Source organism: Lates calcarifer, linkage group LG11, assembly GCF_001640805.2.
Source record: "Lates calcarifer isolate ASB-BC8 linkage group LG11, TLL_Latcal_v3, whole genome shotgun sequence".
Lineage (NCBI taxonomy): Eukaryota > Metazoa > Chordata > Actinopteri > Centropomidae > Lates > Lates calcarifer.
In genome coordinates this window covers 22,394,794-22,455,741 of record NC_066843.1, presented here as the reverse complement: position 1 = coordinate 22,455,741, position 60,948 = coordinate 22,394,794, and the positions used below count along the sequence as shown (strand labels likewise).

At 39.6% G+C, this 60,948-nt stretch overlaps 5 protein-coding genes across 5 annotated transcripts in view; 2 read left to right on the top strand and 3 right to left on the bottom strand.

Moving 5' to 3' along the window:
* Positions 1-3,765: 3,765 nt before the first annotated feature.
* timm29 (translocase of inner mitochondrial membrane 29) lies at positions 3,766-6,906 on the bottom strand. The gene is made up of 3 exons (XM_018698406.2): positions 6,807-6,906; positions 6,433-6,598; positions 3,766-5,096 (listed from the first exon to the last, which is right to left on the bottom strand). The coding sequence occupies exons 2-3, from the start codon at positions 6,536-6,538 to the stop codon at positions 4,435-4,437; spliced, it is 768 nt and encodes a 255-aa protein (XP_018553922.1). The 5' UTR covers positions 6,539-6,598; positions 6,807-6,906; the 3' UTR covers positions 3,766-4,434.
* Positions 6,907-7,622: 716 nt separating this feature from the next.
* yipf2 (Yip1 domain family, member 2) lies at positions 7,623-13,706 on the top strand. Its single transcript, XM_051073820.1, is given in 11 exon segments — positions 7,623-7,968; positions 8,198-8,263; positions 8,503-8,564; positions 8,567-8,662; positions 8,759-8,839; positions 9,013-9,100; positions 11,069-11,185; positions 11,291-11,457; positions 12,716-12,847; positions 12,849-12,899; positions 12,986-13,706. Coding segments are annotated over 10 exon segments (915 nt in total). The 5' UTR covers positions 7,623-7,968; positions 8,198-8,232; the 3' UTR covers positions 13,076-13,706.
* An 11,376-nt stretch (positions 13,707-25,082) lies between these two features.
* carm1 (coactivator-associated arginine methyltransferase 1) lies at positions 25,083-46,209 on the bottom strand. The gene is given in 16 exon segments (XM_018698346.2): positions 25,083-28,087; positions 28,200-28,268; positions 28,882-28,959; positions 29,820-29,932; positions 30,037-30,126; positions 31,103-31,240; positions 31,368-31,457; positions 31,560-31,645; positions 32,046-32,127; positions 33,231-33,321; positions 35,022-35,199; positions 35,364-35,475; positions 37,228-37,346; positions 38,880-38,986; positions 41,806-41,931; positions 45,996-46,209. Coding segments are annotated over 16 exon segments (1,761 nt in total). The 5' UTR covers positions 46,138-46,209; the 3' UTR covers positions 25,083-27,947.
* A 345-nt stretch (positions 46,210-46,554) lies between these two features.
* si:dkey-204f11.64 (uncharacterized protein LOC100537752 homolog) lies at positions 46,555-49,453 on the bottom strand. Its single transcript, XM_018698345.2, has 3 exons — positions 49,286-49,453; positions 47,587-47,713; positions 46,555-47,398 (listed from the first exon to the last, which is right to left on the bottom strand). Exons 1-2 carry the CDS (start codon positions 49,376-49,378, stop codon positions 47,588-47,590), a joined length of 219 nt encoding a protein of 72 aa, XP_018553861.1. The 5' UTR covers positions 49,379-49,453; the 3' UTR covers positions 46,555-47,398; position 47,587.
* Positions 49,454-52,178: 2,725 nt separating this feature from the next.
* The window catches only part of clpp (caseinolytic mitochondrial matrix peptidase proteolytic subunit), a 9,094-nt gene continuing 324 nt past the window's right edge, over positions 52,179-60,948 (top strand). Inside the window, exons 1-7 of the mRNA XM_018698354.2 lie at positions 52,179-52,276; positions 53,693-53,794; positions 54,776-54,847; positions 54,931-55,027; positions 55,601-55,788; positions 55,902-56,007; positions 60,419-60,948. The exon at positions 60,419-60,948 is cut by the window's right edge and continues 324 nt beyond it. Of these exons, the coding sequence (XP_018553870.1) occupies positions 52,265-52,276; positions 53,693-53,794; positions 54,776-54,847; positions 54,931-55,027; positions 55,601-55,788; positions 55,902-56,007; positions 60,419-60,645 (804 nt within the window). The 5' untranslated portion in view covers positions 52,179-52,264 and the 3' untranslated portion in view covers positions 60,646-60,948. The remainder of the gene's footprint in view (positions 52,277-53,692; positions 53,795-54,775; positions 54,848-54,930; positions 55,028-55,600; positions 55,789-55,901; positions 56,008-60,418) is intronic.

The following is a 60,948-nucleotide window of genomic DNA, read 5'->3' as shown; positions in this document are numbered from 1 at the left end:
ACTGCTTGTATAAAGATTTGTGATTGGTGCACTGATACATGGTCCACATGTGCATTGTTTCTTTCTTGTCAATAATAGCACCAGTAAGTTTCATATATAGTCTTGTTTACTGTGTTAATGGGTCATGGTGGAAGCTGTGTGCATGAACCCCAAATTAAACGGTTCAGTTTTGAAAGAAAGCCCGACTGAGACAACAAAGAGCCCTGATTGGAGGAGTCCACCATTACCACACCTTCAAATGCGACATCATTACACAGGGATAAAACAGTAAGGTATTATTTTGCTCTTGCTTTTAGCTGAAAATTGCTCATAGCCATTTCTGCACTTTATCACTGTTATTGCTTTTGTTCTTTAGCCACGTGCTCTCCAAGTAACTTTTCTTCTGTCTATACGTTCAAGTGATTTTACAAGCCAAGTCAACACAGTTGACACAACAGTTTATTTTAAAACATGACTTATTATTAGTAATTAAATGTTTTCTGTCAACTTTTAAGTTCAGAACGTATGAACATGCCTCCAATGTCACTCCTGCAGGTACATAACACCAACACTTATTAAGAAGTGCAATATATAAAGTCCCATAAGTCCAAGTGCATATTTATAACTGTGTTTTTGACCAACACAAAACAAATTTTAAACACAGAATCTAGAATGTATTCATCTCAGCTGACCAAACCAAGAGATTTGCTGGCACTGATGTGAGGGGTGATACTGAGATCTGGACTGCAGTACACAGGCCAGGTCTGGTTCGAAGACAGTGGTTTTGACAAGCAAAATGTCACGCAGGTGAGAGTCACTTAGTCTTGTTCTCACATGGTTCTTATTAAAGTTCTGGTGCGGAGCATCATCGGGATCTACAGAGAAGAGAGAAGCGTGATCTCCTTTTCAATAACTGCAAAATCCCCGAGTCGTTGTTGAAACTCCACAGCCAGAGGTGCGATGTCTGGTACATACCTCCTGGTCTGCGCACTGATATTGTCCAACGGAAAACTGCCCATTACTTTGTGCAACGCTGGGAAATGTGTGGTATCGGGCTCTGTTTGTGAGAAACTTGCAGCTTGATTCCGAAGGATTTGATGTGTGCATACATTTGACTCACCGCTGCACTGTGCCCCTAAAGAACCATGTTCAGCGAGTTCAGATGTTTTGTTGTGTCACCTAAAAACGCCAAATCTGCCAGCCAAACAGGATCAGATAGTTCTGATCGGTTGTCCCTTTTTTTTGCCAAGAATTGTTTTTCTCCCCTGAGAGAGAAAAGGCGCTGTAGTGCAGACCCCCGACTGAACCATCTTATATCGGTGTGATACAACATCTCCGTATTCAGCCTGGATGTCGAGTAGGAACTGTTGAAACTGGCGGTGGCACAGGGCTTTAGTCTTTATCACCAGTTTCATAACATGATCATATGTGAGATGTTCTGCGCAGAGAACTTGTTGCATCCGTGCTTTCATCGCAGGCTAAGTCCGCTCCTCTGGCGCCCAACTGTCTCTTAATATCCAATGATATGTCTTCAACTCTCCGTGCTACAGCCAGGCAAACACTGGCAAACTCTTGCTTCTTCTCTGGACAGATGTTCTCCACTATTTTCATAACACAGTCTTTGAGGAACTCACCCTCTGCAAAAGGTTTGCAGTATTTAGCAGTTAGCATCGCCACCTCGTAGCTAGCTTTTGTGGCATTTTCATTTGACTCGCGGGCTCTTGTGGAAAAACCGCTGCTGTGAAGCTAAAGCAGCTTCCATCGCTCGCTTCCCGATAGCTTGTCCAATGTGTTAGCATGTTCTGACTGGTAGTGTCTCCTGACGTTGAATTCTTTATACACGGCCACAGTCTCTTGACAAATTAGGCAAACACAACTGTTTCATATTTCAGTGAAAAAATACTGTAATTTCTATCTGTCCTGGAAGCGACGTCCCTCACAGACAACTTTCCTTCTTTTAATTACAGTCACCATTTCAGAAGTTGGCTGGAAAGGGTCACAGCAGGGGTCACGCAGTCAGAGGGTGGCTACAGAGCTGCTGCCACCTTTTGGTGAAGTATAAAGGTACTTCTTTTTTTAACGTGTGTATTTTACATGCTCCGGCCACAGTGCTTTGGGCCATAAATGATACATTTTATGAGAGACGCTGCGGGCCGTATAGAATTTGACCACAGGCCGCAGTTGGCCCTCGGGCCGAACATTGGACATGCCAGCCTTACATGATACATTACATGATGATGCTGGTTTTTAAAATTCATATCCATCCATATCCATTATCCACACTTTCACTATCACCAAAAATTGTGCCATGAGAGCCACCTAGTGTTGGCCCATATTGACATGCAATCATGTAGAGACACCAGGACACCTACAAACACACACACACACACACACACACACACACACATCTTCAAAGCTCAATAGCCTATTTTTCATGTACAGAAATATACTTCACATATGACGTGGCCTGTGCTTGCACGTGCACGTGTGTATGTGTGTGTGAGTGGGTGGGTGAAAGTGTGTGTATATGTGTGTGTGTGTGTGTGAGAGAGAGAGAGAGTGGGAGAGACAGGGATGGAAATTGTCATCTGCAGGACAATATCATTTCTACCTCTCTAACTGTACACACACACACACACACACACATATTAATTTTCCAATAAGATAAGATACAATAGACTTTATTTATCCCATTTGTGGGAAATTTACATGTTACAGCAGCAAGAACCAAGAGTGACAAAAATAAAAAAGAAAGGATAAAAATATAATATAAAAAAGGCACAGAAGGAAAGGCACAGAAATAAATAAATAAAATATACATATACACACCACACTCTGACCTCCATACCAACACACCCACATCATTGTAGTTGCAGACATTTATTACTACAGTGATCTATAGTACAGGAGAAAGTGAAACCTGGAAAGCAGTGTGTATTTGCTTTGTAGGAAAGGGATGTATAAATGGGGCAATCGGATAGAAAAAGGTAAAAGCTACAATTCTGAAGCCAGGACTCCAGAATGAAAGCCCAATGAAGTTAACTGTCTACTCACTGCTGCTATTATTAGTGTATCATGAAATGTGAAACTATAGATATTCAGCAACATCTAATACAATGCACTGTGCTACGGCTGCCTTGGCTGGAGCTAGGCCCATATATATTTGGCATTAGAACACCCTCTGGTGGCCAAATCTAAAAACTGGTCACTATTGAAAACTTAAGAATTACCCCTGGCTTATGACCTACATCACATCATGAGCCACTTTTGACCTTATTGTGATTCAAATCTCCTTCTCCCTATGGTTGGGTTATCAGGGAAAGTTGATGTTTGACTCCCTCATGGGATGTACTAGAGTATTTCCACATTATGCTACTTCGAACATCTACTACTTTTTACTACACTTAACTACACAACTTTAATTTACAAAGGTAACTGTACATTCCAGATTAGGATTTTACAATTAAAAAACGTGATGATCTTATAAAATACACTGACTGAGAACTTTATTAGGAACACCATACTAATACTGGGTAGGGCCTCCATTTGCTCTCAAAACAGCTTAAATTCTTTGTGGCATAGATTCCACAGGATATTGGAAACACTCCCTTGAGATTCAGGTCCATGTTGATATGACTGCATCACTTCATTGCTACAGATTTATCAGATGCACATTAACACTACAAATCTCCCACTCTACCACCCAGAAGGTGTTCTGTTGGATTCAGGTCTGGTGACTGGGGAGGCCACTTACCATGTCATGCATAATCATGTCCATGAAACCAATTTGAACAACTTTTGCTTTTATTGCATTATCATGGATGTAGCTATTAGAAGGTGGGTGCTTTTCTGCATACCATTGTTGTACAGAGTTATCCATTACACATTACATAAAGGATTATCTGACTGTAGCCTCTCTACCATAGCCCCAAACAGTCTGGCCATTCTCCTCTGGCCTCTCTCATTAACAAGACATTTCGACGTTTTTTTTGTTTGTTTTTCGGACCATTCTGAATAATCTCTGAAGACTTGTGTATGACTTGTGAGTCACAGTCAAAGTCAGAATCACTCTGATGTTTGATGTGAACATTAACTGACCTGTATCTGCCTGATTTTATGCACTGCACTGCTGCCACGTCATTGGCTGGTTGGATAATTAATTATAAGTATGGTGGAGTAGAGAGACAACTGAGATAAAACATCTTAGATAGCTGCAGATTTACTGACATTTAGTCTATAATATAAATGCAATTCTGTGAAACAAGAATAAATAAAACACAACTAAGGATTCTGAGGGGTTGGTTTAACTTTGATTAGACAAAGGTGCAGATATTTTCTCTTCCCCTGGACAGTATGGACAAATGCTGAAAAATGTAAAGCACTTAATGACAAATGAGATTAAGAATTGTTACAGTCTTCTATCCAGTAAAGTATCTGCTGCTATCCATACAGCACTTAAGCTTGAGTCTGCTCCTCTTTCAGTGGTTGTATTTGCCTTTCCTCCTCTCTGTCCACAACACTTGTCTCTTTCTCCTTGTCCTCCATGGTGAGTGCTAACCAGGAATCTTTGTGCAACTTCTCGTTCCTTTCCACCTCCTGAACACTGGGTGGTGATGTTAACTGCATATGGGCCGGTAAGTACTTGAACTCTTCCTCATTCACATCATAGTCCTGCATTTTTGAGTTCAGGATCCACCAGCGGCCGGCAAAGCCCACATCTAGCACCTGCTTAGGAAACTCCCACCAACGTACTGACAGATTGGAGCACTGGGCTTCGTACAGTGTAGTGTCCGGGTCGTAGTTAGCAGAGTAAACCAAAGAGAGAAGACCCAGGCTCACATAGCAGAGGCGGCCCTCATTACGTAGCTTTACTAGGCTCTGCACGTGGCCATCGGAGGTCATATTGCGGATCCATGGAGACAGCAGGCCCAGCTGGTTGGAGCACTCGAGCAGAGCTGCCTCAAAGGATGGGTGGTCTGGTTTTGTATGGAAACAGGCCCAGGCCCCACCTAGCAGAGTCGTGTAAGCTGTGGCTTTGATTGGTCGCTCCCAGGCTCCAACCACCATCTCCTTACATGCCTCTCTATAATCAGAGACCAGGCTTCGACACCACACACCTATAGACAGCACAAGAGAAAATGCTTAGTCCTGCCTAGTGCCTTAAGCACACACACCTTATTGAGGTCCAAGCATGTGGGGCCAGCTTGAGGCTTTAATTTCAGCTAAACACTGCAGCAGCTGGTTTCAGTGCTGACGAGCTGGTCAGTCAAGCAAGCGACTGTGAGAATTAGAATTTCAAGAAATAGTGGGGACATTCCTGGGGCACCAGCTGAAAAGTAAAAGGGTCCTTGGCAGAGAGTGAGCAGTAAGACACAGTTATCAGGTGACTAAGTCCTACCTAGAATGAAGTGTAAAAGTAAGTTTTAATGGCAGCTCTCAAGCGATCATATGCTTAGTCAATCAAAGATATATGAAAAATCTTCACACTTTATTCAATGGTATATTACTCTGCAAGAACATTTAAAATTATCATTGTCTTAAAAGCTCAATTTATTGGTATGAAATATTTAAATCTCTGGTAACAATTAACATGGGAAATTAACAACAATCCAATATATTTATAATGTCTAAATATATTAAGGTTAAAATAATAAGACAATGGCTTAGAGGGAGACAAAGTTCTGCTGCGAGACAGAATGAAAGCCCAATTGGTGGATACGTACGTCAGAGAAATTATATAAAAAGGAATATTTAGTACCACACTGCAAAGTGCAGTCAGTGAAAATGTTTAGACAGTGACTGTAAATAAAATTAGTGAAAACTTTTTTCTTGTATGCTGACAAATGTCAGATGGGTTTATAACCAACTAAGATTAAAACTGATGAGCCTATGATTTTGTCTGCAATCACTTTCCATATATATATTCTCTGTTTGCATGTGTAAATGTAGTGCTAATTTCCTCCTTCTCCTGATTTCTCAGATGTACCAGCAAGAGAATGTTTTTCCAGCAGGTTAGTATTCTATCTGTTGTGCAAGTTTCCAGCTGTATCATTTATTTGTCATAAATGCCTTACATTGTTGTTAATTTGACATGATAATTGTAAGGTGGGACTTCACACATATAAAACCAACTTCAGTGGTATAAAGGCAGCCTTGACATGCTTGATTTCGGCTACACTAAGGTTTTTGTCATGCTATCAATGTACGTTAATAACAACATTATGAAGGGAACATATATGTGTTGTCTGACAGTATAGAAACTCATAATCTACATCTCTTGATGATGGCATAACATTAGCAGATTACAATGCTAGTGTAGCTACTTGAGTATTGACATGTTCCCCCACTACAAACATCACATTACTGGTGAATTTGGACGCAAGTTAAACCGTTTGTCAAAGTCTAACTAGTGGTGTCCCTGTAACCTTTCTCTAAAGGACTCGAGTTTCTCACCTGCTTTACTGTTTTTCAGTGTTTCCCAGCGGCTGCTTGTAACCGGAGCCACTGCTGCCTCTGTCGCTGAACAGAACATCCTTACCACTACACGCAATGAAGCCATTTCTACTTATTTTAATTACTGGGACAGTCACTTTCTTACAAAAGTAAGGCCCGGTTGTCATGAGCAGCTCACATGGAGCCAAAATATAGAGGCGGTTTTAGCCTTCCGACAGAAAGTTCTATCTCAGTTCCGTTTGTTGTCACCAAAACTGCGTCATCTTCTTCATGATCTTCAGATTTTAATGGAGGGCTTACATATATGACCATCCATCTCCATCGGAGTAGTGTAACATCCTGACGCAAGTTAGTCAAAGGTGGTGTCCCTGTTCAGAGGACAGCTCACATGGAGCCAAAATGGCGCCGAGAGGTGAATCGGTTTTAGCCTTCCGACAGAAAGTTCTATCTCACAAACGTTCCGTTTGTTGTCACCAAAACGCGTTCTTCTTCTTCTTCTTTGATTTTAATGGAGGGCTACAAATGGCGCCATCCACTCCATCGGAGTGTGTAACATCCTGACCATAGCAGGAGTTTATATTCTATTACGCCTGTTCCCCAGGTATATAAAGCCCCGTCTGTCCTCTGTCTAAAACATTCTCTGAGAGAGAGACAGAGAAAGATGGAACATCGTAATAATTACTTTTTTCCCCTTTTATTTCAGCTAAGACAGATGCTATTTGCTCCCAGGTTAAAAATGCCAAAATATTTATACCCAGTTGATAACATGATAAACACCCAGGTGTGCGTAGCATGGGATGCTATTTGCACACATTGGCACACAATTTGTGCCGTCCTGTACGCCATTTTTAACGAACGTCTGGTGATGAAATACAAGATGCTTAAGTGATCCATTGGGCGATCCAGTGGAAAGCAACCTCGCAATATAAGAAAACATTATTTCTGTGTAATTATATTACCAGCAATCAAATACAGAAAGAGATTTTCTAGTACCAAACTTTTATTTTGTTTTCTTAAATGAAATGTGACTGTATGTTATGTAATTTAAAAGAGTGTATTCTGTCTGTATTTTAATTTGCTCCTTTAATTTCCCCTGGTTTATTATTGCTGTCTAAATGATAGCTTAAGTAATTTATTTATTTGTATCGTTTTTCTAGATTTTTTTGTGTTATTCTATGCATTTCAATGTATTTTTACTCGTTCAAATAAAGTTTTTTTTTTTTTTTTTTTTTTTTTTTTTTTTTTTTTTTTTTTTTTAATCTTGTGACAGCTTTGTTTACGTGGTGACGTGTCCCGGAAGGGACGCTAACTAGCCTGCCTACCTTTACCAGCAATCGCGCTAGCTATGAGAAACAAGCGTTACCATCTTTTTTATTAATTTCTGTCAGTTTGTTAAGCCTACCTGGACCGTGTTATATTTACGTTAGCCACATTCTGTCAAACAAATGCAGTGCTAGCGTACGTTTAGCTTAGCAAGTTTTAGCTGTCACAGCCGTGTGGACACCATCAACATCAGGGTCATCCTTCTGCGGACAGGTTGCGAGTTTTAATCTATGCTTTTCTGGTAACGACACATTTTTTTTAACGTTTGTCTGTAGGACTTTTGAATGGCGTTGATTATTGTATGTTTACATTTGAACCTTCCTGATATGGTAGCTCGCTGCCTAGTGAATTAACAGATGTTTGGCCTGGAGGGTATCAGCTGATTACAGAAACCTGTATTATGTGAGCATACCGTCTCACCTCAGTGTTCATCTTCTCTTAGGTCTTCCATGAGTTTGCTATTTGGCCACTGATACAATGGCCAGTCCAAATGATCTACAATTCCAAGGTAAATGCTGCAGGTCTTGCCCACGTGCTATTTTGTTTTACTCAGTTTATTTATGGAAGTCTGGTTTTCATAAGATTCAACTATTGGAAAGTGATTAATTAAATTATCTGAGCTTTAGCATCTGCTCTCATACTGAACTGCATAACTTTAAAACTCTGGCAGTGGGTGCTTCTCATTTGTTGTAATTGTCTCCACACTGTAGCACCACCACTACCACTGACTCCCTGTCTTGTCTGTAGAGTTTGAGGAAGCGGCAGAGCTGTTGGCTGCAGACCCAGAGGCCTCCACTCTCTGTGTGTCCTGGTCTCGGACACCCCTACTACAGCAGGAGGAGGAAGAGGAGAGGATGTTAAATTAGATTTATCAGAGGATGAGGAGGGTCAGGAGGAGAGTTCAGAGGTGAATAAATTATCTGTGTTAACATGTCATCATAACACAGGTGAAGGGTGTTAATGTATTGGGTTGACAGCAGTTGAGAGATGTCTTTGTTTCCAGCTGTTAGGAGGACAGAAACCAACCGGTGGATTCTGGACTTTTGAGTACTACGAGTCTTTCTTCAATGTGGACACTGTGCAGGTATGAGCCACTCCCTCTCCACAAATACAGTCCTTATGCAACTATGTTGTAATTGAACGGAGACAAGTCATTTTTGGAAAATAGTAAACCAGATGTAGATTTGCATTTTTAATTGAGAAAATTTGTTTTAGTTTGTATTGTTCTTTTGTTTGACACATCTTCATGTGATGCAGGTACTGGACAGAGTTAAGGGATCAGTGTTGCCGTTACCTGGAAGAAACTTTATCAAACACTACCTTAGATCTAATCCAGATCTATATGGTAAGCCAATGGGGACATTCAGTTATTTTCCCTTAAAGATCATCTTTGCAAACGTGATTTCAACATTTTTCAACATTTTTTGATGGTTTTTGTTTATAGAAAAGTTAACATAATTTTTTTTGGCTGAACTGCAACAGCAGGACCAGCATTATAATGCGGAAATCTATGACTGAGTGTGTAATAGAGTTACTCCACTGGTCAGCTGGGCTTGATGACTTAGACTTAGACTTAGACAGACTTTATTGATCCCTTTGGGATGACTCCCTCGGGGAAATTACGTTTCCAGCAGCAAATACAGACAGAACACATCACACAGGGCAGTACAACAACAACAACAACAGTCACTGAAGTCACACCATTGGTCAGAATGCTACTGGAAAATGTTTTGTGGACAGATGATTTAGGCTGCATTGTTTGGGAAGAACATGCAGCACTACATATGCTGCAAAAATGCTACATATCAACCTGAAAACATCCTAACTCTGAAGTGGAGGGAGCTTAATGATTTGTGGCTGATTTGCTGCCTGTGGGCCTGGACAGCTGCCCATCACCGAGGAGAAAATTCCAAAGTTTATCAAGTTATCTTGTAGGATAATGTCAGGGTGGCCATCTATGGAGTTACTCCCCTATCTTTATTCAAGACCGGTCTTTCAGTTTGAGAGCATATTGTTGCTATTTCACGTTCAGTTTTTGTAATGCTCTCTCTTAAAACTCTATTCTCTCTCTCAAATACTCCCTGCTCGAACACAGATGTGCTCTGCTCCTCCTCAGAAACGGTTTGTTTGCACTCCAGTGTCTCCTCACGCTCAAACTACTTCTGTGCGCTCGCAAAATGTCTCCTTCTTCTCTCTCGCACATGTGACTAACCTAGATGACCTTCAAATCATCAACCAATAGAATTCCACCTATGATGCCGATGAATCCTCACTGCCTCTCTGCAGGCATGCTCACTTTACTTCTTACAGCGTCCCTCACAGGTAGTTACTGTTTGAGCATTACAAATACTGAACGTGAAATAGCAGCAATATGCTCTCAAACTGAAAGACCACACTCTTGAATAAAGATAGGAAAATAACTCCATAGCTATTTGCCAGGTGAAGATCAGAAGATGATCAGTAGAAGTTGGGTAATACAGCAGGACTGTTACCCAAAACAATGAAATAAATCCACTATGGAATGGATTCTGTAGTAGTTAGTTTGGTATTGTGTGTTATTAGTTTAAGCACATTGTGTTTGTCCACATATTTAACTAAGACTACACTTTATGACCATTTGATGCAGAAAACCAGCTAATACCAAGGTCACATACTTCTCATTGCCACTGCATATCAGAGTTTTCCTGGGAACAATGGCATTTCTCACCATAATTCTAAAATTGTGTTTATTTTAATTCTCAAATATGATAGATATCATGAAATATGATAGATATATGCACATATTTTGGTAGGACAGTTGCTCTTAGAAGATTTCTTTCAGATGGAAAAAACTAAATGCTAACTATACACAGCTGAGTAGCTATATGTGAGTATATGAGTGTCATGCTGACTGTGTAGCATTGTGTGTCTGCATAAATGAGGTTTGGAGAAATTTTCAGAGTGGAAACACTCAGGTATACAGATGCTAAAAATCCTGAGTTCTCACAGGTATAATGTCTGGGTAAAGGGCAGCAGTTTTGACAAGAATTCACAGGAAATAACAGGATCTCATTTCCAGGTGATCAACACTAGTCCTCTCACTAGTACTCTCATTGTAAGAAAGGGGACATTTTATTGTTTCTCACTACTTAAATTGGATCTTAAGACACTTTTTATTTAGATTATAAATCTGAGTAAGAGTAAAATATAACAATATTTAAAGGTCCAAGTCAGGGAATAAAAGCAGTCACTGAAAGTCCTTATTTATGCTGATTAGTGTGTGTGTGTGTGTGTGTGTGTGTGTGTGTGTGTGTGTGTGTGTGTGTGTGTGTAGGTCCATTCTGGATCTGTGTGACACTGGTGTTCTCAGTTGCAATAAGTGGCAACCTGTCCACCTTCCTCGGTGAGATGGGAAACCCTTCATATCACTACAGACCACAGTTCCACAGAGGTCAGTTCTACACTGTATCAGGTTTTATGGTCCACCTGAATTTATAGTATTACCTTTATTCAGTATGAGTCTGCTTTGTTTCTGTTTCCTTCTTTTTGCTTGTAGTAACGATAGCTGCAGTAGTGATCTTCATGTATGCCTGGCTGGTGCCAATTGGTTTATGGGGTTTCCTGACCTGGCGGCAAGGGACTGAGAGGCAGATTGGAGGCTATTCCTTCCTGGAGACTGTGTGTGTCTATGGCTACTCCCTCTTCATCTATATTCCCACCTCAGTGAGTACATCCTATTTACTAATGAGTTTCAGGGTCATAATAAACTGCTTTTCACAAAAAAACCAATTCCAACATACACCATCATGCGTCTGCGACCGCGGGTTCCGCACAGGTCGTACAACACAATTCTGCAACTGCGTGACCACCAGACACAATGAATGAGTGAGAAGTTCCTTACTGCCCCCATCAGGTGGCGCTATGACTATTCCTGAATATTGGCATGTAGATGTGTTCAGGCCATGGCACTTAGCAAACATGTGAAGTTTGGGGCAGATTGGACAGTGCATGCGGGAGTTACAACAACGTTCTGTCTAAAGGTGAAGCATCGAAATTCGCCATGGCAACACAGCGAGGGTGTCCCATTAGGACTCACAGTCACCATTATGCTTGTCTGACCACATTTGAGGTGAATCAGATCAACCCACTTGGATAAAACACATCATTTCCTGTTGCCAATAGGTGGTGTTATGATTATATCTGTATATTTGAATGTAGATGTGTTCAGGACACGTCTGTTGTCAAACCTGTGAAATTTGGGGCAGATCAGACAAAAGTATGCATGAGTTACATCAACTTCCTGGTTAATGGCGAAGCATTGAAATTCACCATGGCACCACAGACACGCCCTTTAACAGAACATAAACATTTTCACAATAAGGCATCATGAAGGCCTTAAGGCTTTCCTGACCAAATCTGAAGTGGATCACGTCAACCTACTAGTAACAGGACGTCAAAGTCTAAAACATGTCATTTCCTGTGGCCAATAGGTGGCGCTATAACTTTTTGTGAATATTGACACATGGCTGTGTTCATGTCGACCCACCCTGGGAAGACTTGTAAAATATGACTCCTTTAACTGTTTGTTTATTCAGGTCCAAATGTTCTGAGAGAAACTGACTGCTCCCACCTGCCCACCCACTCAGTAAAATGTTGTCAGTGCATCATACTCTCATATGTATCAGTTTGATGCTTGGCATAGAAATATGAATGATTCACCTTAGGTCTCTTTCATACCTGTAGCCTGGTTCATTTGGTTTGAACCAAGCAAATAAATGTTACATTGTTTCTTTTTAGTTCTGGAGCAGCTCATGTTCACACTGGCTTATTATAAATGAACAAAGAGCTCTAAGCATGAAGTCACATGGACTTAGTCTGTGTGACAGCTTTCTCACCTGCCCAAAGAAACTGTACCATTTTAACTGAACCAAACAGATTAGGTCTGACGACACCCTTAGACATATAATCCTTTCATCCTCAGGTTTTGTGGATCATCCCATTTGAGTGGTTGCGCTGGACACTGATCTTGGTTGCTATGGTGATCTCTGGCTCAGTCCTGGTCCTCACCTTCTGGCCTGTTGTTCGTGATGACACCAAGGTGATGGCTGTGGCCTACAGTTGTGACCATTGTGGTTTTACACACCCTGCTGGCCGTAGGCTGTAAGGTTAGTGAGCTTTGTTGATGTAGCCTCATATCAGTTGTGCACAGTTAACCTTGACCACATAGTTAATCTCCTCTCTCTTCTTTCAGCTGTACTTCTTCCAGACAGCAGTCCATGTACCAACACCAGACCCTACAACCCCCTCGACTCACATAACCCTGGCCACAAAACTCTCTTGACCAAGGGAAGGAAGGAGTGTTGGCAGAGGGAGAGGAAATGAAGGCTGTTATGTTTTGAATTACAGGCATATGAAATCATGTATAGACAGGCTGGTTAAGGCAGTTGATTATTGCCATTGTGCAATTTGTTGTATGCCCTCTTTGTGTAAGGATGTGTGTGTGTGGTTTGTCTAATTTATCCTGAGGGTGGTTCTACTGTAACTGAAGTAGCACTTGTTCACTGCAATAACATTTCTACTGTGGTATTTCAGGAGGTGCTACATGTAAATTGCGACTGAAACACATGCTAAAAAAAAATAGAAAATGAACAATGACTCATCAAAAAGAGGAGATAAACCATAAGATTACTAAAGCACCACCACAAATCCACATTGTGACCAATCGTCAGTCCACTGACACATTACATGGACAGCAATGGAATTCTTTAACTTACAGAAATACACTGTACATTGTACATAAATTCATTGTTGGTTTTCCACAGGAGATGCTGACCAAAAAAAGTGATGACAGATCATGTTGTTTGCAAAATTGTACGCCTCTCAAAATCTTGAAACTGAAATGCTCATGTGATTGTGTGGGATGTTTGTACTTGTGACTAAAGCTGTCCAGAGCTGTGGGCAGCAAAACTATAGCTGCAGTATGTGATCATTTTTTTAATTTGTGAAATATCAGAATATAGTGAAAACAATAGCCATCACAATTTCCCAAAGCCCAAGGTGAAAAGATATTGAATTGATAATTACAGAGATACAAAGATACAGTATGAAACATTATTATTTTTTGTTGGTAGGTGAAATCTCTCAACAAGTATTGGTTGGACAAAAATTTTACTCGTTACAATAGGAACACAGGCTTTTTACCAATGACCGTGGTTCTGATCAATATGACCCAGAAAGCAATGACAATGTGACAGTGAACCAACATGCACAATTCCAGTACCCTGAGACTGAGGCAGCTAAATGGAATCTGCCATTAAAGTATGTGAATGGCAAGGTTATAAATGTCTTGGTATTGCCTTGCCAATACTGTATTTGTTGCAGATAGTTGCAGATGGTTGCTGCAAGATAAAGTTTTAATAACTTTGGTGATCTCCTGAATTCTTGTCTACCAAGGTCATGAGGTAAAATTTAAGTTTGTCCAATACTTTGCTTTACGACCAAATACCTTCACAACCAATGACATTCTCCAGTAAATTAGTCAATATCAGCACATGAACTTGTTAAACTAAGATGTTAGCATGAATTTACATTAGCTCAGTTCCCCCATACTGCCACACAGCTGTTTGCTGTAAATACTGATAATCTCTCATCTGCTAACCACTCATGTTAGCCTAGCTGTGATGCTAGGCAGTGCTGCAAACTTGGCAGGGACAGGAGGACAATGTCTCAGGCTCAGTTGTTGTCCCAGGTTGTTGCAGCTACTGGATGCAAGTTAATGTGAAACGACTGAAGCAAAACCAGACCTAAAGCTAAATTATTCAGTTATCTGTTGTTGAGATTACACTGGCAACATTTAGTAAAAATTACGTCTTATCAATACTGTGATTTTTTAGGAGATTCTGTTCAAACTTTTGCTTTACAAGACTGCTTCTACTAAGAAACATTAACTACGGCCATCTTAACCTACCAACAGTAATGCTGCATGCAACTTATGTTAATAACGAAATAGACTTTAATATTTGTCATAAAATATCTAAGTTAAAAGGCTACAAAGAGGAAAAGTCTTCAGTTGGGCCAGATGAGTTTAGACCAAATAATATACTAATACTATACATAATATACTAATACCAGTGGTGGGCTGAGCATTTCACTCCTAGGTCTTCACTGGTGTCCTACCTGAATTAATCCACCCTCACCACAATAGAAACCATCAACAATTTACAGAAGTGCAGTAGTAGCCAGCATAAATGGCATTACTGAGCAATGCTATAAAAACCCAGTAATGGACTGTACTTATATAGCACTTTTCTAGTCTTTTCAACCACTCAAAGTGCTTCACACTACAGATCACATTCACCCCATTCACACACATTCAGTATCTTGCCCAAGGATACTTCGGCATGTAGACTGGAGGAGCCGGGAATCGAACCACCGACCTTCTGATTAGTGGTACTGCTCTACCTCCTGAGCCACAGCCGCCCCCAGTTAACACAATGCAATAGGTCTCCAAACACTGCAGTCCACAGCTGCTCCACACACATCATCTCCAGCAGAAGCATCAATATCATAAACAACATCATAAAATGACAAAGACGTAAACAATAAAATGTAAAACAAACTTTAAAAACTGCTTCTGTCGAGTGGACATTCTCAGCCCTAAAGCAAATTAAAACTTCAGCAAGAAATACGACTTTCAGCGTCAGCCTCCATGCTGATAGAAAAGGACTTCTTGTTGGAACTGAGATGCACAGATAAGGTCTACAACAGAGCCACTGAACTCTCCCTCCTCCTTCAGCCACTGTGGGTCGAAAAAACTGCTATTAAATCTATACTGACATATTTTAGCTTGTGCTAGTTGCTATAGATGCGGTTAGCTAGCTCTGACCAGTACACTCTCTGACATCCAATCAAATCATATGGAAATGTTGGTGTTACTGTATGTCTCCTAGATGGCCCTGATCTCACCAATCCAAAATCTGATTGGTTGGAGGATCTGCAAGGCAACAGTTTCATTGCTGTTAATTTTAAATTACAGGAGCCTGCACTGTTGATTCTGAAGGCTTCAAGGCAGATTTCCTTTAACTTGGCAACACAGGGCTGAGATCTGATTGGATAAAAACTCTAACAGAAACAGACTGTGTTGGAAGCAGCCTAACCAAGAGGAAAGCTATGAGATGAACAGACTATGGAGAACAATTTAATACATAAAGTATTAATGGGAAAAAAGTATAAAATTATAACTCAGAGATTGTGCCAACAGAGAAGACCTTGCTGGCCCTGACAGCCCACCACTGACAATAATCAAGGAATAACTGTAGCTTAAAATAAGTCATATAGATTTATTAAGTACAACTTCATGCAGGTACACAATATGATGTAAAGTTGCCACTACAGGTCAATAAAGTATTTTAAAGATGATAAAAAACAATAAATGAGTACCATCTGCCTTGAGCATTTAGGTGAAAGGAGAGAAGAAATTATTCAAATTCAGTTTCTAATGACATATTTTTGTCCATATTATTCATCCTCTTGTATTGGACATGGACTGAGGGCAGACTGGATGTTACAGTGACTCACTGCGGCTGGTTAGCATGCTAACTTTAGTAGATATCTCTGCAACACAATTCAATACAATTTTTTTGTACAGTGCCAAATCACAACATACATTATCTCAAGGAATTTACAGAGTAAGGTTGAGACCTTACAATACTATGAAGAGAAACCCAACAGCTCCCAACATGACCAAATGAAAAACTCCGTCTTAATAGGAAGAAACCTTCGACAGCCATCTACCTCAGACAGCTGGGTCCGAGGAGAGAGACTGAGACAGGCAAGGAGGGAAAGAGAAGAAAGACAGGAGAGAGAACAGCTGTATACACTGTTGTACTTGAGCGTTGTTGTTATGATGACAAAAATAATACCCACAAGTGTATTGGTGATAAAAATAACAACAGCAGCAGCAGCTATCTAATACATAGATGTCTTTGAGATAATATCAAAACTTACATTTTAAACAAACAAACAAAAAATCTTACAACTCCTTTAAACTACATTTACAAAATGACTTCAGTTGCATTATTTGCATAGATTATTTTCATTTAATGTTTAAAAAGTTAAGTACATATGACTATTTATTCCACACTATGATGCTTTTTTTTTGTTGTTGTTATTACTGGTCTGTAATTGCTAACAGTTATTCATCCCATATTTCATCCATTTTGGTAACTACACTCACAGCTATCGATAACAACAGTGCAAAATTAAGACACCACTGCAAAATGATCAGTTTTTACTATTTCTAGGTATGTGTTTGAGTAAAATAAACATTTTTCTTTCAATCAACTTTTAAGGATGGAAGCAACTGACGCTCACTGTATCCTCTGCCAGTAAAGCCAGAATTGAACCTTCTTTCCTTACTCAAAACTTTCTTTTCAACTCTTGCATGGTCAGTAGTTATTTTTTATTCCAATTACTTTGAGGTACTACTAGCACTGTTTTTGCCATCCAGCTGGTCCTATTGCAGGAGGATAGTGATGACCACAGCAGTGGTTTTTATACTTTTCCTTTTTAAACAAGATTTGGTTCAGGTGTTGACCTAATCAATACCTCATTAAGGAGAATGAGGTGTGCTTGTGTTGGAATTCAACAGACACTAGAATGGAATGGCTGTCAAACATGTAGAGATGCTGATTTCAGAAAAATTTGAAGTGGTCTCTTAATTTTTTCCAGAGCTGTATATTTCACAACAGATTACAGAATACAGGCCCTTTTGTAATGGATTCTGTTAGATTACACATAGACAGTAACATATTTTAAATACTTATTATCTGACGTTATTATTACATTCACACTGTGAATGAATGTGGCATTTACATAATACCTAAAAGTAGACTGATGGTGTGTCTGTATAAAGGATGAAGACCCAGTTTTTCCCTTACCTTTTATTTTCCACATGATTGATGTTAGAGTGAAAACCAGAAAACAAGATGAAAATAAAACTGAATTTACTGTTCCATAGAACGTTTTGTTTTCATTTTGTTGTCTTGCATCTATTCCAATAAAAATAGCACCAGAAAAGGCAGTTTTCACCTTGTCAGATGAAAAAGAATAAGTTTGTTTCAATACCAGAAGCTGTAGTTCTCAAATTGTTTTTTAAAAGTTCCCAGACTTACGGTAGGTATATAAATATTATTGGACATTACTGGCCAAAAAAAGTACACAGTATGCATGTTGTAAATTGGCTGGTGTCTACTTAAGGTCTGTTTATACAAAGACAGTCATTGTTTTAAAGAAGTGGTGCTAGCCTGTAACCAGGTTGTTAAACATCTGTGAAATGGACATAAACTACATACACATCTTAACCACCTCTATAAATCTCCAAATGAACCTGATATTTGAAAGATTGAATTTGACCCGCTTACAGGCCCATTTCACCTGAGCTTTGAAAGGTGAAAGTGTCCACATTTTAGATAGAGAGGACAGTGGTGGATTACGACATCAACTATCAGCCACCTACAACACAATCTTCAAATCCCTTCACAGATGGCTTTGACATTGACATTGACACCTGACCCATGTGACCCTAACGACTCACATGATGGCAGGGTGGGTCAACGACTCTTATAACCACCTCCAAGGTGGCAAACAGCAAAGGTTAAATACCTGAGACTCCCCCACAGATTTAAGAAGTGAAGAAGCCTTTTGGATGAGAGGTGAAACGTCTTCTAGGAACCCTTAAAAAAGTACCCGGCTGCCTTCAACTCTAGCACACAAGACTACCATGAACTACATGACTGAGAACCTACACAGACTGTTAGCCATAAGAAAATTTCCTGTTGGTTAAAACTGATTAACTGTGATGGAGCAATGACGTTATCACATATAACTTTTGGTGTCTCAGCATGCTGTTAATTTGAGAGCCAGCAGAACAGCAGATCATTTAACAAACTGTGTATTCTATCAGTTAAATGAATGAAGTACAGTTCAATATTATGTGACTGTGTGTAGGTCTTGTTCATGTCCTTGTTGATGACAGATGTAAATCATGCTTGTCAATTCATGTTGGCTGCAGGACGTTCAGGGTTTGTAAAGCATCCACAGGACTGCAGGGCCTGCCCAATATTAGTATGGTGTTCCAAATAAAGTGATCAATGAGTGAGATATTCCAGAGCATGCATAGTGAACAGTGTCTTACTAAAACTCCTTTTCCAGAGACTGTGAGAGTCATTGCTATTATTAACTGTGAAGCTGTTTCTAAATAAACACAGCCCATATTTTTTGTAATGAGGAAACATCACTCAGCAAAACAGAGGCTCACTGATTTGTTTTTTTTTAACAGCTTTTGGACTCTTTGGCTTTATGGCACAGTCTAACAATACCTGTCAGTAGGATAGATTCATTCATTGTCTTTTCATGGTATTTTTTTGACAATAATCAAAATATGAGTCGCTGGCCTTATTCGTCAACATTAGTAACTTAGCTAGTGTGATCCCTGTCCCCTCCACTTGTTCATGAGTGGATGATTAGCTATTATAATATGGGTCATTATAACATAGACATTATTTATATAGACATTTTTTTCTGTGTATGTCAGGCATAATTTTATGAGGAACAGTTGAGTTATCAGCATGGTGCAAACTACAGGATGTACGTTTAGAGTTGACTGAAAAACAAGTCCAAGTGTGGATGGATGCTTTGGGATGATTTAAATGTTACAGCATTATTTCATCAGCTTATGTTTCAGTGGTGTATTTCAACAGACTGACTCCTGACTGTTTTGGGCAAGTTATATTAGCTAATATATATTGCCTACCACAGTGGTTCACATCCTTAAGTTCAGGACCCTGACTGTGGGCAGTGAGACTTCATCGTTACTGGTAGAAATGATCTGGCAGATCATTTTTTTTAAATTGCTACATAAAATCATGTTTATTATTTTTACTCCACTCTTTGCTTTGCTTGCCTCCTTCATGCCTTTTCTCTCTCATGCCTGAGATTTGAAAACCACTCTGATTATACTGTTCAGAGCTCACTGACCACTCAATCTGAGATGACTGAGTCTTAGTAAGTGGACATGGCTTTGTATTAAGAAGTCACAAACAAAAATGTTTGGGGAACAATGGCATAGAGCCAACATTTTGTATAATGCGGCTCTTTGTTAGCATGAACTGTATGTATGTGTACATCACTGTGTTTGTCTTAAGCTCCAATCAGATGGGGTACAAAGGGTGGTGGGGAATAAAATATTCAGAGTGATAACTAAACTCATGATAAATCACAGGACCTGGTCTGTAATAAACAGACAATATGCAGGACAAAGCCAAAACAGAATAGACAGAGTTCCAAATAGGCCTGTATGTTGATCTTAACTACTTATGTCTATAGATCAGCCAGAAATGTTTTGACTTCTTCCATTTACACACAATAGTAAAATTTCACACGGAGATGATTAAAAGACAAGTAGCTTTCCCCTCAGAAAAACTCAAGAGATCCATTTTAAATGCACTGATATAAAGTGCTAGGGCACCAGTTAGTTCACAGAGGAACAGGAGGTCATTGTTGTAATTATTAGTTGGGTGGGGGTGAAAAGCTGCCAATGGGCTGAATTAAAGTCACTGACCAGCATTGATAATGTTAAAATGGACAGAACTCCCCTAGAGAAATAAATCCAGTCTGAATAGGGCTTAAAAACAGAGTGAGTGCACACACATAGACACATCATTGTGGCTTTCTGTTCTTGTTGCTCTGTACTTCAGCATATTCAATCTACATTAAAGTGCCAAGTCTCTGCTTTAATTTGTGCTGGTTTACAACAGCATTAAAAGAACTGAGGGAGATATACTCCTTTTAACACATCATGCCCAAAGTTTATGGACTCAAAAGTGATTGGACAGATACACATGAAGTCAAACAAAATTATTATATTTAACCTTTTGCAGACAATCCTTTGCATCAAATGCCAGTGGGCCAGTCCTATTGGCAGCCCTTCATGGCCAAGCCATAACTGAGCCACCACATTCAACAGAAATGCTTTGGGTCATGAGCTGTTCCTTTCTTTCTCCATGCTTTTCTCCATCCACCCTTCTAGTAGGGAATTACTTTTTTGTTTCATCAGTCTGTAGGCCTTTGTTCCAGAACTCTAGTGGTTTATTTTTGAGACTTAAGTCATGAGGTCTTCTGTTGATAGCTGACCAAGACACATGTGGACATAGATCCTGGAGAGCATTCTTGACTTGCTGACTTGCTCCTTGGTTGTTTGCCATTTTCTAGTTTTCCTGTGCACATGTTCTTTTGGGATGTACCCAACTGTTGATTGTGGTAAACTAACCACTTTCTCTCACTATTATGTGCTTCACCTGCATGGTCACCTCTTTACTCCTCATATTGACAGACACTATCGTCACAGTCTAAATGGCATCTCAACTCTGACCCATGTGTGAGCTCTTCTGTGCATGAACTAACATAGCTGCCCGAGAACCATTTGGTAGATGTGTGTCCAATTACTTCTGAACCCTTGACATTTGGGCACTATGAGTTAAAAGGGTTATATCTCTGACACAGATCTGTCAATATCAATGTAAACCCACTCAAATTAAAGACTTAGCATTCTGATCAATTATTTTGTTCAAAATTGAATGCCAAAAAATGTGTAACTGTCCAAACACTTACTTTAGGTACTGCAAATTGTTACAAAAAAAATCCCTCATACCTTTGCAATGATGACTGATATAATAGTAAGAATGCTGTCTGATGCCATTAATGGAGAATAAATCAAAAAATTTGGCCTGAACCAAGTCAAATGAACACGCCCTGAATTAATAAAGTACAGTGGCCCTGAAGGTCAAAACACTACAACATTTCAGAAAACACTACATTTCAGAAAACTGTGTGTGTGTGTGTGTGATTGGGCAGAACCCCTGTCAAGAGAAAGAGTGAGAGAGTGCATGGGAAACTGAATACTATGTTCTGTTAACTCACTCATTCATTCATTCATTCATTCATCCATTACCGCTTATCCTTAAGGATCGCGGGGGGCTGGAGCCTGTCCCACTTGACATCGGGTGAAAGGCGGAGTACACACTGGACAGATCGCCAGTCCATCACAGGGCATTCTGTTAACTCTTTGACATAAAATATACATAATCTGTCTCTCCTTCACCTGAAGAGCAGCAGGTATGCTCACAGGCTGGCACTGAACAGCCAGTGCCCCTCATTTTTAGATGAGGGAAAGCAGAACAGGTTGTTGCAGTTGTGACAAACAGTTGTGTGTGTGTGTGTTTATCATGCTGTAGCTCACATGCAGCTTTGTAACATGTCAGGCTTTCCTTCATCTTAAGAAGTGAAGCATGGGCTTTTCAGTGCTTCCTGACGCCCGGTGCAAGAGCCCTGAAGCCCGTGCCAACCAGTGTGCATACCTGCTGCTCTTCAGGTGAAGGAGAGCTAAGGTTATATTTATGTCAGTGAGTTAACAGAACATAATGTGAAAGCCAGTATATCTGCATGCCAGCCGCAGCAGTTTAGCGAGGTATAGATGCTCAGGTAAAACAGTGTGGCCCAGTTTCCAGACTGATCTAGACTCTTATTAATGACTAATAAATGGCTATTTAATCAATGTAGTTATTGTAATTCATGCTGCCTTGCTAGCTAATGATCAACTTAACATTGATATTATAAGTAGCCTAGGTGCTGCGTACCAAATGCCTCAGGTAGAAAAATCTGTTGAAATGGCTCTCTGTATATAAACTTATCTCATGCGCATTAATTAATCAAAACATAGGAATGTAGTAAAATGTGCCCTCATTAGATAGCCAATATAAACATTTTCTCTCTCTGATCATTCTGGGAAGCCTTATGCTCAATTGACCAAAAGCATACAGCCAAGACAATGCCTGCTTACCCTTGAGTGGCCCAAACTTAAACTCCATAGAACATCTTTGAGGAGACCTGAAGATGGCAGTTCACCAGTTCACCCCTGGCAAAAATTATGGAATCACCAGTCTCGGAGGATGTTCATTCAGTTGTTTAAATTTGTAGAAAAAAAGCAGATCACAGACATGACACAAAACTAAAGTCATTTCAAATGGCAACTTTCTGGATTTAAGAAACACTAAAAGAAATCAAGAAAAAAAGATGTGTTAGTAACAGTTACTTTTTTTAGACCAAGCAGAAGGAAAAAATTATGGAATCAGGAAAAAAAAAACAACAACAAAAGAACACTTCAACACACCACTAGTACTTTGTTGCACCACCTCTGGCTTTTATAACAGCTCGAAGTCTCAGAGGCAACTTTCTCTGATTGCTTTTGCCAGATCAGCTTTGCAGGTTGGAGCCTTGTCATGGACCATTTTCTTCAACTTCCACCACAGATTTTCAGTTGGATTGAGATCTGGACTATTTGCAGGCCATGACATTGACCTTATGTGTCTTTTTTCAAGGAATGTATTCACAGTTTTTCCTCTATGGCAAGATGCATTGTCATCCTGAAAAATGATTTCATCATCTGAATATGACTTTCATTCATTCATTCACAGTCCATGATTGCTTTTCCTTAGCCCATTGTAACCTTGTTTTTTTCTGTTTAGGTGTTAATGATGGCTTTCGTTTAGTTTTCCTCTATGTAAATCCCATTTCCTTTAGGCAGTTTCTTACAGTTCGGTCACAGACGTTGACTCCAGTTTCCTCCCATTTGTTCCTCATTTGTTTTGCTGTGCATTTTCTGTTGTCAAGACATATTGCTTTGAGTTTTCTGTCTTGACGCTTTGATGTCTTCCTTGGTCTGCCTTTAACAACCTTCCCATGTTGTTTGTACTTGGTCCAGATTTTAGGCACAGCTGACTGTGAACAACCAACATCTTTTGCAACACTGCGTGATGATTTACCTTCTTTAAGAAGTTTGATAATCCTCTCTTTAGTTTCGATTGACATCTCTCGTGTTGGAGCCATGATTCATGTCAGTCCACTTGGTACTAGGCAACAGCTCTCCAAGGTGTGATCACTCCTGTTTTATTGCAGACTGACGAGCAGATCTAATCTGATGCAGGTGTTAGTTTGGGGAATGGAAATTTACAGGGTGATTCCATAATTTTTTCCTCAGAATTGAGTGATTCCATAATTTTTTCCTTCTGCTTGGTCTAAAAAAGTAACTGTTACTGACTAACACATCTTTTTTTCTTGATTTCTTTTAGTGTTTCTTAAAGCCAGAAAGTTGCCATTTGAAATGACTTTAGTTTTGTGTCATGTCTGTGATCTGCTTTTTTTCTACAAATTTAAACAACTGAATGAACATCCTCCGAGACTGGTGATTCCATAATTTTTGCCAGGGGTTGTATTTCCCATCCAATCTGATGGAGCTTTAGAGGATCCGATCAGGAAGAACTGTCCAAATCCAAGTGTGCAAGGCTTGTAGAGATTTACCCAAAAAGAGCCAACGGGGATTCTGCAAAGTACATTTCCCCCCTAAGGCTCTGATTTTTTATATAAAATATATTTTCACTTTGTCATTGTGGGCTGTTGAATGCAGACAGGCAGGAAGGGCAATGCTCTATACTTTCTGAAGCCACTGTATGTTGCTTGTCAGATGATGTTATCATTATAAAGTAAGGTTTTTATAACTGCAGCCAGCTTAGGAATGACTGTTGGCTGTGATTAAATCACTCTTTCATACTTTTTCAAGCAATAGAAACAGAAAAATATGTAAATGAGAACAACTATATTCTGAATTCAGCTGCATTAAAACAGCATAGGTGATCAGACAGAGCAGGAGGAGACTGAGTGGGGGTGTGGCAGCTAGTTAAACTCTGACGCCTTCAACTATTTCTGTAATCAAGCAACACTGATAGAGCTGATCAGCACAGCTCCAGTAGAGAAAATGGACAATTCTCATGGTCTGTTCCCATCCATACAGACGCCATCTTTTGGGGTGAAATGTATAACTGCTTAAACTCTACAAGATGAGATTGAAAAGCAAGCCCTGAGAACTTGTATTATAGAGTATTACCAATGGTTACAATTCTATTACTAGTCCCAACTCCCGTCCAACTGGTCCAATATATCTTACTTGGATATTAGTAGTTTCCACTTGTTAGTGCATCATTGATGGCTTATAATTGAAAAGGTTAGAGCTGTTTACTCTGCTATATCAAAAGTTGAGTTGGTGTTGAGTCGAAGCCCTCAGCAACTAATATAGCAAAGTGCTTACTGCACAACATAAAGGCTAACATTGAATTCAATTAGGACCCAAGAATTGCAACTGCTACAGAAATCCTATGGTCTGGACAGAAATAAATGCTCACCACAGTATTCAGGACAGACTTTCTCTGGCCAGGTCTGGAGCAGAAGAGTCAATGTAAGACAGTGAGAAAGGTGTTATTACTGCTTCGACAACACAGAGATAACAGAACATGATATACAGTCTTCTTCCTAATACACTTTTCCATGATAAAAGTGGATGCCACTATAGACTACACAGAGCAATGATTCCATGACAAAAGGGACACGATGGCTATAGGCTACCGCATGGTAAACATCTGATGTGTCCACAGTCTATTTCACAAACTAGAGGGGACAAATAAAGTACTACATCACCTGATTCCAGGATGGGTTTTGGAACATCTCCACCACATTTAATTTGCTCTTTTTAAATTGTTTTGTGTGTTTGTGTGTGTGTGTGTGTGTGTGTGCGTGTGTGTGACAGAAAAAAAACAACAAAAACAAATTAAAGACAACAAAAAAGTTAATCCTACAAAGACATTTTTTCTCAGCTCTCAGAAAACTTGCTAACTCATAAATTCCAAATGAACCAAGTCCAGTAGTTACGACACTGGAAGCAATGCATACATGTGTCAGTCTTTCCCTCCTTGACTAATAAAAGGGGATGAGGGTGTCAGGTGTGTTGGGCATTATATTCTGGCGGTCAGACAGTGAACAGACGAGGAGGGAGGCGGGCGGACGACCCAGTCTCCCATGCCTTGACAATGAAGTCTCTTTGCGACAGTCTCACAACCTCAAAGGACACTGGGAGGAAAAGCAGGAGAAGAAAACAAGGATGTGAACTAGGATGCTGCCAAGACAGCACAGTTTTTCTCACCCCAGCAGCTAGTGGTCTGCCACCTGGGTTACTGGTCCGTATGAGTTTGTTCTCCAAATCTTCCTCCAACTGCTGGAGCAATCTCTGGCTGGGGGGTGATGAGGGACCGGGGTGTTTTGCAATGCCCTCTAAGCTAAAAACAAGTACACAGGTCATGGGAACAGTCAGAAGATGTTTCAGGTTTACTGGAATTAAAATGTTGTAGCATTAACAAAGACAAGTTTTTGGGAGACGTTCACACTGGTCATCTTCCATGAAATCAAGGTCTGAACTTTTCTCTCAAGGTTTCTTTCTTAATTATTCAACAACCACTATTGCCATTCTTTGTGTATTGCCAAGGCCAACACCAAGAATGCTTTTAAGAAAAGACCGATGGGTGTTGTACAATTCATTGCACTGCAACTGCAAAGACACAGTTTGTCGAGAAAGATCACAGAGATAGTGGGATGCAGCCATTAGGAGGCTATGATGAGTGTGGCCATTCAGAACAGCTATAAACACAATTTCTCCTTTTAACCTCACAATACTGAATCATTCTGAGGCCTTAACCCTACTTCTGACATTTCAGGAAATATTCTTGATTACTGAAGCCCAGTCAGGTGGCTTTGACCCACTGACTAAATTTGGCCTAGCTCTGCCAAAAATCTGACAAAATACACCCTCCAAGAAGTCCTTTTATTGTTGTTAAGAGATGATAAAAAGCATCACCTGGCTTTTTGTTCACTTTGGACAGTGCTCAAACCTGGCAGCCTCTCAACATGTATGAGGACAGGACTTGGCAGACCCTGTAGCCAGCTGCTGTTGGTCAAGAGGTCAAGAAATGCCTCCCAACACAACTGCTCCAAAATGCTGGTGTTTCATTCCCACATATTAAATATATACAGATACTACAACTTTGGAATTTTTGGATAGACAGGTAGAGATTTTCCCTGTATCCATCCAAGTTAGGCCAACTACATCACAGGCCTGGTTGTACAGGTACATTTAAAGCTGTGCTAATCAATATTTTTAACAATGGGTCAAATGTGTACTGTAGCAGATGTCACTCAGTAATAAAGCAAAAGAGAATTTTCACCCAACACAACAGTTCCCCTCAGTTTAACTGAGATTTTATAGTTTCTTTCATCTCATTGTTGGTGTCTATGTATCTCATCACCAAGCATGGAAGGTGACCAGCCTTCTCCCAAAACTTCCTGTATATGTTAGCCTTTGTGGAATGCATCAACACCACAGCTTTTAAGTACAACACACATTGGATAGTGAGAATAACCTAAATGGTTTGTTTGTCCAAGTCAAAAATGTATATTTTCCACATACTCCTTGGGATGCCTAGGTATGTAGATAGCTTCCATTTTAAGATATATCTGCCCCTGCCTAAAATTATCTACATGGAGTAAACAGGAAAAATATGTTTGGTGGTTCGTGTGAACTCATACTTTAAAAGGAACCACTTTGTCCAGCATGAATCAGTCTCTTGAGAGAAGTGCGGAGAGGCTTTGAAGATTATATCCAATATGAAAAGCCAAGATGGTCAGCTGTGAGTGTTGATGATGATAATAGTGTCCCTCTACACAAATGAAAAGCTTCAGTCTACATCTGGTATAGAGGTGTGGAGAACTGTGAGAACTGACTGATGCTGGTATCTGGCAACAAGTAGATTCTGAGGGAGGACAGGGTTTGGGGAAACACTTTGGGGTCATCATGACATAAAGAAGGGAAGTGGAGGGATTGAGATGGTAGGAGGGTGAAAACCCAGGAAGGAGATTGGTTTTAACTGCTATGCATCTTGAATGTGCATGTGTTGCAGTCCAAATGAATCCAAGAAAGTGAAAAGGAGGTTGGAGGTTTCAGCTGCAAGCAAGACAAGAGTCTGGACGGATACAAGAGCGTTTGACCGTTCTTATCGTTCATATAGTGATGGACTGAACAGAGAAAAATGTGGATGATGAAAAAGGGGAGGAAGTGCCAGCACAGCACTGGTTTTGGTATATTGGTTTTGGCTGCAGATGGTGGATCAGTCAGGGTTGAAGGGTGGAGGGGTGGCAGACTGAAGGGCTCCACTAGGAGGGGTTGGGGATCTCATCATGCGGGGGGCTAGGAGGCTGAAGAGGTCTCTGAAGTCCTCGTCTTAACTGCCATAATGCATGGTGTTGCTGGGGATGACCATAGGTGAGGCCATGGAGATGGCAGCGCCACCCATGGTGAACTGGTTGGTGACGGGATAGTAAGTACCACTGCTGCTTGGGCCCGACTGACCTGTAGTGGCTCCTGGATGGATAGAAAGCATTAAATTTAACATTCATGCAGAAGACAACTGCATGCATTTCTGTTAAAATACACAAACTGATTTAACTGTTCAATTGTGTACAGGTGGACATACCCTGGACAATTCCTGTGCTCATGATGGAGCCCATCCTGGAGTGGGTGTGGTTTACAATCCCTGTGTTCACTATGACCAGTCAAAGAGGAAAGAGCAGACGTGCATCACCATAACTGATTTTACCCTGCTGCTTTTGGTTTACAAAACACTAGGTAGATGCCATGAGAGCCACTCAAACTTGTTAGATCAGTTAAGTCACTCACAGTAGTACAACATGTAACTGTCAGATGCCAACCAATCAGATAGCACAAAAGCTAGCTGCTAGAATTTTTAAGTTGAAAAATATTGTATGCAAATACTGACAAAACTTGTCAGTAAAAAGTGAAGTACTGAAAGAAGCTGCAATTTCAGTTTTAGTGCAATGACTAAACAAAGCTGTTCAAGCCCTGAAAGGAGCAGAAGTACCATGTGTTCACATGTCATGTTAAGTAATGATTCTCAAACTCATGGTTCTACAGAATATGTTGTTTCAGCTTTAAAACTGGGAAAATAGCTGGCCAAGTAATCAAAGTCTTGTTATTCAGTGCTAACTAGTAACTCGAACACGATCAGCATTTCTGTGCTGTTTTCATGCATGCTTGGTACTTCAAACTGTAGTGCAGACTTTGTCACTCTCCTATTTCCACCCAATAACATGAAGTTCCATGAGATGTGGAGAAGCCATGATGAGTATGATTCCTACCTAGGGGGATGAGGTTGTTGTGAGATACTGACGGGCCGCTGCCAATGACTGTGCTGAGGTCATAAGCTGCAGGCATCCCTGGAGGGGACAGACAGAAAATAAAGCAAAAAAACATTTACCCCACAGATGGAAATTGTGGAAAAACGCTTGGCTGTTTGCTGCCTTTTTAAAATGCAGCTGCCTTACAGGAACATTAGCTTGTAAAAAAAGTGAAGCAATGGAGGCACTACAAACTCAGCCATATTAATTTTAAAACACTGTTTAGTATTAAGCTACGTGGACTATATCTGAAACAATTAGAGATTATGTGTTAGTTTTCATTAAAACTGTATTTTTATTTGCTGAGGTTATGATTGATTATGCTTTTTTGGTTAACATAAGGCACATAAGGTATGTATTATGTACAAACATATTGGACATGTAAGGAGAAACACACTGAAACTGATATTCTCACATCAGCCTTTGGTTAAACCTTTATGCAGACAGAAATCTGACAGGAATCACATACTGGCCATGGAAGATCCAGTAATGTCAAGACAGAACTGACACAAAGAAGACAGAGAATTCAACACTGGCTCTGATCACCACTGCTCACAGTAGCGCAGCACTGTTTGTCAGGTCTGTAACTGTTCACAACACCAGTATTCCAACCACAGTTTATGCAATAAAATGCACAATTCCAGAGGTCTTCAAGAACATCCCGTTTACAGTTAATAATTGATGTGTAATTACAGTAACACAATACTTGACACATTGAAGATGAACAATCAGCACTCAGTATTACCCAATATCTGCTGTTTATGTGAGTTTCTGCTGTTTCCAGTTTCAAAAATGTATGTAATATTCAATTCCCTAACAGTTTAAAAATCTGAAGCTGGGTATCCTTTGTAAATATTCGGACACAAGTTTTCATCTACCAGTGTTTTTTGTGTGTTCACCTGATACAGCCATCCCCTGACTCATGCTGTAGGCTGCCCCCGTGTTCCACATATTCTCAGATGGGGAGGTGTAGTGTGAGCCAGGAGGAGGGTTGGGGGTGGTGCCTGTGTACCTGCAAATACATACACACGTTCAAAACTGGTAAGATCATCATTTCAACGCTTAAAGAGTGCCATCTACATACAGGTGTTAACTGAGGTCAAGAGACCAACTCACCTGAAAAAGGGGTTCTTCAAGTCCAGGAGGTTGCTGGACTTTGATCCTGTCTGGTCCACCTGGGCAACAATACTGATGTCATAGCTTTGTCTGTTGGGAAGGAGATCAGATTTGTATTATTTGATAAATTAATACAAGTCACATAGTGTGAAATGCATCTGAGAGCCAGTAGCTTTAACAGCAAAAGGCTGACTCAGTGATACAGTGCCTACCTCAGATTACATAACAAAAAAGAACATTTGAGTCCTTGGAATCAAACCAAAACAAAATAACAAAGAGACCCTGCAACTATATGTTAACTATATATTTTTTGTTTTTAGAAAACTGGATGGTGGACTGACTAACTCCAGCGACTTATGAAACTATTAAAATCGCTTTTCTATAACTTTCTCCAGTGTGGTAACCATGGAGAGATTAGCTGCAACTGCTGTCTGCATCATGTTCACCTTTAAACACCACCTTATTTTTCACTAGGTTTCTGCACTTTAATCAATCCAAAACAGCTGCTCTCAGTCATCAGTTAATTGTGTGCAATTCCATTTTCAAGTGTGCAATATCTGTATTTAGTTCATTTTGTCTTTATGTATAAAGTCCTGTGTATATTGCTCTTCTGTTAATATTTTTATTTCATTTTCATGTTTATACTGTTGTGTATATTGTTTTTTTCTTGCCTTTACTCATATTTATGTCTTCTTCTATATTTTCAATCACTTATGCTGCAACGATGTAAATTTCCCCATTGTGGGACTAATAAAGGATTATCTTATCTTATTACATAAATCAAACATCTCATTGTTTTTTCCCTTTTCTATTACTTTTCTTTCTAAAAAACCTAGTTAAGCACTTCCTATTTTTACTTTCCTTGTGGTTCAAAGTTTACCATCTCGTGAGAAGTCTTCCTCAGCTTTATTTCTGAAACAGAAACCCTGCTCTTTAACTTTAATTTCAGGGTCAATAGCTTGAATTTGCAAGGACCACAATATTAAGCCTGTAACTTGAAATAGGCACAAAGTGGATGACAATACCAGAGAGAACTAAATTACTATATTTATATGTATTACTATACCTCTTGTTGGCCACCAGCACTGCGGTGCCAGACAGTGTATCCCCAGCCTTGGTGAAGAGGGGAGACTGCAGCAGACAGCGCACCTGGTACCAGTGGGTGAGAGGCTCTGTGGGTGCTGTGGACAGCCATACTGTCATCCTGCAGGAGTGCAAGAGGGATTGTGGTGTAAGGCCAAGACAATTGTGTGTGACTAATTATATGCATTTTTTTTACTATTTAACACTCTCCAAATGTCCATATATTTATGAGTGACTGGCTGACTTACACTGATCCCATAAATGCCACATCAAACCAGAAAGCTAGGCCGTGAACCAGGCCAGAGTGCATCATATGGAACTTAAAGGGAATCTCTATCCTGTGATGCAAAAGCAAAGGTAGGAAAGAGACAAGTTAATTGCACTGGGTATGATGTGTACATTTAATATACTTACACATACACACAAGAAACCATACGTACCTGTAAAGATCCTCTTCTTTGGCCTCCAGGAAGTTGACTGTGTATTTGACCGACTTGGCCATCAGAATACGGATATCAAATGTGTCCTGTGAGGGAAATCTGAGCTCATCATATGAGACTAAAACACAGCAACAACACCCAATTTTACACAACATAGGCAAGACTGTATCCCAAGCAGAGGAGACCTGATTACTACACTTGGAAAGCAAAAGAATACATCCATGGGCCTGCTGTTAGACTCACCCAGCAGGCTGGTATCATCAACCAGATAGTATTTGTAAGAGATAGCACTTAGGTTTACATGTTGTAAAAAAGTACAATAATTCCACAATGTGATGAAAACTGCATTTCTGGGCCACAACCATAACTCTCAAAAGTTAAGTGAGAACCCAAGTGCTACACTCAGATTTCCATGTCCAGTTGCCATTTAAAAACATTCAACTGACAAGTGTAAACGTCTGTGTATACGTGTGGTGGATAACATACCACAATTGGCTGGCGGAAATACTCATCCACAGCTGCTCCCCGAAGGGCAGACAGATCCACACCATGAAAGGAGGGCTGGTACCTGAGAGCCAAAAGATCAGATTTATATTTTTGATTGTTTACCTTTCAACAGCTATAAAAAATTCAAATAATAACTAACCCACATTTTTGGCACAATCTTAGGGTAATAATTTTAAACATTTTGAACCAATTGAGTTAACCTCAATTCTTTGCACCATGGAAGAGCTATGAAGCTTTAGGTGATAACTACACACAAAAAAACACAAATTTCCTTAAAACAATGTCCTCTTCTGTTAAAAATAAATAAATAATGAAATGTGCTTAACTTGCTGAAATGAATGTACAAGGGGTGACTGATACTTTTTTGGTAGGCAGAAGGAGATGAGTTACATGCATGTGCAGTTCAACTCTTTGTGTGATTATGCAGTTTGAAGTTAATACCTTTGTGGTATTGCTCTTCCAATAATTGAAAATTGCAAGTCAAAAAAAGTCTGAGAAAATGGTCAGCAGTGATGATGTCATCATCACTGTAAAAATGGCGATCCACTGAGCTCCTTCTTCATCTTGGGGAAGAGGTAGTAGTCTGATGGGCCAAATCTGGTGAATAGGGCTGATGTTGTCCATTTTCTAAGACAGTGCTAACCTGCAATTTTCAATTACCTGAAGACTGCTGTGTCAGAGTCTCTTAATGTATCTTGTACCTTTCATAATATGCTGTCCACCCTCCCATCTGGAAAAAAGTACAAGAGCATCTACGCCAATAACACAACTGCTCAATAGCTGCTTCCCCCAGGCCAGGTCAGAAATATGAACACACTGTGTCGCCCATAAGCATGCCCATCCCCTTCATACACCCCCCCCCCCCCCTTGTTCTTTTAAATCACCTGTACATACCATGTAAGAACAAATCTGATCATATAGGTGATCATGGTAGAATGCCCATTGTGTGCAGTGCTACAAACTGAAAAAAATATGAAGTAGTTAAGCATGCCGGCTCCATTTCGGTGAAGGGTTAATCCCTGTGTATCTAATGTGTATCCAAATCGTTCCAGGTTTTAAAATACAATCGAAACACAGTGAAGGACCTGGCCCCAAAAATCTCACAAGGTTCTTAAAAGTTCAGGTTGTAAGAAGTCCCAGGTCCCTGCCTCTTTCCCTCCTCACCAGAAGTTGGCCTTGGTGAATTGCTCCATGTAGAGCTGCTCATCTGTAAAGGGGGCCAGGTGGACATCTCCGATGGTGGGGAACATTTTACCTGAACACAAAGACACAAAAAAACACACACACACAAAATAAGATATGCATTTTCTCAAATGACAGAATAATTTTGAAACATTAACATGTAGCCTCATCAATCCGGCAATATCCAAGACTAACTGTAGACAATTGGTAGGAGTACAGTGGTTGTTGCAAACATTGTTTCTACAACTGTTCCCATGGCCTTCAGCAGTTTCTCACTCTGTATTCTACTATTTAACATGCAGTTGTCAATGGATGCAGTTTAACACAACAGTGCCACAATAAGTCTTACTTTCATGATGGATATAAGGTTTAGTTTTTGTTCAGACTGCTGTTAAAAAGGCGATGACCAGACCATTCAAATTAGTGAGAGTACATCTTTGTATAATGGAATACAGTTTACAGCACCACAAAATGTGACCGCTAAAATGATGAAATCCACTGAATCAACACCACGGTTTCAGTAGAAACTAACATAACCCGGCATGAAAGTAAGTACTTATTGCAGAACTGCTGCATTAGACTCCATTACCTCTAGCTAGGTGCAGGGTTGGAAATTAGCACATGCCATCTGCCAAATGTGGGTGATAGCAGTAGCATAAGCAAGGGTCAGAGACTGGGGATGACGATGGGGGGAGGAATTTTTCTGTTCTGTTTAATCTGCCCAACTCATCAAATGAAACAGAATGTCAGTAATTTTCCTTAAGAGCAGTGTACAGAACCAACCTTTGAATTGGTTCAGTCAAACATGTCAGACTGATCAGACAGGACGCAATTTTTGCAGTGAGAGGGATCTTTCTCCAGCTGTTTTCTATAGGCACTATGTGTTTTGTGCACTGCTCATGGGTGCCTCACCTTTTCAACGCTCAGAGCACCTCGCGCTTTTCAATCAGTGACTTACCTAAAAAGTCACTTATACAAACTTCTACAAGACTACTTTGTTTTAGTTTCACTTTTAATCAGACTTGGGGTGGAATTATTGTTGAATAGGAGAAGCACATTTACAACACATTGTTCCGTGTAATGATTTCTCTTTCATCCAGCCACTCTGTGCTGTGCATTCATTATTATTGTTATTATATCATTTTCCCATACAGGGTAAATGAGAGGCACAAGCTAATTCTAAGGGGTCATCCAGATCATATGGTGATGTATTGTAAGGCCATTTCATTTATCCAAATTGTTTGACCTTGTTTGACCATGAAGATGGCCTAGTCACCTGCAACATATTACCATTTCAGGCTATGTTTTTATAAATATAAGTTTTTATGATATAATTTCAACCATCTGGTTATATGCTGTTCTTGGTGTATTCTTGGTTGTCATAGCAACCTCAATCTAGACTATATGGCTGATTCTTGATATGATCCAAGAGCCTAAGTGGTCCACAAATGCAGGAAGTTTGTGTTTTGTCTCTCCTTGAGCTTTTTGCAGCTGACCACCCTCATCAAACATGTTTTAGGCATGCAAATTTTACTTGCTTCAAGCCCTTTATTTACCTACACAATCATACTTGAATATCACACATCTTGTATTATTTTTCATATGCAGTTACATACTGCCAATTAAAACAAGAAAGCAGCTGGTAGAAAAGTGAGTGGTTGGTAAATTTTGGAATCCACCAGTCACAGTGGCAGGTGGACAAAAAGTTCATTTCCAACCCTGGCTAGGTGTACCAAATAAACTGACATTCTTCTATGCTCCAAACGGTCTCACCATTGGGTTTGAGGAACTTCTTGGCATGCAGGTAGCTCTCCAGCATGCGCTCATTGAACAACATGTAGCCCATTGGTTCTGAGATGATGATGTCAACCTGCTCTGGCAGCGTCACTTCCTCTACCTTCCCTGGGATGACGACTACACGCTCCCCTAAACGGTTACTGTTCACCAGAACCTAAGACAGAAGATACCTTAAGGCTGCAAATCCTGTTTTAATTGTGGTTTTAATTTTGAATCACCAAGGTCAGAGCAGAATCCAAAAACATATTAGTCAGTTCACTCGTGAACAATTGTATGTAAGTGTTGGTGTATATGTGGGTATGTAGTGGGTGTGTGGACCTCGGCGTGCTGTGCCATGGTGCTGGCCTCCACAGCATAGACCTTCCTGGCTCCAGCTTGAGCTGCAAAGAAAGAGAGGATCCCCGAGCCACAACCAACATCCAGGCACCACCTGGAGAAAAGGGAACAGGAAATGTGACTGTCAGCAACAATTATAGCTACATTTCTACCCAAATGCTGAGCAAGGGTTACATGAAGTTGGGAAGGATCATTAACAGATTTCTATCAGAAATAAGTACATATTTCGCTACATTTCCTCAGTGAATAAATAATGAAATCCATTTTTAAAAAATGGGAATTTAATAATTTTAGCACTAATTAGTATTAGACAATTCACTGGTCATACTTTGTCTGCATTAAGATTTAAACAAAAATGCAATGGGTCACTAAATGAAATCATGTCAGCAGGACTCTGTGCTAAAGAACAAGTCTAATGGGGTCACTAAACTTCAACCAAAGCAGTTGAGATATAGTCAAAATTTCCCCAAATTTGGATTTGGTGGAGCTGCACCTTTTTTTTAAAAAATTTCCAGGGACCACTTCATATAGTGATTGGCCTGGTGTATTTGTAAGTCGGCAGAGTTTTAATTTCTTTCTCAAGCTCTTTTTCTTCTGAAATACTGCAACCACGCAGTCCATGCTGTGAATATCTGTGCAGTCTATCACGGTTTGTTCTTCAGGCTCTGTGCTCACAGGCTCCAGACTGCAACCATTTCTGTAGACAGTGCAACTAAAATTTATAACTAGAAAGACCAGTATGACTTATAAATATGCCCCCCATTCTCAGGTTGGGCCCAGTGTTTCCTGTACACTGAAATTTGTGGCAGACCGACACAATGTCAATACTGCTTGCCACATTCTGATTTTCTCATTTATGTTTGCACTGCTTCTCTTGGGGCTGGTCTGCACACTGACTGCATACTGTACACACATGTACACTCACATGTGGAGCAATAAGTTGAGCAGAGAGGCTGTGGAGGACGCAGTGAATCAGGTTAAGTAAAGATAACAAGTTGACAACAACTACTCTTGTCACACTAAGTGCAATAAGCAGTAAAAAGGCCAATAAGTACTTCATAAAACCACACACTGACTTAGGGAAGAGGAGCAAATCACAGTTCAAATCCCTTCACATCCCTTGTTTAACCAGTGTTATTTTGTGATTATTATTTTTATAATGCACAGTGTGATCACTCACAATATGTGAGGGACTATGTCATTTCTCCCCACATTAAAGTGAACCTAATAATAATATTTTTTTTCCTTTAATATAAAACAGCACATTGTCATTTCTGTAAATTGTCTATTTACCAATATATCAAGGCATTTATCAGTAATACAGTTAAGAAGTTAAAAATATGAATGTGTTTGCACTGAATGTCAATTTAAATTATGCTTGTAACTTTTGTGCTGGTGCTTCTATAATTTAAGGAGCACCAAACAAAATCATCATATTCATTGTTTCCCCTACCATTGTCTTTGGCAGGGCAGCCTGCCCCACCAACGCGACCCCCCACCCTCCCGATGAACGGCAAAGAGTTTTTTGAAATTAAAAGATCATTTACGTTGGCATTTCTCACACAGGAGTGGAAGAGCCGCAGAGGAGACAGGTTGATAACTCGCCGTTAAGAATAAGAAAAGCTCAGACAAATGTAAGTCTCTGTAAATCATAGATGGACGGATGCCAACCCTAAACATCTGAAAGTCAAACCAAATGATCTGCTTTTTTTGTTTACCGGCGCTATCTGCCAACGGTGGCTTTGCTGGCGGGGAGGCCAAATGTGCATATATACATATAGAGTATAGAAGAAGTATAGGAGAGTATAGAGCATAAGTTCATTTCAAGTATAGGCCATCAATACACTAGTATAAGGTTACCTTGTCTTTGAAGTCAGTGTGGTTTTGGAGAATAGCCCGTTGGTAAGTCCCTGTCCGAACGTAGTCCTGCATCATGTTCTGTTGCTGGGAGAGGTAGCCATAAAACTGCAGACAGATGAAAGAAATATATTAATGCACCGAGGAAATGTTTTGTATTAATAAGAGGTCAATGCTGCATAAGCTGGACCAATAGAGACATAAGCAAACATCTGGACATTTCAATAAGTACCGTAATTTCCGGACTATAAGCTGCTAATTTTTTTTTTTCTTGGCATCAATGAATTGATGGTGAGACGTTGGAGATGGCAGCGTGAATGTGTAAATATCTCATGTTACAACATAGACACCTGCAGCTTATAGACAAGTGCGGCCTATATATATGTACTTTTTTTTTCTTTTTAAATTTAGTGGGTGCGGCTTATATTCAGGTGTGCTCAATAGTCTGGAAATTATGGTAAAATACAAAACATTGCAAAAGTCATCCTGTCAAAAATTAGATTATGGTAGTTTTAAAATGTTCTGTTAATAATTCTTAAGTATTTAGGGGCAGCCGTGGCTCAGGAGGTAGGTAGGTAGGCAGGTTGTCCCTACTAATCAGGAAGTCAGCACCTCCAGGCCACCTGCCAAAGTATCCTTGGACAAGATATTGAACCCGTAATTGCCCCTGATGTAGTGTCATTGTATGAATATGTGTGTGTGATAGAGCACTGTGTATATGTAGAGCAAGGGCTGTATGACTGTTTGCTGTATGAATGAGTATAGAATAAAAGGCTTTTGAGTCTGTGATATGACTAGAAAAGCGCAAAAGTGCAGCCCATTTACCATTTAAAAGAAAAACACATCTTAGGAGATATTTTCGGGAACTGTAAACTCTAGCTGAGCTGTAGCTTATAAGCCAAAGATAGACAGTATACCCCTAGCAGTGTTGTGACACTGTTAGCATGTGAACCAACCAACATTTCCAGGTGCAGGTAAGCTTTTAACCTGTCCTATGTGCTACAACAGACTAGCCTATTAGCTATGTAGTTTGTAAAATGACATTAGCCAGGGCACTTTTTCACTATTTTTTAGCTTGTTCAGCAAGTCAGGGTGTAGGACAAAATGTGTCCATGTTGTGGAGAAGCAGGAGCATTAGCAGGAAAGCTATTGAGTGTTGTATTAAAAATCTGAGGCTCTTTTTGTGCTGTCTAACAGCAGTATTACAGACATAGACACGACATGTCAAAACATAAACTCTAATTAAGAATTTTTTTCTTAAAAGAGAACACAGGACACATTCATGATCTTCTAATGAAAGTTGTGACACAATAATAAGCCAGTGAAAGACAAAGTCAGCATGGTGGTGATTAATGGACAACTTTTCTGTCTGAAGAAGCCGAATGGATTCAAATGACGTCATTAAATGATGAAACTACTACTGTATATACCTCCATCGTTTCCCCACCCTTTTTTAAGGTCTCACAGAGTGAGAGTGAGTGAGTGTTTATGGCTGGTCCTCACACCTCAAAGAGGGCTGTTTGAAGGTAAAGACCTGGTTTTAGGGTTTGGGCATTTAGTTGTGACAGTTGAGAGTAAGGTACGGGGGTAGAAGTGAGTGAGAGTGTGTGTGTGTTTGTGTGTGTCCTGTGTTCCTCTCACCTGGAAGTACTGTACAGCAGAGGACTCCTCTGTTCTGTCACTGAAGACTGAGCGCTCAGCAAAATGCCCACGACAGTTCTTCAGGAGATTATAAAAGGACTGAAAGTCTGAAGCAGAACACAAACAATGACAGGTCATGCTGTACCTAATTTTACTGAAGACAGTAATATACATATACAGTGGAATTATAAAGTATTAGAACAGATTTATGTTTTCATTGTTTTGGGCCACTCAAACACATTGGATTTGAAATCAAACCATGTATGTGAGGTTAACATGGCTTCTGGTATGTACATATTGGGTCAACAGTGTCTAAACTGAAATGTCCTAATTTTGTGGTTGCTAGCACTTATAAATATGTTTGTCATTATCTCTAAGAGATTGTCTGACAAAAACGTTATTTCTTGAAATACTGAACAGCACATTTTAGAGAGGTTTTGGATTGATTTAGCATACAAGAGGACACCTAAAATCATTTTACATATTAACCCGAAGTTTGGTGCAAGATGTGTGGGAACAAGGAAATATAAAATGTTAAAGGTTTTATATTTTAGTAGGTTCTAAGGTAGTCATTGAGGCAGCTCAACATCTGTATAAATGAGGCAGCCAGAACAGCAGAACAGATGCTGACTGACAATGAGGCTGCTGCGTTATACATCACGGCTCTGATTCGGTGGTGCTGGTATTCTGTATAAAACCACACACCAGGTTAGCATTAAGCTGCCTTCATGTGGTTCTGCAGTAGACAACCAATAGTGGCATATTCAAGGGAATTCTTAGCACCAATATTGTGCTATCTCTGTGTAAATGGGGCTAAAGTCTCTTAGAGAATTAGCCTAGCCAGCACCTTTTGTTTAGCTTGTTGTATCCTGTATTCCTGTATATAACCTGTCCAGAAAGTCATTCTGATCATACCACAATTGTAGCGCCTTGTTGTGATCTTCTGTCTCCACTGCACAGTAAATAAAACTCATCTGAACCTGCCACAGAATTGGACCTGAAGCAATGCTTATGACAGAGCTGTGCATATTATCATAAAATCAGGTAAGATCCAGGACAGGAGAAGAGGGAAATACAGCACAGCTAATGTGTTATCATAAACCAGAGTCTTCTTAAAAGTACCCTGTAACTGCACAAAATTCATGTAGTTAATGATGACAGTTTCTGTCAGCAGTAAGTTACTTAACATGCTGACATGCTATCATTCACAGCTTATATTAAGAGTAGCTAAACACACTGTATCTTGTTTTGGTTTTGGAAAGACTTTTAAAAAAGAAAGAGAAAGAGACACACCAGTCTCCAAACACTTTCAATGCAGCTCTTACTATAGCTCCATGCACACCACTTCAATACACGGAGATATCCCAAGCCTGACAGGCCTGCCTGGCTAGTTATAGTTTTTAAGCTATACTAGACAATTATTATTTGGGGGCTTCACTGGGAAAAGGGTGTATGTCAGGGTGAGGTGAGACTCATTGAACTCGCTCCATACTCTGTGGAAGGTGTACAGAGTGTGTCATTTTGTAAACTCTAGTAAGAACTATTTGTGTGTGCAACGCACTCGCAGCCCGCAGCTCACATACAGATCAAGAACAAGCATGACAAAAGGTGAAGCTGAAGAGGACTTCATTGCTAAACGAGGCGCTACCTCAATCACGGATGGGCATTTGAAGAAATGTACTTGATTGATCATCATGAAAATTAACGATAAATTATCGATTACTCATTTTTATACTGAAAATGCCTGTGGTAGAAAATAGGCTGCTAAATAAAGTGTGTTTTTCCTCAGTGAAATCTTAATTCCAAGAAGAAAATATAGTCCAACAACATTCCTCTAAAAACAAAGCCTTTAAAGTTGAACTAAGAGAAAGCAAAACAAAAAGATCTGTGTTGCTCATAAAGGCAGCAGAGCCCAAGGCTCTGAGTCAAACCCAACAAAAGCTATGGTGCTCGTCATAAATGCAACTGAGAGTCTTTTCAGACACAATACAAAAAGTTATTACTGGCATTACAATGTTTACACTGAGCTTCGTTATTCTTAGCTCAAAATGGTCCCACACCAAACTTTGCCTTCCTCTCTTCATGTTTACCTTCGATTTCCTCGACAGCTCACAGGCAGCTCATTTTTCTCTGTGAAATTTTAATTGCGCCTGCTGCTGATTGCTGCCACGCAGTCAAAATCATTATATTGCATCAAGACATTGCTTCACTACACAACCTCACTGGCATGGACATATCGATTAAATTCCACGTGATCAACAGAATACTTAGTGATCAATAATCGATCGTCGATTAATTATGCCCATCCCTAACCTCTGGTAATCTGGAAAAGGTGGGCTGCCCTGCCCTCTCAAGAAAAGCAAAGGGAAAAAAGTAATAAATCAAAAAGTCATTTATGTTAACGTTTCTCTCCCTGTCTCATGTTTCGCATGTATCTCCATGTGTACACACACGGAGCAGAGAAGTCGCAGTGGAGACAGGTTTACAACTCACTACACGTTTTAAGTCTCATTTTTTTAATAGGGCACTATCTGCCGACGGTGGCTCTGTTAGCAGGGAGGCTAGCCTTAGTCCTCTCCTCTGTATGTAGCTATGTAGACCCAACTTTGCCACACTGCCTCACTCTGAGGTTACAGAAAGCAAAGTCCTTATGGTGCTCAAGTGGGACATTTAAAAGTGGGTCCTGAAAAGGAAAACACATTTTTGGTTAACTAAATTCTTCACTGATGAGGTATTATTATCTTTTCATTTCTCCAATGCATGTTCGGTCACACAAGAAATTGTTTCTTCACATATTTAGCATACATTCCCCTAAAAATATGATGTTTTAGCAGAAAGAGCTGTGAAACAAATTTTGGCTCATACATTGTTTGTCACTGGTGTACAGAGTGGGGCAGTCTTATTGTATTGGGTGTTTTCTGTGTACCTGCAGGTGAGGAGAACTGCAGCAGGACACTGTTGCAGCCCAGTGTGATGATGAATGACTGCTTCCCCACGCGGCTGCACTCTGTCTCCCTGGAAACCGAACACTTGAACACACTTGCCTCCTCTCCTGGAATGAAATGGGGGAATGGAAAGAGTTAGGACAACACGATACAAACTTACATACAGCCACTGAAAAGATATAGGATATAAATATTTCAATTTGTTGGTGCAAACAAATAACAACTTGTACTTATTTTAAGCATAAACCTATTATACCAGCACCCCATTAACACCAAAATGACAACCAAGTGCTCTAATTCATTTGTACATCATTTGTGCACATTTGTAGAAGCAAAAGAAATATCTGTCTGTTCTCAAGTTCGCATTTAATGTTAATACCTTAAGAATTAAAAAGGCAAAAATGTTTGTTTTGCTTGGACAAACATACACAAATAATGTGCAAATGAATGACTCACCACTTTGAAGTCATATGGATGTTAATGGTGTGCTGAGGTCTATGCTTGAAAATGTTAATTTCCTAAAAATTATGTAAGTGTAAATTTATATTTTGCCTCCACAAACACCAGAATGAAGAAAAAAATGGGATTACGATGACTGACTGTGACATGAGTATTTTGGAAACTGCTGATCTTCTGTCTTGAGTTTCCTCAACCAAAAAAAAAAACAAAAACAAAAAAATAAAAATGTTGAGTGAGCTGCAGCTCTGCAGACAGAAACTGAGGGTAAGAGCAGAATGGCCTGACTGGTTCAAACTGATAGAAACTCTAACGTAACTCATATAATCACTCTTCATGACTGTGGTAAGCAGAAAGGTATCTGGGAATGCACAATATAACGTTTCCCCTACCATTGTCTTGGCAGGTGGCCAGCCCTAGTGTGAGCTCCCTGCCTCCAAAGACACCAACAATTAAAAAATTAAGAAAACAAAATATTTTATGTTATTTAGCTAATTTATGTGCAGTTCCTTTCATTTCAGTGAGAAGTGGAGTTTCTACTGCGTTTTACTGTCATTTAAAGTCACATTTACTTTCTCTCCTCTCCTCCTGTTTCACATGTGTCTAATTAGCCCCTCTGTACACACATACACATATATGGAGCAGAGGAGACAGGTGGATAACTCTCAGGTGTACAGAACAACAGTATTGTTGTTGACCATGCGCCTGTTTGGCCACCATTTACCCATCCTTTGATGGCTACTAATATCACACTGCAAGAGCACTCTGATAACAAGCATAAGTCCTACACTGAAAATTATATAAACGTATGTCTTATAAGCATGAAAATGTACTTAAAGTATGAAAAATTAAAGTACTCAATGCTGACAAATGTCCCCTTTGAGTGTTATACTATTATACATATAATATACCATATAATTAGATTATTATTACTCTGTTGTTGGTTGAGGCAGAGCTCTTGAATGATTATTTTCATTATGGAATAATACTGATAATTTCTCCATTAATTGATTGATTGTTGGGTTTATTAAAAAAATGTTAATAGTGTAAAAATTCAGTCACAAGTGTTCTGAATAATTATCAAAATAGTTGCCAAGGGAGGTATGCAAGAACACATGAAGACTGATTCTGGCCATACCCGTAACTCACACACACCTTCGAGTTATGTTTTACATTTTTAACTGAGATTCTAACTGTGGAAATTGATGTGACATGACCAGTTGAAGGTTTTGCTAAAGAGGACTTCTCACTTGTGCTGGCAAAAAATTTACTAACTTATCTTTTCTACTGGTACTGTTGAAAGTTTGATATGCATTAGGTCCGTGTACTGCCTCTGAGAAAAAGTCATTTGCACAGACTCTGACACGCAACTCAACACAAGCTTTCATCTGCTCTGCTTTTACAAATTGCCACTTCGGCTGCTGCTGATACCAGCTCTCATCTTTAACGGAAGCTCTCAACACTTAAGTAAATGCAAACTGCATTTGACAAATGTGATTCCTCACACTGTCGTTTGACACATTTTCTCACAACTCTGTAAACTGGAATAAAATGACAATTTATGAGATATGCTTCCTACCTGCTGAAAACAAAGTATTTATTTTGTACCTGCTGCCAAATTGCAGTCAGTTTCCTGAAGTGACCACTTGGCAGATTCAGGGCTCGCCAAATTCATTCATGTACCAGAGTAAAACAGTGGGCTTATTAGCCAGTCACCCTGTGGACAGTCTGACTCACTGGAATGTAGACTGTGGATATAAGCCTGCCACTGGGCGCCTATTTCAGACAGCATTCTCCTTCCTTCTGCATGCTGCCTGCTATCATTTTCAAAATCCCCCTCACTATAAACAACCTCTGAGCTTGCAGCCTACATGCTGAAAATGGTAAGTTTTTGAAAAGATTTGTATTGAGTAATCATACGTCTTGTGTGTTTTTTGGCATTCTCTTTGCAGGGAATTAGCCATGCCAGTGATTGCCTTCCCACATGTGAGTGTTCCACCAGAACAAATTCCCCTGTAACACAATTTTACAGTGGCACTTTCACTGTGTCCTGGGCTTACCGCCACCAAGACAATTGTGACTGGTCAAAATACTGCATACATTTAGAAGGTCCTGACCAATTATATACAGAGGGAAAATAACACTCAGATAACTAGGCACTACTCCCCATCCTGTTGGAAGTTGTTGGAACTACAGACACATTCAGTCCATCTCAATTTTACAGATGTGTTACAGAGTGATGCTTCTTCAGTTGTGTTGCATCAAAGTCTGTTTCCCCAACAGCTTGCAGAGAGCAAACAAAAAATATACATATATACAAGGTTTCTTACGTGTACAGTAATACTCCACAACACGTGGAAATCAGTGGAATTCCCCTTTAATGTAAATACGCTGTGTGACATATTTAGAGACTTTATTTACTGATAGTATGAGGATTCTATGAACTCTGTGTCACAACTGAGGCAACAAAAAACTATCCAGATGAGAGCTTGATTAGCTTACATTTGACAAACACAAGATTTAAAGATGATTTAAAGATTTTCTTATCGACATAACTTTCAATAGCAGTAGACAACCTTTTCCAATTCCTTAACATGTCCTATTTGATGTATCTTAAGTCTTTTAACGTTGCTAATGTATTTCCTGCCAAACTAAAACCCACAGAATTAAATTAAACTTAATCTTTTAATATGTGCTGCAAGAGATGTGGGGTGAATTGCTCAAAGATCTACAATGATTTCCATGATTAAATGTGCGCTTTTTTAACTTCAGCATCTCAACGGAGGAGGCCAACCGCGCGACTGTTTCTTTTCAGCAGGACATCCCACTGAGTAACAAAAGCTGCAGAGAAGCAGAGCGGCTCTGATCCTGCGTCCACACAGGAGGGAAGAAGGCGGCGGGGAAGCGTCCATTGTTCCGATGAGAACAAAGATGAATGCATAAGTAATGAGGGCCCGGTCTCTCTACGCCACCCAAAACGCCAAGACCATATTCAAAAAAGTAGAACCTTCAAAAGTTTAAGTATTTACCGCTCCAAGGCGTACGGGCTGCTGGCTAAATACGGTGCTACAGCACCAGCAGCCGCCTAAACCACAGCTCACAGCGGCGAGCCAGGAGTGATGCCTGCTGCTCTCGGCTCAAAAACAATCAAAATGAGCTAATTCACCAGCTAAACAGTTAAATAACATTTCATTTCCTGGGAACACAACGGATTAGGTTCACTTAAAACCACTGGGCACGTTAATGTTACAAAATAAACGTTAGTGAATCGTCAAGGGCAAAATACGTTAAACGTGAGTGGGTCTGATGCACGTTAGCGCATCATTTCTGAAGCCAGGCTAGTGGCATTGTTTAACTAGCATTTAACTGCATATTACTTAGCTGCCCTGCTTACTGATATGGCCAACTACGCTACGTTACATGTGTTGCGCTACATTTTGTCGAAGTCTCTTAAGAGGTGAACTGATGTGCGAGCGGAGAGGTTAAACTTCACAAGCCCCATAACCTCAACGGACAACGAGAAATTTTGAGTTTTATGGGTTTCCTCGTGACAATCAGGGGGAGGCGACGTGGTCTCTCAAGAAGGGTTAGCTTCTTGGTGGCTAACACTACGTATGGCCAGATTAGCTATATGAGCATTAGCACTGCATAGCATTAGCACTGGCAGTTAAGAGAGGCCGACCAACGGGAGTAGCTGCGGAAAAGGTCAACTCACCATTGGAGAGATTGATGAGGGCAGCATCTTGCGTGGTTTTGACTTCTAACCGTAGAGGCTGCTGCTCTGAGTGCCGCTGTATGTCTCCATTCGCGTCTCCAATGGAGAGGAGGCGCACGCCGGGGAACACCGAGACCGCCATCTTCGATCTGGAAGTCGAGACAGGTCGGTAGCGCTCACATCCAACCACGCACTGCTCTCTGCTGGAGGCAGACTGGGCATCAACATGATACGCCGTTCCAACAGCGCCACCTAGAGGGTCAAAGCGGGTATTGTGTAAACATACATAACATAACATAAGCCATGACTTCATACAATCTATGGGCTCGCAAAAATGTTCATTTTACAAATTTGACATATTACATCTTGAGTAATTTCTGTTTATTTTTCGAATACCACAAATTTACCTTTATAACATTTGGGTGCATCCAGAAATCTGAGAAATGGGTATCTCAAAAACCAAACCATGTGCCACCCCCCACCTATGTACTGTACAATCACTGCCAAACACTGAGAGAATTAAACACAAGCAAATAACAAAAACAGGATACTGTTGTCATGGTAATAATTTAATGTGTGATTAGATTAATGATATACATTGATCAACAGTAGTCAGGTTTTATAGCATGACACTGTAAATTGTGTTAATTGTAAAGTATTATGGTGTATATGACAGACATTTAGATTTCCTGTTAAGAAAAATATTTTACACTCTGTCTTTCAGTCACTTCTACTCCCAGCTGTCCACAATTCAGCTTTTGATGGTAAGAGCACTTCAAATTCCAACTTCCAACAATTCCAACACATAATATATGTGCCCCTATTTTTTTACCAAAAAATTTTTTTTTTAGTGAGCTTTTGTACATTTAAAATTGTTAGTGTTAAAACTAAATTTATGCCAGATACAGCTTCAGTCACAGATGACAAAAAAAAGAGATGGTAACTTTTAATGGTGAGTAATAACACTGCTTTTGAGTTGAGAGAGATTGTTTGAACTGTACAAACTGGACTGCATGTTCACAATGTGAACAACAACATTGGAAATTACCCATCAACGTATTACAGTCTATCAGGTCTCCATATTGACATTAAGGCCTCTTGTGTAAACCTAGCATAGTAGAGACCCCTGAACCCTGAAAAGAGCATATGAAGAAGAAGAGGAAGAAGCCAGTAGTTTTATTAATGCACAGACACACCCGTACTACCAAATTAAGTACAATGAATGACTACATTTTTTCAGCTGAAAATGTCAGCATCATTCTGTAGCTGCTCCACTGAAAAACAGTGTGTGAGTGTATCTATGGTCTTGACTTCTTTATCTTCAGAGGCAGTGGGGCACATGACAGAAATCCACATCTGAATGATCAGGCATCTGTTTGAGTGCTTGGCACTCCTTCACGGTCCTACAAAAACAAGAAATAAATGTTGCTTCAAGGGATGTGTCTTGTGCTCTAAAACACAGCATGTTCATTGTTCAACAGTTGCAAGAGGTACTGTAAGAAGAATCAGAGGGCCAGAAAAGAAAATAATTTTAGAATATTAAAAAAAATATTGGTTAATTCAGGCAAAGAGAATAGAGAAACACTCACACCTCAGAGGAGGACACATGATTTGGGAGGCCTGAAGGGGTTATCACTGGAGGGCACCCCAGTGAGGAGAGGGTCTTTGTGGGCATTTTGCAAACAGAAGGTCTTCAATTCTGCAGCAGCCTGTGAAACCTGAATAATATTCAGTATATCAGGATATTTTTAAGAATATTATTTTGTTATATTATTTAAGGACATTATATAAACTCATCAAGAGCCTAACAATGCCTAGTCATTTATGTAAACATTTTATTATATTCATATGAAAATGTAACATCGGAAAATACATTTTTAAAGGTGCACTCCCTGATTTTGATATAGTGACCAAAAATTCCAATAAAAACATACAAAAACATCAACATTTCACTGGAGGAAATTTGGGGGCACCCTATTGGCGCTCTATAACTAAACTTCATCAAGTTATCTCACTTTTTTAATGTGATAACAGTAAACTCAAAGTGAGTATGTAACTTTTGTAACTTTTGCTTAACACTGGCCACTGTGACCACAAGAGACAATTATGGGGTAATGGCGAATGCTGAAATGTACTGTAGTGTAATTTTATCACTAGTAGAGACGATGTATTAAGCCAGTTATAATTAATATTAGTTACATAAACATGTTGACCTAAAGTTTGCTAACATTAGCCATCATGAGCTACTAGTCATACTAGACCAAGTAAAGCTGCAGCATCAAAACCTCTGAGTGGATTGACTTTTCATTTGAGGGAGATTGTGTTATCTGTGCTTTCAAAAGTTGCATAAACTCACTCTGAGTTTGTGTCACTATTATCATAGCAATCAATGAAAAAGAGTGCCGGGGACACAGATGTACCTAATGAAAATGTGACAGGTTGTTGCTCAAACATCCCCTTGAGTCACAGCAATCAACTGCACCTTCATTGTGTATGTTTGGTGTTTTGTTTTTTTTTTTTCCCAACTTGAAAATATCACCAATTCAGGTCTCAAGTGGTTGTTCAAAAATACGACTGTTAAGACTGTATTGAAATAACCTGAGTAAAATGAATCTGTGATTTATTTATTCTGAGAGCTCCTATCCCTACAGCTTACTGACGGGGTGGTGAAACTTGTCTGACTTTTGTGCTAAAATTAAGGAGCCGCTCAACAATCACACCCAGTCACACAGCAGCACAATCAACAAAGCTATCACTGTGCCGCACTAGCAGCGAAAAGTCTGTTTGCTACCACACACCAGGAAATAGGTGATTTTTTTTTTTAGAGTTTAAATAGGAGACCGTAACAGTATGCTAGTTTGTAGTTATAGACAAGACACGCTGCTTTTTAACAGGGACGTGGAGGGTAAAGTTTCCAAAATTTTACCCAATCATGGCGGCACTATACAATCACAGATAACGTATTTTAGACCTACTTAAATTACATTCAGCTTACTTATAACTAACTGTAAATTATCAGCAAGAAACACCCGGAGATACATAAAAGAAAACGTACATTCAGAGTATTTAGAAGGCTCCACGGGAAAATACTGTCTGCTCGACTGTAGGCTACTTCTTGTTAACACTGTAATGGTTTTTAGGTTAACTGCCAATTTATAAACTGCGGAAATTTTAGCTTGATAGACCAATTAGCGCCAGAATACAGGTCAAATAGCGCTTTACAGCAGGAGTCATGTGCACAACAGGGTTAGATGTAAAGTTCAATCAAGTGTAGAGTTGTGTTTACAAACCTTTATCCTGTGGACACTGGCCTCTAGACGAAGCTGTTTCACTGCTCTCTGGGCGATGGCCAAATTGCTGTTGACGGCGCTGTTGTTTGACATGACTGACCCACTGTGACAGAGAAAGTAACAAAGTAGTCAGTTAAGTAATCGTTGACTTCTAGGCTGCAATAAAACTTATCTTCCGGTGAAAACTTTCAAAATAAAAAGCCTATTCACTCAGTTTATTCCCCATACCCACACGGACACACGCTACATTGGAGGACGCAGTCATTTGCTGCTTTAAGGTGTTGTTTGGTAATTACATCCAGCCACCACTGACAGATCGCCAGTCTGTTGCAGGGCTGACAGTTTATCAGATTTCAGTTAAATCGTTATAGCCTTATTAACGTATCTTTAATGGTAGAGGAAGTATTCGAATCCTACGAGAGAAAAAATAGCAACACTGCAATATAAAGTAATCCACTACAAGTAAAAATGTGTATCAAAAATATCAAGTAGCCTACTCATTCAAAACAGTACTCACAGTACAGGAATTTGGCTTGATACTCCAATATCAGTAAATGTGTATAATATTTTGTGTTATTGGATTATGATTACTGTCACTGAATAATAATTCGTGATACATTAATGATGTGTAAGTAGCATTTAACTGTAGTAGTTGGTCGAGTTGGAGCAAATTGAACACATTATTTCATACTGTCAAATAGTTTAAAATACGACAGTGCTTCAGGTTTTAGTAAAGCAAAATGTTCATCTGTAAGGTAATTATGACTGCTGGATAAATAAACACTACAATATTTACCTCTGAATTGGAGTGAAGTATGAAGTAGATGAAATTAAATGAAAATATTATAATACAATACAGTATCTACTCAAAATACAAATGGTTAAAAGTAAATGAAAACACTTAAATCTGTTTACAAGATTCAAATATTCAGAGCAATAATAATCAGACTGTGCATGGAAATTTGGTGTGCTACTTTATTATATGACCCAGTGTTTGCTTTTTATTATTACCTGCTGAAATGTAGATTGTAACTGTGAGAAATAAGTTGGCAAAAAACAAAGCAGAAGAAATCTTTTGCTTCTGTGGACAACTGGACTATCTGTCTTTCTAAAGTGCTGAGCTATTCAGTAAGCAACAAGATAAGTTGAAGACACATCAATCAGTTTAAATGACACTGCATTCAATTTCTTTACAAAGCACTCTTTGTATGACTTTTTTTTAACAACCTGCAGTTGCTTGTAAAATTAGATAAGATAATCCCTTTTAATCAGTTTAATCCCTTTTGACTGACATTGAGCAGTGTTAATGCATGTGTCCTTGTAAAAGAGAGCTTGCTCTCAATGCCCTTTCCTGTTTAAATGAAGGTTGAAGAAGAAGAAGCACAGGTTCAGGGGAAATTTTAATATTATAATAATATATTTCTGTCAGACTTTTGAATCTATTCAACGGTGTGTTTTTTTTAATGAATTAATGATTTTTTTAATTTTTATTTTCAGGAACATAGCAGCCATTCTGCAGAGGATTTATGCAGTATGCACTGTAATCTGTAGTCTTTGTCATGTCTCTAAACACTATTTTTATATTCTTTTTACGTATTTAACATATTTCTTCTGTATAAAGATCTGAAGTGATAATATTTATATACTCGAATCCCCATTATTTGAAATTCTAAATTATTCTTTCAATGACACCACTAATTATTTTAATAGCTTTATTGAAATAGATGAAGTACACAAGGAAGGAATATTTTTGGGAGGCAGTTCTAATTATCTTATGTCAAGTGTAATTAAAGCTGCAAGGAGCATTGATTGGGCCCCTGCAGCTTCGCGCACACTGGGCTGCTGGGTTGCCGGTCAACACAGCCGTGTACACTGCATGAATGAGGAAGATGTAAAAAGCATTATCGTGATCTTAATGTTTGACCACATGTGAGGTGGATCTCCTTAACCCACTGGGAGGAGCGGAATCAAGTTTTAAACATGCAATTTCCTGTTGCCAGTAGGTGGAACTGTAATCGGGGCAGTAATCTTGTCATACATTTGCAGCTTGGTGCTGTGTCTAGGACACAGAGTTTGTTCAAGTATGACAGCTGGAAATTCCTGTTGGGTTTAGGGTGTGGCTTCCAAGAAACTTTTTTGTATGTCTTGGGATGTAACATAATCCTTTTTATTTCAGCTTCATACATGTAAGTGAAATGTACTGTGTAGGCTACTTCATTTAATTTTGTAGGGAGCACTATCGGGCCATTTGACCCATGTAGATGTCTTCAGACCATGACTCTTATCAAACATGTTTAGTTCGGGCCAGATTGGTCATTGCATATCTAAGTTGCAATAGTTTCCTTTTCTATGGCAAAGTATCGAATCTGCCGCGTCAGCATGACACGCCCTTCAATGAAAAGTCACATTTTCACAGTAAGGCATCAAGAAAGGCTTTTTTTGGCCAAATATGGTGTGGATCTGGTCACCCTAACCAGAGAGTGACAAACAAGTTTTTTTTAAAAAAAAAACATGGCTTTTCCTGTTATCAGTATAGTGCTCTAACTATACCTGAATATTGTCCATAAAGTTTTGCAATTTAACATAATCTATTTCTAAATATTTAAGTGATTAAATTAGTTGGGTTTGTTGAAGTACAATGCTTGGAAATAGCTAAAACTGCTCAAAAATTGCACAATAAATTAAAAATGGTTGACTTCCTCGCAACAATGCGATTGATTTTTATCGAAACTAAGAAGAGACAGAGCAGTTCATTCATTCCTAATACACAGAAATTACTACAGAGTGCAGAGAGCAGTATTTACTGGGGGGAAATGACTCTGGGTGCAAAGCTACCTCGAACCGTAGGTAGATGGCGCTAAAAAAAAAATAAATTGGATTCCAAGCGCGTGGAGGAAGGCGGTTCAAAGGTTAAACTGAAATTGGTTCCGGAGTAGCTGGGGTCATACATAGGGGCAGTTAAACCTAAAAGATTTCAAAATGCTGTTACGTGTGAGTACTACCAGCTGTTTTAGTGAACACTCCTGTCAGCGTATGTTCTGTAGCAATGACTTTATATTGTATCGGCGGTTTCCGTTGTTGTTACTGCTTATAGTGTTGACCGTGGTAACTAGTAGCTTGTGTAAGGTTGATTCGTAGCATCACCTCTAGACATGCGTAACCTTACTAATATGATTTCTGCTACAAAGACAATGTTGTGTGTTTTTCCCATGTTAACATAACTGTTATAGTAATGGTTACAAGCTAGTTTGTGAGTCTAGCTACGTGGTGTACATGATGGTCACAGGCAGAAGTTTATGTAACCTGACATTATAGAAACCTTTGGAAGAGTTTTGGGAAATTGACTGCTTAAACATATGGGACACTGATAGTAAAATAGAGAATGCAGTTTCTGAAGACATTACGGGGAATTGTTAGCCTCTGAAAAAGCTGACGTTAAATTCTGTTGCCATCTGCTAAAAAGCTGAAGCTGGAAGATAAACTGTGTGCACTGAGATTTTATTTCAAGAGTTACCTCTCAAACTCTGGCTTATTACTCAAACACTTTACACTGTAAGAGAGAACCGACTCTGCTGAACATGTTGATGTAAAATATGTGGTATCTAAAATGTTGGAAATACAGCAAATTCAGTTCCAGCCTGAAAACCCTGGTCTTACTTTGATGAACATATGATGTATGAACAGTGAAGTAGGTGGCAGTGAGGACAAGTTAAAAGAAACTTTAAACAAGAGTTGAATCTCATATATGTATATATATCTGTGTGTGTGTGTGTGTGTGTGTGTGTGTTTTATTTTTATTATTTTCTACACTGTAGATTATTACTGAAAACCAGAATACGTTTTAGATTCTTCCAAGTAGCCACCTGTTGCTTTGATGACAGCTTGCACACTTTTAGCATTCTCTCAGTCAGCTTCATGAGGTAGTCACCTGGAATGGTTTTCCAACAGTCTTAAAGGAGTTCCCAGAGGTGCTGAGCACTTGTTGGCTGCTTTGCCTTCACTCTGCAGCTCATCTCATCCCAAACCATCTCAGTTGGGTTTAGGTTGAGTGATTGTGGAGGCCAGGTCACCTGATGCAGCACTCCATCATTCTCCTTCTTGGTTAATTAGCCCTTACATAGCCTGAAGGTGTGTTTTGAGTCACTGTCTTGTTGAAAAACAAATGATGGTCCCACTAAGTGCTAGGGATGGATGATAGGCGATATATATGTGTATCTGTATATATGTGTGTGGGTATGTGCTGTATATATGTGATAAGTTTATACATTTCTTGCTTGGTTGTTACAGTGGTACTTGTTCCTTTGTCTTTCATGCAAAATATGCTGGAATTGTTAAATGAAACTTTGGTAAAGTTTTTTTCTTTTTAAATAAAGAAACTTTTTTTTTTTCTGCATTTCTGTCTTTCAGAGGGTGTTGCACATCGGAGGGTTGACACTGAAACACAGCAGGTCCATTCACTGTAGTCCTGTATGGAAGAGTCCTCTTATACCTATAGTTGTGGAGCAGACAGTGAGTGAGATGACTTAATTGCTCAGCTGAGGTCAGAGCTACCATGTCTGTTAATGCTGCACTATGCACAGCCTCTCTATGCAACATACCCAAAGAGAATCCTCGCTGGACCTACTTAAAATAAATTCCTGAATAATACTATTCAAACTTAAGGATACTATCTCCACTGATGTCCTGAAAGCTTCTCCCAGCTTGACAAAATAAAAATAAAGCATGAATGGTGACAAAAAAGCTGCTGTTTTGGCCTCAAGAGGGAGACCTACACTCTATTAGGCAGGCGGTTTTAATGTTGTGGTTGGTTGTTGTATACTGTATTATATTAATGTATAGTAGATATTACATACAGTTCATGTGTATGAAAAAGGTACATTGTAATTGTTTGCTTTTTGCAGTATAGAGACAAAATGAGACGAAACTCCACAACCATAAAGGATATTTTAAAAAATCTATCAAAGCATAGCAATAAGTTTTTAGATTGATCTGTGGCATTCCAGTCTTCAATTAGTTTCAGTTCATAACACTGGGAAAATCGACTTTCAGAAACTTGGCTCTGATATCTAGTCATTGCAAAGAGCAAAACAGCTGTATGTATTTCATAGTAATCTGCCACCAGTCATTGCCTTGAATGAGAGACAAACATATAAACAAAGAGGACAATGCAAATTTTATCATTTCTTGCAGTGTAGTTGTTGCTGTGCCACTTCCAGCTCTAAATCTGCAGAAGCCAAAGCAACCTTGATTGCACCATCAGGAAATTTTAAGTCTTAAGTCTTAAGACTGTCTCTTCTATATTGTTTACTGTTAAGCAGATTTAAAGTCTCTTCAAGATGTCCTGAAATTAACTGATTACTGGCTTGGAGAGAAGGAAATCAATCCAAAAACATAACTGTACAGCATAATACAGCTTTTTATTTTGTCACTAAATAAAGTTGTTTTGTCGGTGTTATTTGGGATTTAACAACAAGTTGTTTTTTTCCTCAGGGGAGAGGAGAACGAGCATATGACATCTATTCTCGCCTCCTGAGGGAGAGGATCATTTGTGTAATGGGCCCTGTAAGTGTCCTCCTGAATACTGAGATTGATGAAGAGTAAATTTTAGCATTTTCTGAAACATGTTTTCTCACTCCTCTGCATAGATTGATGATTCTGTAGCCAGTCTGGTTATTGCTCAGCTTCTCTTCCTACAATCAGAAAGCAATAACAAACCCATCCACATGTACATCAACAGTCCTGGTAAGGCCATCAATCAAGACAAAAACAAGTTCAGAGTAGAGGTGTTGTAAACTTTGAACAGTACAACTTTGCAGTTTTTCATCCAGTTACTGAAGAAAAGGGTGTATCAACAGTTTGGCTCGGAGCATTTTGATCCTCAAAATGAGACAAACAATGCATGTTAGAAACTGTGGAACACAAATTTAAATGAGAATACAGATTTTTATCAATAGAAGATAAATTAAGGTTTCAAAACTTGACTGGTTATTAGCAGATCTGCCTCCCCTACCCTCCTCTTTAAAGCATTAATGTTGATAACACATGTTTTGTATTGCCTCTAAACTTTTATAACAACCACCAACTTTTATGCAAAACATATTTAAGAAAATTGAAAAGAAAAAGATGCACTATTACGTAAAACATTAACTTTCCATTTTCAAATTGCTATGTCAGTATCCAATTTCCATTTTCAGTGTTTCTTTTCTTTTCAACATTTTTCCCTTTTAATTTAGATTCTAAGTCACATAATCTAAGTATGAGCCCTTAAAATGAGTAAATTGATTCATCATCTCTTATCTTTCCTCTCCATTCCAGGCGGTGTTGTGACATCAGGTCTGGCTATTTACGACACTATGCAGTACATCCTTAATCCCATCTCCACCTGGTGTGTTGGCCAGGCAGCTAGCATGGGCAGCTTGCTTCTGGCAGCAGGAACAACAGGGATGAGGCATTCACTGCCCAATGCACGCATCATGGTTCACCAGCCTTCAGGAGGTGCAAGGGTAAGGTGGTCTCCCTAGGTCCTAAAGCATGGGGTCAAGCAAAGTTGTCAAGCTTTATAGGTGATTATTTCAACAAAACAGGGAAAAGATATTCTTATATGCTGTGTGTCCAGGGTCAGGCTACAGATATCGCCATCCAGGCTGAGGAGATCCTGAAACTGAAGAGACAGATCAATAACATCTATGCCAAACACACGGGGCAACCGCTGGAAACTATTGGTAGGTTTTCTCATCTGTTTATCTACAATCTGCTTTGTATGCTCTACATAGAAAGATGTAGCTTTTAAGGACTTAGCTGTGTCAACACCATTTTTTTCAACCACACTTTGGGACCTTTATGCCACATCCTGAGTATTGTTGCATATCATGTGCATCCATTTATCTCCTAATGGCTACTTCCAGCATGGTAACAACCATATCACAAAGCAAAAGTTGTCTCAGACTGGTTTCATGAACATGTTAGTGAGTTCAGTGTACTTGAGTGGCTTCTCCAGTCACCAAATCTGAATATACGAGGTATGGCTATGAAATAACGCGACTGCACTTATGAGGATGAAACCATGTGGTTCACAGTCACATCGGATGTTATATATTAAAGGTTGGGTATTCACGCACAACTGCTCTAAGTTTCCAATAAGTGAAGTCTTTAGTTCGCTGCTAGCTGCTGATTGAAGTGCATGTGTTTTTGCTAAGGCATTGGAAAATGATTAGCTTAAAAGTTGAGCATTAACTTGAAATTTTTGGTGAAATTGAACAAAACAGCAGCTGAATCTTTTCATACATTGTATGGGGAACACGTTTTGATTCTGAGTCAGAAATTAAGAAAAGAACGACAGAGGTTCTGAGACAACTGTCTGAAGAAGATCTACTGCACTGCTTTGATCAGTGGAGGACCTGAATACAGCGCTGTGTTGATGCAGAAGGGGAGGATGTTGAAGGAGAAAGACATTGAAAAATGTTTATGTTCACTAAAATTGTATTACAGCGTTAGTCTTGTTATTTAATAGCCATACCTCGTAACAGCTTACCACTGGATTTAAAATTAATGGAAGGCTTTTTGTGGATGATGTGATAGCTTTCCTCCAACAACCCTATCAGTCATTCTTTGCTTTGATGAAACTTAAGAGATTGAGTGAAGAGTGGACAGTTCTCCAAAATATAAAATAGATAATACAGAAACACAGGTATTGTCATTAACTATATTCCAGCAACATCAAAACAGGTAACTGGTTCTAATGCTGTGACTGATCATTGTACAAACTAAACTGGACCCAGAAGTAATTTACATGTGCCTGTGCAGGTGTTTTTTTTATTTATGTTCTCTACATTAGCCCTGCTAATGTGATCTGTCCAGGGTGTATCCTGCCTCTCACCCAATGTCAGCTGTGATTAGCTCCAGCTCCCTGTGACTCTGAAAGGATAAGCGGTATAGATTGGATGGATGGAAAAAGATATCTAAATGGATAGGTTATGACAGTAATTTTAAACTTGCCCTAGTATGATGCAGGATTAAAAAAGGACAGGGATCTCTTAAAAGGGATTGGGAGCTTGAGAGTTTCCGGTTGTCTAGTGTATCTTGAAGCATTATAATGATTTTCACCACGTGGCAGCAAACAGCAGGAGGTGCAATTAAATTTAACAAAGCAAAATGAGCTGCCTTCAAACTGTTGTAAAAATTGAAGATAAACGTGAAGGGTGCAAGACAAAGCTTGATTTGGGACCATTTTGAGCTAAGAAATAACAAAGCTCATGCTCAACACTGGTGTCATCTTTTTTGTATTGTGTCTTAAAGACTCTCAGTTGCGTTTATGACGAGCATCATAGCTTTGGTTGATTAATTTGTTTGACGCTGCCTTTTAGAGCGCTGCATATCTTTTTGTTTTGCTTTCTGTTAGTTCAACTTTAAAGGCTTTGTTTAAGAGGAATGTTGTTGGACTTTTTTGGAATGTTGGAATTTTTTCTTGGAATAAAGATTTCACTGAGGAAAACCACACTTTATTTAATAGCCTATTTTCTGCCACAGGCATTTTCAGTATAGTAAATAATAATTAATTAATAATTAATTGTTAATATTACCAAATATCATTCAAGGAAATTTTTTCAGATGCTGATCTGCAGTTCTGGTTGTTAGTTCCTAAACACAACAACCCTTTATTATTGCACATAAAGGCCACAAGGAAGAACTGCAAGGATGTACATAACTGTCTTCAGGACCTGTCAGTCCAACAGTGTGTCTGTTGGTTTAGATAGGCATTAGCATGCTTGGCTAACATCACAACAGTGTGAAAGATGGACACTGATAAACAGTCAAAAGTGTGGCTTTGCCTCAGAAAAGGATATGACGACAGTTTTCAGACCCCTTTACTTTTTTCACATTTTCTTATCTTTTTCCCTCATCAGTCTGCACTCAATACCCTATAATAACAATAAGAATTTAGAATACTGTACATTATAAAAAGAAAAACTGAAATATCACATGACATAAGTCATTGAAGACTGTCAGTTATGAGTGCAGACTGAAGAAAAAGTGAATTCAAACGATTCTTTATACAGTACATAGTTGACGCACCGTTGCCAACGATAACAGCCTGTGAGTCTTCATTGGTATGACGCAACAAGCTTTGCACACCTGGATTGGGGATTTCTGTCATTCTTCTCTGTGCAGATCCTCTTAAACTCTGTCAGGTTGGATGGGGACAGTCAGTGGACAGCTATTTTCAGGTGTCTCCATTCTTGTGCTGTCTTGGCTCTGTGCTTAGGGTTATTGTTCTGTTAGAAGGTGAACCTTCAGTCCAGTCTGAAGTACTGAGCACTCTGGACCATTAGTGATACCTCTACACTTTGCTCAGCTCAGCTTTTCCTCAACCCTGACCAGTATCCATGTCCCTGCTGCTGAGAACCACCCCAACAGGATGATGCTGCCACCACCATGCAACGTTGGGATGGTGTTGGGCAGGTGATGAGCAATGCTGGGTTTCCACCAGACATGATCCTTACAATTGAGACCCAGCAGTTCAATTACGGTTTCAGGCCAGAGAATCTTGATTCTCATGGTCTGCCATATAGCCCAGTGGAGTGCTGCAGTGATAGTTGTCCTTCTAGAAGTTTCTCTCACCTCTGCACAAGATCTCTGGAGCTAGAGTGACGACTGGCTCTAGGTCACCTCTCTTACCAAGACCCTTCAAGACCCCCCAGTTGCTTACTTTGGCTGGGTGGCCAGCTCCACGAAGAGTTCCAAACTTCTTCCACTTAAGAATTATGGAGGCCATTATGCTTTTGAGATCCTTCAGTGCAGCATTTTTTGTAACTTTCTCCAGATCTGTGCCTCGACACAATCCTGTCTCTGAGCTCTGGGAGCTATTCCTTCAAATTCACGGCTTGATATGCACTGTCAGCTGTGAGACCTTAAATAGATAAATTAACAACACATGTCTGCCTCTCCAAATCATATTCAGTCAGTTAAATTTCTAACAGGTGGACTCCAATCAACATGTAGACACATCTCAAAGATGATGATCAAGAGAAATTGGGGGGGGGCTAGAATGATACACTGGAGTTTTTCATTTTCTTTTTTCATTCATACAGTTGTGCTCAGTAGTTCACATACGCTGGCAGAATTTGTGATTTCTAGGCCATTTTTCAGAGAATATGAATGATAATACAAAAACGTTTCTGTCACTCATGGTTAGTGGTTGGGTGAAGCCATTTATTATCAAACAATTGTGGTTTGCTTGTTTTTAAATCATAGTGACAACAGAAACTAGTTTACACGCCCTGGAGATTTTGGCCTGATAACATACACACAAGTTGACATGGGTTTAAATGGCTACTCCAGGTAACCATCCTCACCTGTGATCTGTTTGCTTGTAATCAATGTGTGTGTGTGTATAAAAGGTCAGCAAGTTTCTGGGTTCCTTACAGACCCCTGCATGTTTCACCCAGTGCTGCATTGACATTGCTGGATTCTGAGTCATGGGGAAAGCAAAAGAGTTATCAAAAGATCTGCAGGAGAAGGTAGTTGAACTGTAAAAAACAGGAAAAGGATATAAAAAGATATCCAAGGAATTGAGAATGTCAGTCAGCAGTGTTTCAAACTCTAATTAAGAAGTGGAAAATGATTATCATTCATATGGCTGTGAAAAATGGCCAGGAAATCACAAAGTCTGCCAGGGTATGTGAACTATTGAGCACAGCTGTATTCATCAGTTGTGTCCTGAATAGGCCGATGCTTGCCAGCTCGTTCAGCCAAACAACATTATAGGCTGATAATAAGTCCAAAAATCAATGAATGTAATTAAGAATATATGTATTAAGATTTCTATGTGACGCGTCATCTCCATCTGGTGTTATGTTCAAAGGCACTTAGTGACGTACATATATTTGGCCTGTTCATCCCCTGTGAATGGCTACAGTAGAGATGTTGCCAAGTCATTATGTTATGTGGAACATTGACATCAGTAGGTGTCATGATCTTAATGGTAGGAAGTCTGTCATTAATTATGGCAGCTCATTTTACAGATTTTGGTTAGAGAAGAGGGGTAATCAGGGAAATCAGTTACTGTCCTGATAAGTTGAAATGCATCTGTCATAAATGAATACTTTATTTCTTTGCCCCTTTCCTGTCTTTTAGAGAGTGTGATGGAAAGGGATCGCTACATGAGTCCAATGGAGGCACAAGACTTTGGTCTCATAGACCGAGTCCTGGTCCACCCACCCCAGGCAGGCCAGGATGAGCCTGAGCTGGTGCAGAAAGAGCCAGCAGCAACAGCCAGTTCCTCTCCAACTCCTGAGTCTCCAGGTCCTGAGCAGGCATCCCTGGGGACAAATCCTCCCTCCTCATACAAACCTGAGCCATGAACCCACCATAACAGAGCTGTCTGAGTTCTGCAAGCACTTCTTGGGGATTCAGTGGCTGACAGTTCCTGAGAGCAAGACCCATCCTCTGGTGGGTTTCTCTTGTCTTGAAGTAGCCTCTTTCTTCCCCCTAGAGTAACAACACTATGCAGTCTACACATGTGCAGGCACCATGCTGGTGCTGTGCTTCATGCACAGTGATCAGTGACATATCTTTACATGAAGTGAATTCATTGTTGGATACAGTTTTGTTTTTAATTATCTGTGAGACTTTCATACCTGTGATCTATGAAATAAAAGTTGAAG

What these genes read in the sequence shown, in the direction of transcription:
- timm29 (XM_018698406.2), bottom strand. Translation starts at nt 6,538, where the DNA reads ATGGCTTCATTGCGTGTAGTGGTAAGGATGTTCTGTTCAGCGACAGAG. An exon ending in ACTGAAAAACAGTAAAGCAG is followed by an intron (nt 5,097 to 6,432) that starts GTGAGAAACTCG and finishes TGCTGTCTATAG; the next exon opens with GTGTGTGGTGTCGAAGCCTG.
- si:dkey-204f11.64 (XM_018698345.2), bottom strand. Translation starts at nt 49,378, where the DNA reads ATGTCAAACAACAGCGCCGTCAACAGCAATTTGGCCATCGCCCAGAGA. An exon ending in CCAGTGTCCACAGGATAAAG is followed by an intron (nt 47,714 to 49,285) that starts GTTTGTAAACAC and finishes AATATTATTCAG; the next exon opens with GTTTCACAGGCTGCTGCAGA.